The following is a 72,089-nucleotide window of genomic DNA, read 5'->3' as shown; positions in this document are numbered from 1 at the left end:
GTACTAATTAAGAATGCTTTCTGTCTGCACAGGAGTATAGATGCTATAGAGAAAGCAAAATAAGAAGGAGAAAGAAAAAATCAAAATGAAAGAAAGCATAGTCCGGGACCTCAAGAAAGCACAGGCATCTTATCTGCCTATATAGGAGAAGAAAAATAGAACTTTGATTTCAGGGTCAAGTGAAACACAAATTGAATGTTTTGAAAGTGCTCATTTAAATGCTAAATAAGAACATATTTATAAACATCCACAGTTATGATGACACTGTTTCCCAAGGTACAAAAAGATGATAAATTTAATCACTAAATGTCCGCTGGATGAAAGCCCAGGCTTCCAGGATTGCTGCAGCCAACAAGTGGAGTTTGTATTTCTCAATCTTGTTCCAGGAACGCCTGACCTGGGTGATGACTTTGACTGACTACTCAGACATGTGAAAAAAAGAGCAGTGGAAGTTAATCTGCTGGGTAACACATTTGCTTGAATTTTTAACCAGAAATATCTGAGTCTCCATCTCCTACATCACAGGCTTCAAGGAGACACTTCCTAGGCAGTACTGACAAGTGCAGTATTGAAACCTCTGCTGTCCTTTGGCTAAACTTTAAGACGAAACATGTTTAGAAGACTCACAAATAAGCCGACCCCAAACTGGACACGATGAGTGTCTCCTTATCTTTTCTCACCAACTTATAGTCCACCAAAAACAGCAATAGTTTGCTTCTAAATAGAAAAAAAGAGATTTTCTAATGGGTCATCACATAATAGCTGCGTTAGACTAAGCAGTAGGTTTTGATCTTAGCAGACCAAGGGGAGGTTTAGTTGTACACTTTTGACTACTTAACTCAAGGCTTTCAAAAGGAAAACATTCAAAAGAACCCCCAGTGAGTCAGCAAAGACTTTAAAAAGATTGTGTATATTTTCTAAAGCATATTTTAGAAAATCACGTACAGGGGAAAAGTGTATAACGTGTACCCACAAGAGCTAAATTTAAAAAATGTGCGTAGCAGTGAACACATGCATAGCATATGGACGTGGCTGACGGAAGAGTTCCTGGCTTCCAATCAAGACACCACTCAGAGCAGATGCACCGTCATAAATTTGAGCTACACAAGCCACATCCTCACTGGTCAGTTTCCAGTCAGTTGTCTTCGAATCCAGTATGATTGATGTACCCTGGAACTCCAGCTTCCATTTTGGTTGGAGGGAAGAGAAATTACTCTATGAAAAGGCCAAAGCATACACATTCCATCCCAGACAAATAAATGCTCTTTCATTCCTTACCTCTCCCAAGACATTGGCAAGTCAAGCCCCTGGCAACTTTTCGTTTCAGCTTTTTTGCCTAACAGATTTTGCCCAGCAATCTGTCATCTGATTCCAATAGTAGGGCAAGGATGAGCAGCAGTCCTCGGTAGTAACCTCTGCAAAGTTTTAGGATTAAATTATACTTCTCAAGCAGATTAAAAATTTCTGAGTAGAATGTCAGGGTAACCCTTATCACTCTTCCTTTCATGGCCAAAAAAAAAAAAAAAAAAAGGACGGCTTTTATTTATTTGCTGGAGGGGATGCTTGGGTGTTCACTTGAAATCTTGACACACTTTTAACATATATATTTACAAAATATGTAAAAATTTTACAATTCAATATTTTATGACTCAAATAAAATATTTAAATCACCTCTATATGGACCTATGGGTGCACTAGTTTGTTAGTGTTCTCTGTTGACTGATTCAATAACCAAGAATCTTATGATAAAAGGTGCAGGATGTAGCTGGACCAACCAGCAACGGGCAAAGTGTCCCTTCTCAACAAATCAAATAGACGGTCATTTTTGGTCCTTTGCTGGATGGGTAGGTAGAGCAGATGTTGGGAAGGAAGAGCCTGCTTTGCAAAATCCTTTTGACAATAATTCGATCACTCTGGCAGAATTGAATCTGCTAATTTGATTCTTAGATTTCTAGGTGGTGGAAGGGTACCAGCTGCCTCACAAAGTATTAGCATCCCTGTTTCACGGCTCCTCATCCTGTTCACTCCTCTTTGGGGAGCTTCATATTAAATTAGATGCAGCTGCTGAGTGAAAGATTTCTTTCATGTTCCTATTTAGTATGAAAACAATAGCAAAAATAAACATTCAATTTCCTAACTTTTAGGAATTCTTCCTTTGGTTCTGACTTCCTTTTCTTTTTTCTTTTTTTTTTGATGGAAGGGTGGCGGTTTGCTCAGGGTACTGTTTTAGAGACAGACCATCTGACTAAAGGGAGACAAAAATTCCCTGGGGACCTATTCACCACCTCCACCCCTCCAGCAAAACTCACTAAATGCGCCTGGGGTGGTACTTCTTGCAAACAATTTGTCTCCTCTCAAACATTACATGTAAGTATGTTCTTTTCTCTCACTCTGACAATTTTGCATCACATGCTTAGTCATTTGATGCATTTTAGTGAACTGGACATTAAGACTAATGACTTAATTTCCATTGCTCAAGGAATTAAGGTACCATTTGTGGGTTACTAGGTTTCAGAGGAAAAGAGAAGACCCTTGGGGAAAAAAATGGAAGTTTCATCCCTGGTCTGTATTACAGCTTCTGACATATTTTTAGATGCCAGCAAGTAGTGTCAGAGTGGCAGCTGTTAAAATGACCCTTATTTAACGCCCATAAAAGAACGAAGCTTTCCACAGAGAGCTTTGTGTGCATGCTTGGTTGATAATCAGAGCATCCGGTTCCCTTTTCTCCTCCCCCCTGAGTTTTCTTTTCTTTTATCGCAGCCTGGCAGGTGGCAAAGAACTGCTGTTCTTCAGCTCACTGCAGTGGAATAACGGGCAAGAGGAACGTACCCTGTCAACAGATCAAACAGTCATCTTCGGTCCTTTGCTGGATGGGTAGAGCAGATGTTGGAAAGGAGACCCTGCTCCCTTTGTGTCGTCAAGCCTGTGCTCAGATGGCTCAGGCTCTGGGATAACTTAATTTGGAGTCTGTTTCCCGAGTTATATTTGCCTGTAGGTACAAAGCACTCTAAAGGGCAAACCTGGAAGGTGAAGACTGGAATAAGGTCTTTGTTTTGGGGCTTTTAAATCTCTAAGTCATTAATACTTCATTGACTACCTGTGGAATAAGAAATGTTTGGGTAGGCTGGTTCTAGCAGAAAGTACCTTTTCCCTTCAGATTGGTCTCAGTGGCGCTGCCATTTCCTGCTGACTCAGAGAGACAAGACAGAGTGCCAGACTGTCATTTAGTTTAACTCCATGGAAATGAGGCGAGGGAATCTGACCATGACTAACCCTCTGTATCCAGCAAAAGAACACAGGGCAATCAAGGCAGGCTGCTGCTGTCCTAGGACGGACTGTTGCTGGGTTTGCAAGATGTGCTAGGCAGGCAGAGAGGGAGTATACAGCCACACAGAGGTGACCAAAACTCTTATAATTCATTCATTCAGGCTTTTCCTTATGCCAGCATTGAAGCACTTCCTTGAAGGAGGCTGCCCTAAAGACAGCTGTGGCTAGCTTTCATCACCAAGAAAAGGTAAACAGAAAAACTGACCCACCAGCCAGTGGACGAATGACTGCAGCTCTCCAGGGAGGACTAGCTCAATTGACTATTCCAGCTGCTTTCCTTTCCCAACTTCTGTGTGGGTGTTGTCCACACACATACACACACCTTCACCCCCATAGGTATTGCAATTCTCCTGCTAAGTTGCCCTGTACAGGACTTAGAGGAAAAAAACAAACTAGCATCCAAATAAACTGAGCACTCTCGCTCTCTCTCCCCACCCGCCTCCCTCCCTCTAGTTAATTCTTAAATTGCCTAGTTTAAATGAACTTATTTAAAAAGGTATCAATAAATTTATTTTGAGTAATAACGGTAACACTTTTTATTTTCGTTTGTAAAATAGCTTCTCAAGTCCATCATAAAAGCACATTTCACATGTCACTCTTGCAGATAGATGTTAGAATTTCCTGGGCTAACAAAAAACATTTTTGTTAGTCTCCGCACATTTACTATAGTATGAGTAACACGTGTCACAATGTGGACCGGTCATCACGTGCACCCAGCCCTGAAGGTGTAGAATATGGTTCTGGGTTCATGGGCTAGATTCGAAATTTCCAGAAATCTTCTTGCTCACCGTCCAATTTGTATCAAGCACCAATTTAATTTCTTTCAGGTCTCAGGCCTGTGGCTTCACGCTAATTTGCCAGGCTGCTGGTGTTGTATTGATCAAGTAGTTATATTCTTAAGGACTTTTCAACTAATAGCAAATTTATACTTATTAGTTAGCTCCATGGGGTAAGAATACTCAGCGTGTTGCTCAAGTTTCAGTTTAGCACTTCATTTTGCAAACTCTTTTACGGTGCTATCTTTAGAAATTATTTCTCACAACAGTCCTGAGAGATGGGCTAATGCTGTGGGCCGGAAGCTATTTAGGTTTTAGAAAGGGTACATGATGTGTCCCGAGACAGCGTCAGCGCCAAGGTTAGAACTCGCAGTTCCTGGGGCTCAGGCAGCCAGGCCTTGTCACCCGTCAGACATATACACCCCCTTCCTTTAATTATGTTAAGTTCTGGTGCCATTGCAGAGTCACAGATTAAGATAAAATCACACAGTCTAAATGGAAATGGAGTCCAGTCCGTAAAGGCAGCCTGGCATTCAGAGGCCTGAGTGGCACCTCATTGGGGTGGATGCTCCCATCCCTTCAGGGTCTCTGAGACAAACGGCTCCCCCAGAAGTTATTTCTAGTCTCCTTCTGGGTCTGTCTGTTTGAACTGCAAGATCATTTAGTTCAAACCCTTGTTTTGCAGAGAAGGAAAGTCAGGTCTGGAGAGGCTGACTTGTCCGGGCCTCAGGACAAAATCAGGTGTCCTGATGCTGGCTTCAGCACTCCACCCCCTAGACACCCCTGTTTCTCAAGACGGGCTCCCAAGCCACTGTCCACGGAGTTAGAAAGCGAAGAGCGGTATCATCAGGCAAGGTCCACACAGCATGAGTTTGGGATGTTTCCTGGTTCAAATGAAACCCAGAGGTTGACATAGCTTGTTGGTGAGATTAAAGTAAATTGGGGAGTGATGGTCTCTATTTCACCAAGTAATGTTACTTGCTGTGTAACTAGAACTAAGTCTACCAAACTCAGAATGAGATGGACACTTCAAATTGTTAGTGTAGATAGCCAAGCCAAACCAGTTATCCAGGCCTCCAATGGAACTTTGTGGTCTGAACGCCAGGGATAATAATTTGTTTTCTAAGCAAATTCTGCCTCTTCGTATCGTTCATATGTAAAAATGTTGAGTGAGACGACCTAAGTTAGAAAAAATAAGCCTATGCAATATACACTTTTGAAAACATATTCTGGGAACCAGGATTTCCCACGCTTCAGTCATTCACATACAACCATCACCATTTTTGTGTGTTTCCATTAAACTGATTTTTTTTAATATAAATAAATGTATGAGAAGAGGAAACTTTATAAAATTATTTAAAAAATGGTAAGCCAGTATCATGTGCATAAAAATTTAAAATAAATTTGGAGTTATAAAATTTTTTAACATTTACCTGTACCCCCATTAGAACCATCTCATGTATGATCAGCAGTGTGTCTTAGGAAACACTGATCTACGTCAGCAGTTATCAGTATTTGGGAGGATGGGAAGACGTGACTCAGGAACCATTTATACTCTTTAAAACAATTTAGAACTCTTAAAGAAATCTTATTTATGTGAGTTATGCCTATAAATATTTGCTATATTAGAAGTTAAAACTGAGATGTTTAAAATATATATGTATTAATTCATTTAAAAATAATAATAACCCATCATGTGGTAACATAAATATCATAAAACAACTATGTTTTCCAAAGCAAAAAAAAGTATATTAAGAATCATAGCATTGGGACTTCCCCGGTGGTCCAGTGGTTAAGACTCCGCCTTCCAGTGCAGGGGCCGCGGGTTGGATCCCTGGTTGGGGAAACTAAGATCCCACATGCCTCAGGGTGAGGCCAAAAAATTAAAAAGAAAGAAATAAATAAAAATAAATTGCACATTTCAAAAGAAAAAAGAATCACGGCATTGTTTTATATTTTTGTAAATTAATGTCTTGCTTAATAGACACCTGTATCTGCAATCACTGTTGTGATACGTTGTTTTGGTTGAAGTATATGAAAAATATGTGACTTTACACAGATATGTAGTTGGAAAAGAGAAGTGTATTTTAATAGTGTTTTCACATAATTGTAGATATTCTTCTTTGATACCGCACCAAAGCTCAACAAGATATAGAATCTGAAATCAAATCAATAAATTTTTACTTTAAAATCTACTGGTTTACCTTCTATCTTGAATGAATTTTTTACCCATGCATGGTTTTGAAAGCATACTTTGGTCATTTGGAAAACATTATTTCACTAAGTTATGCAGATCTTCCAAATCTTGGCACATTTCCTCATATAATATTTTAAAAATTGCATTTTAAAATATCATCCCCAGTCACATTAGGAAAATCTCTCAGCATTGGAAAGTTGTTAAGCTCATGATGGCAGATATGAGTTTTCCAAAATTCCAATTTTTCCCTGATAGTTCCAATTTTATTATTGGCAACAAATACTGAAAAACATAGTTTTTTTCCCCTTGAGTTGAGAGGTCCACTAGTTCATTTCAAGAAAATGTCCTCAAATACCAGTGTCCCAATAACCATTGTTTGTCTGTAAGTCAAACTTCATCAAATCAAAGTTGGCAAGTGTGTAAGCTGGTGTTCCATGAAAATGGCCACCAGGTCAGCTCACACCTTAGCCATACAAGACAACCATTGTACTTTAGTACGAGGCATACATACTTTATGTGTGCATATCCCATTTCATCACACAAAATATTAAAAATGCATATATTCAAGCATCAAGATTTAACAAAATTAATAACTCTGACTTCTTCATCCAGGACATTCTTGTGAAGCTGGCAATTGTTTTTACCATGAATGCATGAAAAAGACAATGACTACAAGCAAAGTTTGGTGCCACTGCCTTGACTGGTACTAACGGGCTGATGGTTTTACCTACCATTGCTTTAATACCATCAGTGCAAAAGTCAACATTGAAAAAAAAGGCAAATAATGTCTCCATCTTAGTATTACTGTGAAAATAGTTTTGATCTCACAAATGCCCTTGAAAGAAGCTTGTTAAACTTCAGGATCCATGGCCACACTTTGAGATCTGCTGATCTAGAACAACTCCTAATTTGTGAAGGGTAAGGGGACGGAATCTGATATTTATTAATTACCTTATAGACACTGTGTTATGGACTGAGTTGTGTCCCCCCAAATTCATCAGTCGAAGTCCCAACTCCCAGAATGTAACTGTATTTAGAGATAAGGTCTTTAAAAAGGTAATTAAGTTAAAATGAGGCCATTAGGGTGGGGCCCTAATCCAGTATGGCTAGTGTCCTTATAAGAAGAGGAAGAGACACTGGTTGGTGATCCACATGTGCCCAGGGGAATGACTATGTCAAGAGGCAGCAAGAGGATGGCCACCAGCAAACCAAAGAGAGGCCTCAGAGGAATCCAGCCCTATTAGCACCATGATCTTAGACTTCCAGCCCCCAGAACCGTGAGAGACTTCTATTGTTTAAGCCACCCAGTCTGTGGTATTTTGTTATGGAAGCCCTAGCAAACTAATACGCTTTGCTATTTAGTTATCGTAAAATCTTTGATGTACATATTGTCATCCTCATCTTATGGAAGAGGCAGCAGAAGCTCAGAAAAGATGGGTAATTTCCCAAAGCTCATGCAACTAAGAGAGAAAAGAGCCAAAATTTGAATCCAGATGTGACCAAGAAGTCAGTGGTCACAGAGCCAGTGCATGAGTGAGCATATAGGACCCATGGCCCAGGGCTCTGTCTATGACAGAGGGCTGCCCTGTAAAAGTGAGGATGTTATTTCCTACTAATGATCCTAATAAACAAGAAACGTGAATTGTAATGAACAATTTCTACTACTAGCGCAATATAAATACTGCCCTAATTAGTTTGCAAAAATTTTCTCTGCTCTATGGACACTGTAGATTTAAAAAAATTATTATTAAAAATACATAGAGACTAACGTGACACAAACACACGATCTTACTACAACTAAGAACTACAAAACCAATCAAACCCTACTTCCTCTAATAAACATGTCTGTAGGAGCTAATACCGACAACCCAAAGAAAAAAATAAATGATTTAACACCTCCTCCTTGAACCTGTGGCCTCTTTCTGCCTGTTCCTGTAATGTGCTATCGATTGGTGAGTTGGAAGGCATGCTGGTTCAGCAGCCTGCTGTCTACGGGAGGATGACTTCTTTCCCCACTTGGTGTCTCTGTTGACCCCTCAGGAGGTGTGGCTGAAAGTTCACCATCAAATGGCTTTTAACACCTAGGTTTCATCCTGGAATCTCCCTCATGTCTAGTAGTAATGAAGCAATTGGGTGTCCTGCCATAATAAATCTGAGTCAAAGTAAAGCTGATGCTCCCTTCCTTCCTGTGAGCACAGAGTGTACTGGGGTTTAGATGATGATGAGGTTTTTGTGTCGTGCCCTGATCGGAGGAAGACCGGAAGCTCCATCCTCTGGCAGAGAGCATCTCTAAGTGCTTTCCCTGTGCTTGTTGCCATTTGCATTAGAATTTTGACTGCCAAGGATTTTAAGCTTTGTCCGTGAATTTCTAATCCCTTCTTTCGAAATTCCTGCTTCAGTTAATGTCTTATATTTTATGCATTTTGAATTAATTCGATAACTGTTAAAGGGGGAAAAAATGTGCACACCTACCAAGTACCAAGCATAGCATTAGACTCCAGGGGTCTTAGGATAAACAGGACAGGGGTTTTTGCTCTCAAAGAACTTTTACTGTTTTTTGTTTTCACACACACACACACAGTATTTTATTTTTATGAGATAAATAAACTGACACCAAGCATTGTAAATGGATGACCACAACAAAAGCAACAATGATTGCAATTACCAAACACGAAACACACTCATACTATGTCATAATATTGACATTCAGTCCTTCACTGTTTTTTTTTTAAGGTTCTTTTAATTCAGAATACCACTGCATTGCTTTACTCTATTTTATTTATAGTATTTATGAGTATCAAATAGTATTTATTTATTTATATGCTTACTGTCCATTTCCCCAACCAGCGTGAAGCTCCATGAAGGCACGGATCTAGTCCGCTTTGCTCACCACTGTGTTACCAGGTACCTGAAATAATGCCTGACACATTGTAGACATCCATAAAGACTGAGTAATCTACAGCTAACAAGCATTGGTACCGTGTACTGAATAGGTCTGAGAACATTACATCTTTTTTCCTCTAAGAATACTAATCTAACGACTGAGTTCAAAAGAATGGACAGAAGCTCACCTTGTACACTTAGATTTTCTTTTCTTTTCTTTTTTTTTTTTTTGGCTGCGTTGGGTTTCCACTGCTGCGCGCGGGCTTTCTCTAGTTGCGGCGAGCGGGGGCTACTTTTCGTTGCGGTGCGCAAGCTTCTCATTGCGGTGGCTTCTTTTTTTGTGGAGCACAGGCTCTAGGCGCACTGGCTTCCGTAGCTGCAGCACGCGGGCTCAGCAGTTGTGGCTCGCGGGCTCTAGAGCGCAGGCTCAGTAGTTGTGGCGCACGGGCTTAGTTGCTCCACCGCATGTGGGATCTTCCCGGACCAGGGATCGAACCCGCGTCCCCTACATTGGCAGGCGGATTCTTAACCACTGTGCCACCAGGGAAGTCCCGCACTTTGATGTTCTTAAAAGAGATTTTGGAATATCTGTCGAAACCCATCTGAAGCTGCAATGGTTTAATGGTTGGAGTGATTTCCACAAATTCTCAGTGGAGTAAAATGATTCCCCAAGAATCCTTCTGACTTAGTTCATTTGGGCTGCTATCACAGAATACCACAGACTGGGTGGCTTAAACAACAAACATTTATTTCTCAAGGTTCTGGAGGTTTAGAAGTCCAAGATTTAGATGTCTGCAGACTCTGTGTCTGCTGAGAGCCCACTTCCTGGTTCATAGGTTCTTTTCACTGTGTCCTCACATGGTGGAAGGAGCAAAAGAGCTCTCTGGGGCCTCTCTTATAAGGGCACTAATCCCAACCATGAGGGCTCCACCCTCATGACCTAATCACCTCCCAAAGGCCCCGCCTCCCATCACCCCAAATCACATTGGGGTTTAGGTTTCAACATATAAAATTTGGAGAGACACATTCGATTGCACCCTTTGTACCACCTCCTTGAGTTGAAAAAGTAGAAAATGTTTTCTTGTGGGTTCCATACCAACTCTTTATAACCTGGTATCCAAAAACATCTGCTGTGACACTCTTACCCTGAATGACACAGAATTTAAACAACTTGTCAAGTGGTTCTTGAGGAAAACCTCTGTGGAGATTATCTTTACCATTTTGAGAAATCCTACAATCAGAATTGGCTTCCACCTTGCACATGACTTCCGTGGTAAAAATTCTGTCTCCTGAGGCACCTCCTCTTCACCCTCTGAGGAAGATTCATCTCCCCATGATTTATGGTCTTGGAGTAAGAAAAACATCTGTGTTGAGTGGCTTGATTCTACACTCCTGGACCTTTGATGTATAGCCTTGAACGCACACAGAACAGGCACATGCACATTTGTGTGCGTGTGCGCATCGTGCGGGTTGGTGGCGGAGTGGGGGCTGGCCCTTTGCAGAATTTGAACCTGCACTGTAGTTTTCCTGTGTTTGGCTGACCCAGGTGGCAAGAATACTTTGCATTCATGATGGCTTTGATTGCTGAGCATGTTACTGTTGAGTTTTATTAACTATGCCCTTTTCTTAGACTGTTAAATGTGTCGAATTTGGTGTAGTTAAGAGGCACTCATCGAAATTTTTTTAAGATCTCTTCATAGAAGATGCTTCCATAGCATGTCATATAAAAATTTTCCCAAGTTTCAGCGTTGACAGATGGTGCTGCTCTGCAATATAAGCAGCAATGTCCTCACGAGACTATTGATTTTTGTTTGTGAAATATAAATCCCTAAACAGTGACTGATGGGCTGGTGAGAAGTGCTTCTTTAATAATTCAATAATTTCATTAAAAGATCTGGTCCTAAGTGAAACAGGAGTGGTGACAGGCCTGACTGTGGACTGCATTTTAGTCTTGTATAAAAAACAAGACCATGGTTTCCTTTGTTCATGTTTAGCTATGTTGTTTGCTTCAAGATAAAGTCTTTCAGTACATGAATTCCAAGAAATAGCGCAAATAACATCAGTTCTTCAATGTGTCTCAGGGCAGCCATTTTAAGCTCAATCTGCCCCAATTCAAGGCAGTGGCTTGGTTCATTTGCTTACTAGGTAGGCTTGAACATTGATCTATTTTGCCTGCTGCTCTTTAGTTTTCTTTTTTCTTAGCAGGCTCTCACTTCAATAGAGAATGGATTGTTTGTAGGCAGTAGAAGCTAAGATGATTCCAATACAGAACTTCATTACAGCCAAGAAACACATATTAACCAAAGTCATCTTCCTCTAATGTGCCAGAAGCAAAGACCAACAGAAACTCTAAGAAACAAGTAAAGAACCTGTAACTAAATCAAGGAAACTCCTAGAAACACAATTAACACTAACCCTAGAGTATCTTCCTGCATTTTTATATTTATTATCTAAGCAAGACCAAGTCCTACAAAATCAAATTGACTTATTTTACCTTTATTTACTTCAGAAGAGATTTAAACCATCAGCAAATTCATGTATTATGCTTATATTTACAAAGGAGTTATATACCTAATGTTTTGTACACGTTGTTATCTTATTAGGGACTCCTACATCGTCGTCAAACAGATGTAATGCCTCTTAAAGTAATACAATTTAAGAGTCACAGAGTAAACACATGTACAATTTATTCTTTTTGGTAAGTCTCAGAAAAAACAATTTTGATATGTTAATGGATTCTCATGGGCAAGTAGCTATTAATTAAATAACCCATGAGACTGAGCAGTGAAATGTCAATGCAAGGACAGTCTACTAACATTGTTGAAGGATGGTAATTAACTTACAGTCTTTAGCAGTGGCATAGATATTTGTGTTTCATTTTGTAGATATTTGTGTCAGCTATACCAAATTAATTAAATTAAATCAGCAATTATTTAGTAAATCTCTACAGTTTGCACAGTGCTGGGCTAAAAATTTGGAATAAAACAAAAAAGTGGAAGACATGCTCTAGATTCTCAGAGAAAATATAGTGTAGTTTGGAGAGGTGAGACATAAGTAAATTTAAAATATAACTGTTGTATGTGTCAACATATCAGGAATGTTTTAAGGCATTACATCCGCAATTATTTACTATTTTTCTCATCATTCATCATGACTTATGATCATTTGTTAAGAAATATTAGCTAGGGAAAAACAGTGCTGGGGTAGGGCCTAGGGATATGAAGAAGGTGTAAATCCTGGCTTCTACGCGGGAAACCAATGATTTAATTTGGTAGACTGATTGCTAAGTGACATCTCTGCCAAAGCAGAAAGTCCCATGAGTGGGAAAGGGAGGGGAAGAGAGCTGAGGACTAGGATATTCTGACAAGTTTTGTGGAGGAGGAGAACTTGCAGTACAGGTAGCACATGACTCCACAGAGGAGGGGGAGGTGATGGCTCAGGTGGTGACGAGGCAGGAGCCAGCATCATCCCGTGGTGTCGTGGTGTGGAGGGCGAGGCTGGAGAAGAGATTATGTAACTGGGACCATATTACGTAGATTCGAACAGTTGAAGAATCTGGACTCGGCTGTCCTGCGGAGCATAACAACAGGATCAGAGTCGTCTTAGGAAGGCTGACCAGGTGGAGGAGCACCAGGTGGGTCTGTGGTAGGCAGCAGAGGCTCGAGGAGGCAAGTCTGGCTGGGAGGCCCTTATGAGGGGATGAGACAGCCACATGCCTTCCTAAACCAGACCACAGACTTCATCAGGGACAGGACAGCACCTTGCTTTTCGTTTGTTTGTTCTCTTGTTTGCTTTTCCTGATACACGCAGTCCATACTGTATAATGCAATGTAATAACCCCTTGTAGGACCACTAACTTATGAGCCATCTAAAGACAGGTGCTGTCCTTCGCCACTGAAAACTGTATTTGGCCTCCTGGAACAAGAGTGCCTCGGGCTTCCCTGGTGGCACAGTGGTTGAGAATCTGCCTGCTAATGCAGGGGACACGGGTTCGAGCCCTGGTCTGGGAAGATCCCACATGCCGCGGAGCAACTGGGCCCGTGAGCCACAACGACTGAGCCCGCGCGTCTGGAGCCTGTGCTCCGCAACAAGAGAGGCCGCGACAGTGAGAGGCCCACGCACCGCAATGAAGAGTGACCCCCGCTTGCCGCAACTAGAGAAAGCCCTCGCACAGAAACGAAGACCCAACACAGCCAAAAATAAATAAATAAATTAATTAATTAAAAAAAAAAAAAAAGACTGCATCGTGAATAAGGCAAGTCAGAGTAACCTAAGGAAACTGAGCAGAGGTCACTCACTAGTGAGGTGATAAATTCTGTGACTATCAGGGCCTAGTCACAAGCAATCATTATTGAATTACCTGGTAATAACAACCCGGGGAGAACAAAATACACAGCCTAAGCACAATGCAAATGCAAATTACTAGCTTCCTGGAGAGACGATCAAAGAAAACTTAGGTTTTAATTAAACTGTGACCAAGTTAATTGAAAGTTACTGTATTGTGTGATAGATAATTATCAACTAGAACGGTATTTATTTTGCTGCAGTAGTATCCTGACTTCTTTATCTCCTTTTCCTTTTCAGAAAATGTACAAGTCCTTTTAACCTTTTAATTACAGTCATAGGCCAAAAAATTACATTAGCAGAATGTATTAAACATTCATTTAATTAGAGCACAATTGGGGAAGGCTGAATTCTTTTTTCTCTAACTATATTTTAAATTCTCCAGATAAGTTTTACTGTGGCACATCTACTTTTCTTTTTCCATGAGCTTTTTGTAAAATGTGATAATAATAGTAACTAATGATGGTAACAATAGTAATGATAGCTGTCATTTCTCTCCATGGTCTCAGGATCATTTTGTGCTGAGTGTTCACAACTGAGTCATAACTGTCTATGTTAAAGGATTGTTCCTAGGTTTTATTTATCTTGTTCAGCAAACAAAGAAGCCTTTTAATTCAGTTGGGTTCTTGGCTGATCTGTCTCTCAGTGTGATTAATCAATGGGAACTAGGGGCCCAATTTGCATTTTCATTTAGGTCGATAGAAATGTTGAGCGCAATTGTGGTTGTTTAGAAGGGGTTAAAATGGGGTCACTGACTTAAAGATTATTTCTTCTTGTTTTTGTCCCTTAACTTTATTTTCCCCAGCAGGCTTTCTGGTAACTGATTCTCCTGGTTATGAAAGCCTACAGGGAGCAGAGAGGTAGGTAGCAATTTCTCTTCAGTAGACAGTTTCCATTAGTTTTGTTATTTCTCATCAACTACTGATGTACACCCACAGGTGATCTGAGTGAAGGTAAACGATTAGCAATTTGTTTCACTTCATGTCTAATACTTTCTCAAAAGCACTTGTGACCAGTATCTAATAGAAGTTTAATAGACGTCTAAAGCGGGAAGAAAATTTGGGAGCTACGCTGCTTACCTCCCGGTCCTTCCCTCCAACACCCATCTAGCATTAGACATGATGGTACCACTTCTCTCCTTCAAGGTGTCCAAGCAGGAAGATCCTGCAACAGCCTCTAGGAAATCCATTTCAAGATTAATATCCCTCCTGGCCAAGAGAAGCCATTTGGTTCATATATAGTCTGGTTCCTCCTCCTCGTGTTGAAAGCCCTTAATGACCGCATGTCTTCCTTCAGCAGGGTTGAGAGTATTCTGGCAAGATGCCATGATGGATGATACACTTGGTGACCTTCTGGGACTTTTCGCAAGGCACAGAAAGTAGAATGAACGGATGGCAAGGAGGCACGGAATACCCCTATTTGCCACGCCTGCAGTGGGAAGAGGGCTCAGGGAGGAGATGCTGAGTGATACTCCCCCCTCCTGCTTCCCCCTCCCCACCCCATGGCCCCTTCCTCCGGGGAAGCAGCAGCAGCTGACACTGAACTTGGGGGCAGTGCTGGTAGCGGGGGACTGTATCCTCCACTTTGAAATCTTCACAGAAGGAGAAATCATTTAGGGAAAGAAGGAAAATCTCTCTCCTCTGTGCTTAGGAGTCTTTTCAGGACTCTGAGCTCATTCTTGCCCATTGCCTGAGGTACCTCCTCTGACACAGACACGATACAAATTAGAGTACACTTTGTGTTAAATACTTGTGGGCATTTTTCTCATTTGTGTGCTCCCCAAAAAAGTTAAAAAAAAAAAAAAAAGAACTCACTACATTTAAAGGGACGTAGTAAGAAGCTGTGACAGGTGAGTCAGGTGCTGGCTCACCTGGAAACTGCTCAGGTGAGGGGCAGTTTCTCTTCACTGTAAAGGAGCCTTGCTTACCAAAGCCACCCCCCGTAACAAAGGCCACTTTCAGTCTGTGCAGAAGTGACCTCAGAATCACAGGCAGGGGAGGGCTGCAGGCAACACTCTGCAGCCAGAGCCCAGTCAGCATTTGTAACACATGTATCTGCAAGACACAGCGCCGCCGTCCAATCACGAAACAGCATAGTTTAAATCATTATAAAACTTTCAAGCTTCCATGTTTGTGCTCTCTTACACTGATGTTCCCATCTGTGAGGCGCCCTAACTACACTGTACTGTGCGTCCTATCTTCCCTTCTAGGCTGAAAGCCGGATCACGCCGCTCCTCAGGACCCCCAGCCCCTGACAGGGTGTGTGGAAATGACAAGGCACTGGTTAAACAACTGAAGAAGGAATAACAGAGAAACTGCCTCTTTCTAGTAGGTTTACCTAGAAAGACTAGTTGATCCTTCTTTGTAAGAGTTTTACTCTAGTGGTTTCTTGGAGAAAAAAAATGAAGAAAAAAAAGTATAGGTTTTATTGAAGACTATTTCTAATGAAAGCCATGGCAATTTTTGGACTGAGAAAGGCGAGAAGGCGGGATGAGAAATATCTCACAAGGCAAAGAACATAATGAACCTTTCTGGGGTTTCGGGGGCTTTTATACAGATTGGTTTCTGTTGGGCGCTTATGAGCCAGTGTTTGGGTGGGGTGCTGGAAGAGTCTAGAAAGCAGCTCATTTCACTGCTCAGTGTGCAGGAGATTAGGGGTGTGAGGTACAAAGTCAAACCAAGGGGAAAATGCAAATGAAAATCACGTTTCCTTGAACACATTCTATAGCTCTTCAGTTTTCTGGCCGGCTTACCCTTGTGGCAGTTTTCTCTCTGGACCAATATGTCATTTATTTTGGTTCTACTAAGTCACACGCCACTGGAATGCGAGTGGTGTTCTTACCAACCGAGAAGCATCTGCTCTCTTCTAGACAACAGCTATTCTGTTCCGTCTCTCTCCACCTCCTGCTTCTTTCACTTTTCTCATAGATTTTCAATCGTATGCATTCTTTTCTCTGTGAATAAGAGACAGTAAACGCCTGAGGAATTATCTCTTTGGATACATTTTTTTTCTCAGGCATTGGAATTTTTTTTTAACATCTTTATTGAAGTATAATTGCTTTACATTGTTGTGTTAGTTTCTGCTGTATAACAAAGTGAATCAGCTATATGTATACATATATCTCCATATCCCCTCCCTCTTGCGTCTCCCTCCCACCCTCCTAATCCCACCCCTCTAGGTGGTCACAAACCACCGAGCTGATCTCCCTGTGCTATGCGGCTGCTTCCCACTAGCTAGCTATTTTACATTTGGTAGTGTATATATGTCCATGCCACTCTCTCACTTCGTCCCAGCTTACCCTTCCCCCTCCCCGTGTCCTCAAGTCCATTCTCTACGTCTGCATCTTTATTCCTATCCTGCCCCTAGGTTCTTTTTTTTTTTTTTAACATCTTTATTGGAGTATAATTGCTTTACAATGGTGTGTCAGTTTCTGCTTTATAACAAAGTGAATCAGTTATACATATACATATGTCCCCATATCTCTTCCGTCTTGCGTCTCCCTCCCTCCCACCCTCCCTATCCCACCCCTCTAGGTGGTCACAAAGCACAGAGCTGATCTCCCTGTGCTATGCAGTTGCTTCCCACCAGCTATCTATTTTACATTTGGTAGTGTATATATGTCCATGCCACTCTCTCACTTTGTCCCAGCTTACCCTTCCCCCTTCCCGTATCCTCAAGTCCATTCTCTAGTAGGTCTGCGTCTTTATTCCCGTCTTGCCCCTAGGTTCTTCATGACCATTTTTTTTAGATTCCATATATATGTGTTAGCATACGGTATTTGTTTTTCTCTTTCTGACTTACTTCACTCTGTATGACAGACTCTAGGTCCATCCACCTCACTACAAATAACTCAATTTCGTTTCTTTTTATGGCTGAGTAATATTTCAGGCATTAGAATTTTAAATTGTTGTTTGTTCCCTTTCAGTTTTGATCTTCTATATGTAAAATCAAATGTTTATCTGTATACCGGCAAAGGCAAATGTAGTCTTCTGGAAAGTCTCTCCATATGCCTTAGATAACCATGAGTCACTTTTTAACTGCTGACCATTTCCTGTCACATTCCCTTTAGTTCTCAAAAAAATCAGGTAAAAAATTGTAAATAGTTTCCAGAGAAAGTGACAGGTAACACACAAGAAAAACAAAGCAGGTTTAATGTAAACTTACTCTCCCCTCTACTCTGAGAGCCCAAGGATAGACGCCTCAGCAAAATTCAAGGCGTTTTCAGTGACAACTCTGGAGGCGCAAATTCATTCCTGGGCTGCTGGTGTTTACTTGGAGTTTGCGGCTTTGACACCCATGTTCAAGTTTCATTTCTCATTTATTTGTCCATATGTTTTAGAGGAAACTGTGCGGGACTTAAAGTAAGGGGGTGTGGGTTCAAGTGCAACTCCATGGCAAGTTATAAACCTCCGTGAACTTGAGTCTCCTCATCTGTAAGATGCAATTGATACCTATACTACAAAGGTGTTAGGAAGATTAGCTGAGACAGCATATGGGATACCTTGGAATCAGCTGCTGTTCAATAAATGTCAGGTGAATTTTAACCTGCAATTACTAAAGCAAAGTCCAGAAATGAGACCCTAACCAGGATAATTCATCCTCGCACATCAATTTTTTGGATTCCCTGCATAAAGAGAAAGTCTCAGGATTCAATTATCTGCATAACAATTCAATTTGGCTCTGTATCTTCTAAACAAGCTTAAAATTTAACAGGCAATCACATTCTTTCTGTAGGTAATTACTTGTAGGGAAAGAGGGGTTAAGGAACTGCCTTTCCCATTTTATCCAAAGATTTTTTTTTTAATGACGCCATTAGAAGAGACAGAATCTAAAGTAACATGTCAGCTCCACATCAGAATAAGCCTCCTATTATTCCAAAATTCTCTGGGCTTATTAAGATGTTATGAATTTAATTAGCAAATTCCATCACCTCTCACTCTATTTGTAGAGACCAAAGCATAAAACCATTGTTAAAACCATCTATTAATCAATATGCTCTTCTACTTTTTGGTAATTGAGTTTCCCAGATGAAACAGTATATCAACTTTAGCCATTTTCTATGCAATCAAAGCTTTCCTTTTACTAGCTGGGACCATTTATGCCACTTTGTATTAAGACTGTTCATGATTATAATGTTAATCATTAAAATAATTTTACAAAATTTGAATAGCATCCTTTAGTTTCCAGACTCTTTAAAGTCTGCATGCCCTAATAATTCTTGGAGTCATCTAAGGTCTTCTGTAATCTTATAATTGAGCATTTTAATTCTGATATATATATATTTGCTATTAACTTATTAGTGACATAAAGGTGAATTATAAAAATACCCCCCTCCCCTCCTGGCATCCATCATCCATAACACATCACCAATCTTCCAGGCCTTCAAACAAGTTCCCCTTTGGCCTAATTTCATTACTTCATCAATTTTAGGTATCATGATCCATTGAAATTAAATCCATTTGGTTGAAATCAATAAAATGCCATATAGTTGCTGTCAAATTTTCTTTTAAAATGGCATCTTTTATATTTAAAAAATTTAAGTGGTATATTTCATATCTTTGCTTTTTCCCATGTTTATTGTAAAGTCTCTTGAGGTCCAATATTGCAGTCTTTTGGAGACCCAGTAGAAAAAAATAATAACACTCAAATAAGGTAACTGAAAGAGTTTCAATAAATGAACTCCTAAAAAAGTGCAGGCAGCGTTGAGGGAGACAAAAAGATTTGGGAATGCATTCCAGAGCTAGCCACAGTGGGGAGCCATCACCATCACAGGCAGGAAGGAGCAAGGCGGGGAAGCAGCTACTGAAACCTGAGAGTAACTGTGACTAGGGGACAGGACTGACTGACGAGAGCTAGGTCTTTGTTGGGGACACATTCAATCCAAGGTGACCTTGCAGGGAGGGATTTGGGGGAGTATATATCACATTCTCCTCCTGCCCTTCCAACTCCTACCGGGAGTGCCCCCCGACCAAGCCCAACTAGAAGCTAGAGGCAAGAATGCCTTTTGGTGCAGCTCATACAAGTCAGCCTCTGTGGCACAAAGTGAAACACAGTGGTGTGGCCTGACTCTGAAGGGGCCAAGGGGCAATACCAGATACAGGTGCCAAACACACAGGTCTCAAACACTTTTTGTTTGTGATCCTTTAAATTCTATTCATTTTAATGGAAAAAAACATTGGTGATCTACTAGACGAGAGCCACCCTAGTGGGTTCTGAGGATATAAAGATAAATAAACAGGGCTGGATGAGGGTGAGGCAAGCAAGGTACCTGGGACACCTGCATGAACATGAGAGTGAGTGCCTCCTTAAATTTTGCACCCGAGGTGCTTCAATTGCTTCAACCTAGTCTAAGCTCTATAAATAAGACTCCATCCCTGCCTTCAGAAATTTTTCAGACTAGTCAAACAAACATGAACAAAAAGAATTATAACACAAAAGGTTCAACTCCAAGAGCCATGCTTAAAGGATAAGTATTATGAAAGCCCAGATGCCTAAACACTAAATCTCAATTCCAGGGATCTGGTATGGCTCCTTTGAAGGCTGGGTAAGCTGCATCTTGAAGGATAAGTAAGATTGTGAGAGATTTATTTGGTCAACGTGTATTTACTGAACTTCTACTATCTGCTAAGTGCTGTTTTAGACAGTAGGGGGAAGAGCAGAGACGGAGCAGAGAAGGTCTCTGTTCTCAAGGAGCTCATGTTCTGGTGGGAGCAAAGGACAATAAAAAAGTAAACAAATAAGAGAATACCAAGAAGAGAGAGGCACTGGATGTTGGGAGGCAATTCTCCATGGGTGTTTTTCATGTTCTGCATTTCTTGTGAGCAGAGGCATATCTGCCCTCCTGTTCTGAACTCTCTTTTCAAGCATGTGTGTATAGCAAACAGCCTCGGAAGAGAGTGCCCTCTTCTGGAGCAGAGCGGATGTGCTTACTGTCCAATACAAATGCTCAGGGTTCTTCAGTTCTAACACCACCCAGTGTGTGTGCAGCATTCACTGGGGCCCCTCCGTGATGCTCTCACTGGATGCGAGAGGCAGGGAGAAGTGACACCAACATGGAGCTCATGCCATTTGCTGCGCTGTGAGTATAGTAGTCCCCCCTTACCCCAGGTTTCACTTTCCCTGGTTTCAGCTAGCTGCAGTCAACTGCGGTCTGAAAATATTAAATGGAAAATTCCAGAAATAAACAATTCATAAGTTTTAAGTTGCATGCCATTCTGAGTAGAGTGATGAAATATCGCTCCATCAGCCTAGGACATGAATAATCCCTTTGTCCAGCGTATCTTGCCCTTTAGTTACTTAGTAGCTGTCTGGGTTATCAGCACTTTTTAAATTGTTTTCGATTTCAAAAGAGCTCCTCTAATAAATTATGTTTTGTTTAGTTCCAGACTACTGCTGTTCTTTCAAGGTTAATGTCACATTCTTTTGCGTGGCTTAAAAGAGCAGTGTATTTTATCTACCTTCATTTCTATTTAATGCACTAATGTTTACTAATGTCCATCTACCAAAATACTTTGGCCAGTCACATACTTGTGGCTCTGAATACTTCTTAAATTTCCTGTGGTATCAGATCCCTGGCTTGGGTGAAAAATATTCGCTCACCACAATGAGGTGACAGTCACATTAGCTGTGTGTGGCAAGGGCCATCTTAGCCTACCCCAACCTTAATGTCCCTTTGCTCCTGATTCAGAGAAGGCAATGTGCTTAGTTATTTCCCAGCCTCCTTGCAGCCGGGTGTCGCCATGTAACCAGTCCTGGAGGATAATTGTCACCTCCTTGTGGGAAATAAATGAAGAAAAACAGGTAATATTTTGTTATTGTTGTCAGCATCTTCAGGCTTGAGACAAATGCCAGTGGTCACCTTACACGTATTTAAAGGTTTACTAGATGGTATGTTTTTGTTCTTCCCCTCGTCCCTTCACCCTTCTCTCTTCTCCTTTCCTTTTCCTTCCTACCTCTCCCCCCTCTCTCTCTCCTTCTTTCTCATCTCTCTTCCCCTTTTCTCCAAAAAAAGAGCTTTATATTTTACATTTAAGTTTTTAACAGATAGTTGGACTAGAGGTAGTCAGCCGGTCTTGAGACCGGGGTGTGACGCAGCGGGGTAGTTTCATGTTCGTGTAGAAGCCTCCTTCAACTTCCATTCTAGGTTCTTTTATATATCCTCTCTGGCACTTAACTTCACTTGCATTTAATAATCTACTCTTCTGTGGTTTTGACTTTCCATTGCCTCCTACACATCTGTTTGGATTGACATTCTGCTGTTCGTCACGCAAGCATGATTTCACTTTGAAAATGATTTCCTTTTGATGGATGCCCTGGTTGTTCAGGCAAGCATGGTCTCATGTTCTTAACATTCGCTGTTAGCTGGTCTCAGCACTACAACCGTCATCCCTCCGGGTCTTGGGCATTCACTCATGCTCGCTCTGGACTTCTTTGTAATTGAATGCCAAAAACGTTGTATTCCTTGGATTAATCTATATCAGGGTTTGGCAAGCTACAGCTGGTGGGCCAAATCTTAGGCCTGCAAGCTAAGACTGATTTTAACATTGTTTAAGTATTGTAAAAGCAAAAAAACAAAGAAGAAAATGTGAGAAACTGTATGTAGCCCACAGAGCCTAAGATATTTATATACTATTTGGCTCTTCATTGAAAAAGCTTGCCTATGTCTGACCTATATTAATCAAATAGTTTCTATGTGACACCCACCCCATCATGTGAAACAAGTCATATGTCCTTCCAAGGCTCTGTTAGGTATGATTTGACTTGAAGTATAAGCTATGTAGACTATATAAAATACACCCTAGGGAGATCCCAGGGAAGATATCAGGAGATAGGTAGTGATCTCCCAAGGCAGCTGAAGCTGAGATTCAGTGAGAGATTGTGCATGGTCGAACAAGACATACCAGACAAACAATGGTTGTAAATGTGAGCCCCAAGCTGAAAATAACAAGAACCAATGCCCCAAATTATATGAAGACTGAGCTTCTTCTCATCTGGCCTTCTCTACAGCGAGCTGCTTGGGGAGTTGTAGCACCAAGGGCTTGTTTACCTGATGACAGGCAATAATTTGCCAAAAAAACTCAGAGGGAGGTCAGCCAGTATTCAACAACCCTGTCCCTCATTCACACCATTCACTAGCCACACTGCTCACTATACAGCAGAAAGGAACAAGCCCTGGTTACTTGCCTTTTATACTATGACATTTGCAATAAACTTGAACACAATACTAGTTATTTTTACACTGAAAAACTCTGACCCTATGGTGTCCCTAATCTACACATTTCAGCAGTTCTTCTCACTCCACCCACTTCACAAACTCCTTGCCTTATGCCACGTGTTCCCTCCTGTGCCTCTGTCCAGGTAGGTCTCCACCTGAACTGGCCCTCCCCTAATTCTGCCTATTGAAATTCCGTTTATCCTTCAAGCCCCGACTCAAACACCTTACTAGGAAACCTTCCCAGATCCCCTCAGTTGGAACTCCTTCCTCCGGGCCCTAGGATTCCAATGGCCCTGGGCCAATTATAAGCTTGTTTCTTGGCCTGAGACTTCCCCATCATTCAGGTAGTATAAATCCAAGTTGTACACCCAAATGCGTCACAGAACTTGGGTTTTGATTTCTGGTGACTGTTTTCCAACCCAAAGCCCAAGGAGGACAGCAACCTTCATCAAGGTTTATTCAGACTAGTGGGGAGTTTCCCTGGCCTCTTTTCCCTAGAGTAGGCAGTGCTTCAGGGCTCTGACCTTCACGCCCAAGGTCCAGTTAGGTTCCCAGCCGCATGGGGCCCAGGCTGAACTTCCTGCCCGTGAGTCAGCAGTGCCTAAGGCCTCCATCCCATCCAGTCTCTTTGGGCTACTGCTACATCACACTATCCATTGCACGCTGCTCTGGTTTTGGCTTCTTTCTTTGGCTCTGCTTCCTACATTTTTAACCTTTCTTTCGTGCTGGGCTTGTATTGTGGTGTTGTCCTATGTTACCCAGCATTTCTGTCTGGGGAGCTGTGCGTAAGGACAGTGAGGCAGGCAGGAACCCTGCTCACGTCAGTTCATTCTGCATGCTGCCTGATGGTCACGGAGCAGTGTAAAGTTCTGTTTAATTATGGAAGCTGTCGCGATTATTCATTCCATTTAATTTGAGCAAACAGAAAGATCCTGAATACGCTTCTTATGTAATATCACTACTTCTCTAACATCTAGCTATCTAGGAGTCCCACACAGTATTGTTTCTGACTTTTTCCAACTAAAGGAATAGACCCTGCTGAGGAAAGGTTAAGTGGCCAGAGATGGCTGGGAGAAAAGGAGCAGGCCAAGAGAAATTTCATGCTAATGAAAATACAGTCAATTTTCAATTACCTGGGCAGATGGCACTTTGCCACATGCAGATAACCAAGAATTCACCGAGCAGCACAGTCAACTCTATGCCAAATAATGTTTAAATTATAAGTTAGCGTTCTGAGCCCACACTTTGAGCACTTTTCATATAACTAAAGTGACTGTCACAACCAGTCAAACAAAGAATGGTTTATACTGAAAATAGTTTGCAGTTTAAAGGCTGCATCTTATTTTACAGGTCAATGGACTAACTTCATGCAATTTCCATCAAGTCCACAATGGGGGAATCATATAGGACTGATGGCTAGAAGCCATATATAGCTGGACTTGATTTTATTTCTAAGTTTAGATCTATAGAAAATTAAGGCAACTTGATCAATTACTTGACAGTGCTCACTTGATAATGTTACATATATAACATATATGTATACATACATACATATACATTTAACATTTGAAAACACAAGTGTTCTCTCTGAAGTTATAGCTCCCAAAGTGAATTCTTGAATTTATTCCTATAATATGTATGACTGGGAAAACACTGAATTAAATCTTTTTTTAAAAAATTAATTTATTTTTGGCTGTGTTGGGTCTTCGTTGCTGCACGCGGGCTTTTCTCTAGTTGCGGCGAGCAGGGGCTACTCTTCGTTGCGGTGCGAGGGCTTCTCATTGCGGTGGAGCACGGGCTCTAGGCGCACGGGCTCCAGTAGTTGTGGCTCTCAGGCTCTAGAGCGCAGGCTCAGTAGTTGTGGCTCACGGGCTTAGTTGCTTCACGGCATGTGGGATCTTCCTGGACCAGGGCTTGAACCCATGTCCCCTGCATTGGCAGGTGGATTCTTAACCACTGCGCCACCAGGGAAGTCCCTTGAATTACATCTTTTTGACAGACAGGTTGTGTTTACTGCCAGGTCTCCATAAGAACAGATACTTAGTACTGCACTATGTCAGCAGGGAATATAAAAGTGGAGCAAAAAAACCAAAGGATGATGAGGGCATCCCATATTTTACTCTGCTTCATGGAGCCACAGAGTTTTGTTGTTTTTTTTAAAATTTATTTTTGGCTGCATTGGGTCTTCATTGCTGTGCGGCTTTCTCTAGTTGCGGTGAGCAGGGGCTACTCTTCGTTGTGGTGCGCGGGTTTCTCATTGCGGTGGCTTCTCTTGTTGTGGAGCACGGGCTCTAGGCGCATGGGCTTCAGTAGCTGTGGCTCACGGGCTTCAGTAGTTGTGGCTCGCGGGCTCTAGAGCACAGGCTCAGTAGTTGTGGCGCACAGGCTTAGTTGCTCCACGGCATGTGGGATCTTCCTGGACCAGGGCTCGAACCCACGTCCCCTGCACTGGCAGGCGGATTCTTAACCACTGCACCACCAGGGAAGCCCGAGCCATAGAGTTTTATAGTCAGATGGGAACTCAGAGATTGTGAAACGCAGCTTCATCTTTTTCACACATGGGAAGCCAGGCTCAGGAAAGGGGAAATGACTTGCTCAGGGTCACACGGCTGGAAGCAGGGCTACAGCTGGAACCCAGGCCTCTTGTTCCCCAGCTCCTCAGAAGCACATGCACTACTGGGCTAATGTGAGGAGCTCTGTGCAACAGCACTTGAAGATGATGGGCTCTTTTGGAATAAGTATCTACATCTTGACATAATAAGCACTGCCCGTGTATGTGCAGCTTTGTTACAAAAGGAAGCAGACACATAATTGGTATATTTTTTTCTTCTAGCTCTTGATTCTGAACTATCCGAATGTTTCTAAACATTCTGTAATATAAGGAATTGCAACTCATTTCTCATACTTTGTGCAGGGGGCACGTGGTACTTATGCGGTATTTATGTGGACAGGTTGGCAATTGTGATGGGAAGCTAAAGATGAATAGGACAATGAGAAAAGAAAGATATTTATTTTCCTTATGTGAACTAATAACCATAATATGGCACATATCAGAGTGTGCATTTAAGGGACAGCGGGGATCCTGGCTCCTGGTACAGTTAGCACTGCATTTTTCTAGATTGGCGGAGCCAAAGCCTCTGCATATGACATGTTGTATTTTAACGCCTTGCACAGTCAGTCCTCTGCTTGGGAAGCATTCACAGGACACTTGTTGGTTGACTGACTCATTCTTCACATTACAGAACTGACCAGTCGTGAGGAGTGGCTCAAATCTTTATTCCACAGTTGAGCAAATAAACAAGGGTGAGGGTATAGCTTTAGACTCACAAATTGCATAGCATATTTGAGATACTTTCTGCAGTTCTGATATTGACCTAGGAGTGTTTTTAAAGCATTACTATGGCAACAATTCCTATTCAGTAGGGGAAAGCAATGCATTATCTATGCAAAGGAAGAAGCGAGAAGAGTATTTCAGACGCTGCCTCTTTACACCCTGCAGATGGGCCCTGACCTCTCAGCATTATATTTGCTGAGGACAGTGTCTGGAAAATAAAATTTGTTGATAGTTACTCACTGACTCTGGAAGATATTATCAATTCAAGCACTATGTCATAGGAAACAGCATTTCACTGATTTAAGATTTTCCACAAAATGAATACTTTCATCACAGTTGACGTCGATCAGGTTATCATTTGAGAACACCATGAAGAAAAAAAAAAGATAACGTTTTCAGCCAGTAGCTGAAAATTACTGCATGGAATACATTACAAAGACATAGCTGTAGGTGTTCATGCATTTGTTCATGTGGCGTTCACTGAACAAATATTTATTGAGCATAGTCTATGAGAAAGAAAAGTGCTAAATGTCAATTTCATCAGCAAGAGTTACAAAAGTCTACTGATGCTTTTTGAACATTTACAACCAGATTTTGCTTTTATCACTGAACCAGTCAAGTCTCTGCCAACAATGATCTAACTCCACAACATTCCTTTCTTTCTTCCACAGAATTCAGGGACAGTAGGTAACCCACTTTTTATTATCTTTGTTTCAAAAATGAGAAAACTAAGGATACTAGGCTGTCTATATAGCATATATTACAGTGTAAACTGGGCAGTTTCCAAAATTTGCTTGATGTTGATGGCCAAACCTGACAGAACGCTTTGAATATGTGTATGTGTTTATGCATATGTATGCACAGATATGCATATGCATGCATAGGTATACAAACATACATAAGTACATGAATTATCGGGATTCACTAGATAAGTAAATTACTCAAATGCTATATGATTATTTACTCAAGTATGGTTGTTGGACCAGCAGTGCAGGCATCACCTGGGAGCTAGTTAGAAATGAAGAATCTCAGGCCCCACCCTAAATCTACCAAATCAAAGCCTGCCTTTTAATAACATCCCCAGGCGATTCGTATGCAATTAAACTTTGAGAAGCACTGCTGTAACAGATTGTAACCAGCAAAGTGAGTTGAGAGTTGAGACAGTTTTATCTAAAGGAAAAAAACCTGTTTTAATTTTCTGTATGATTTTTAAAAAGTGATAATTTGGGGGGTGGGGTGTAGAGAAGGGGGTCGGTCAGGATGTTGAATTATCTGGGTAAGTTCCTAAATTCTCACATTTTTCTGCCAGTGTAGGTACTGCCATGATGACTGTTCAAGGGTGATCATTCAGGTCTCTTAAATCCCTACTGAATTAAAAGAAGCATAGCACTGCTAGTCATTGAAAGATCAATTATTTATTATACAAACAATGGTAGGAATTTAAAAATTAAAAAAAGGAAATCCTAAATCTCACCATGTGGCTTTTAAATTTCAGTGCCTTGCCGGAATCTGTGTATTCGCATATGATGTTTACATAGTTGTATCTGTACACTGATCCATTTATACCAAGTTAAGGAGCGAGCATGGACAAAATTGTGGAGGTTAAAAGGAAAGAATGTAATGTTTGAAGCTTTTGTATTCAGTCTTTTTCACAGAGTGCTATGTTGAGCTAACTGTAATCATGATTATTAACAGCAATTCAAACTATAACGAAACTTCCTAATCATGATTTGTAATGGCTGCATCACATCCCATTGAGTTGATGAACAAAGATTATTCAATCATTCTCCTATTATATGGATATTGAGAGTTTTCATGTTTTGTTATTATAAGTAATGTAGTAATAAACATCTTTGTACAATAATTTAATTCATTAAGTTCATTTCCATAGCGTAAATTACCAATAATAAATTATTGGATTCAAGTATATATAATATTATAGGGTTTTGAAAACTTATGGCTATGTTGTTTTAGAAAAAGTCTGTAACAATTTATTTTGAAACCTGCATTGTTAGAGCATTCCAATTTCACCACATCAGGCCAGCAACAGAAATAACTATTTCCAACTTGCTAATTAATTGGTATACAGCTCATGATTTTTCACAATGACAATAATTAAAACTACCATTAAAAATTCACTTTTTCTCTCTTGTTTTCTTAGAGCAAAATTTCCCAACAGGTATTCTGTAGCCTAAGCTGTAAATTGGCTGCAGATGTGTTGATATATTGTGCTCTGTTAATCTTCTGAGTAGGTCTGGAGGTAGCTAAAGACTGGATGGTCACTCCACCATGAAACAGGTTGAAAAAAGCTTGGGAAGTGTAGCCTTATGCTCACTGTTTTCCCTGCTTCAGCTCTCTTTCTTGCTCTTTTTTTCTTTTAATTAAAAAAATTAATATACTTTATTTTTTGAGCAGTTTTAGGTTTACAGAAAAACTGTGCAGAAAGGAGAGAGTTCCTGTACGGTAAATGGAAACCTCCGCTCTTTCCCCTGCCTCCCTTCCCCAGTTTCCCCTATTATTAACAACTTGCATTAGTGTAGTACATTTGTTAAAACAATTGATAAGCCAATATTGATACATTCTTATGAACCAAAGTCCATAGTTTACATTAGAATTCACTCTTTGTGTTGTACATTCTGTGGGTTTTGACAAATAATGACAAAATCTACTATTACAACAACATACAGAACAGTTTCCCTCCCTAAAAATCACCTGTGCTCCACCTATTCATTTCTCCCTTCCCCAAACTTCTATCACCATTAATCTTTTTATTGTATACATAGTTTTGCCTTTTCCAGAATGTTATATAGTTGGAATCATACAGTATGTAGACTTTTCAGATTGGCTTCTTTCACAAAGCCATATACATTTAAGGATCCTCAATGTCTTTTCATGCCTTGATAGCTCATTTCTTTAAAATTGCTGAATAATACTCTGTTGTATGGATGTACCACAATTTGTTGATCCATTCACCTCTTTGTTGCTTTCAAGTATTAGCAATCATGAATAATGCTGCTGTAAATATCCATGTGCACGTTTTTGTGTGGTCTTAGGTTTTCTACTCAAAGTAAATATCAAGGAGCTCAACTGCTCCTTGTTTGACAATTTGGTAAGATACTGTATGATAATATGTTTAGTTTTAGAAATACTGCCAAACAGTCTTCTTTGCATTTCTACCAGCAATGAATGAATTTTAGGTATGTAGTGATATATCATTGTTGTTTAATTCACAATTCTCTAATGATATTTACCGTTGAACAGGTTTTTGTATGCTTATTTGCCACCTGTATATCTTCTCTGATGAGGTATCTAGTCAAATCTTTGGCCCATTTTAAAACAGGTTGTCTTATTACTGAGTTTTAAGAGTTCTTTGTATATTTTGGATACAAGTCCTTTATCATATATGTGTTTTGCAAGTATTTTCTCCCAGCTTGTGGCTTGTCTTTTCAATCTCTTAACATGTCTTTGACAGCAGAAGTTTTTTATTTTAATGAAGTCCAACTTATCTATTTTTTCTTTTGTGGATCAGGCTTTTGGTGTTGTATCTAAGAACTTATTGCCAATCCCAAGGTCCCCTAGATTTTCTCCTATGTTATCTTCTATTAGTTTTATAGTATGTATTTTACATTTAAATATAATTCCACTTTGAATTAAGTTGTTTTTTTGTTTGTTTTTATTTTTGCATATGATGACCTGTTATTACAGCACCATTTGTTGAAAACATTATCCTTTCTCCACTGGATTGATTTTGCTCCTCTGTCAAAGCTCTGTCAACTATATTTGTTTGGGTCTATTTCTGGGCTCTCTGCTGTTCCATTGAACTATTTATCTTTTTTTTTTCTTGGCAGGAGGAGGGGCAATATCACATTGTTTTGATTATGTAGCTTTATATTAAATCTCAAAGTCAGGTAGTGTCCTCTGATTTGTTCTTCTCCTTTAAATATTGTGTTGGCTACTCCGATTCTTTTATCTTTCCATGTAAACATTAGACTCAGGTTGTTAATATCCACAAACTAGGATTTTTATTGGGACTGTGTTAAATTTACAATCAAGTTGGAAAGAACTGACAAATTGAAAATATTGAGTCTTCCTATTCATGTACATGGAATATCTCTCCACATATTTAGATATTCCTTGATTTCTTTCATCAGAGTTTTGCAATTTATCACATTTTGTTAGATTTATACTTAAGTGGGTTTTTTGGTGCTAATGTATATGATATTGTGTTTTTATTTCAAATTTCAATGTTTCATAGCCAGTATGTAAGAAAGCAATTGACTTCTATATATTAACTTTGTCTCCTGCAACCTTGTTATAATTGCTTATTAGTTCCAAAAGATTTTTTGTTGTTTAGTCTTCCACATTTTTTATATAGGCAATCATGTAATCTGCAAACAAAGATAGTTTTATTTCTTCTTTTCCAATCTATATACTTTTTATTTCCTTTTCTTGTTTTATCGCATCAGCTAGGATTTCCCATACAATGTTGACTAGGAGTGGTGGGAGCAGACATTCTTGCTTTCTTCTTGATGTTAGGGAGAAAACATCTAGTTTTTCACCATTAAGTAATGTGTTAGCTGTAGAGTTTTTGTAGATGTTCTATATCAAGTTGAGAAAGTTCTCTATTCCTAGTTTGCTCAGTTATTTTTTTTTAATCATGAATGGGTGTTAGATTTTGTCAAATGATTTTTCTCCATCTACTGATGTGATCATGTGATTTTTTTTTAGCCTGTTGATATAATGGATTATACTGATTGATTTTTGAATGCTGAAGTAGCCTTGCATACCTGGAATAAATCCCACTTGGTCACAGTGTATAATTCTTTTTATACCTTATTAGATCTGATTTACTAATACTTTGTTGAAAATTTTTACATCTATCTTTATGAGAGCTATGGGTCTATAGGTTTTCCTTTCTTGTAATGTCTTTGTCTAATTTTAGTATTAGAGCAATTGTGGTCTCACAGAATGAGTTAGGAAGTATTGTCTCTGCTTCTATTTTCTGGAAGAGATTGTAGAGAATTGGTATAATTTCTTCCTTAAATGTTTGGTAGAATTCACCAATGAACTCACCTAGGCATGGTACTTTTGGGTTTGGCAGCTTATTAATTTTCTTAATAGATATAGGCCTGTTCAGATTGTCTATTTCTCCTTGTGTAAATTTTGGCAGATTGTGTCTTTCTAGGAGTTGGTCCATTTCACCTAGGTTATCAAATTTGCAGGCATAGAGCTGTTCATAATATTCCTTTACTATCCTTCTAATGCCCATGTGATCAGTAGTGATGCCCCCTCTTTCCTTTCTGATATTAGTTGTATCTTCTCTCTTTTTTTCTTAATTAGCCTAGCTAGAGGTATGGATTTTATCGATCTTTTCAAAGCTTTTGGTTTTGTTGATCTTCTCCACTGATGTCCTGTTTTCAATTTCATTGATTTCTGTTCTAGTTTTTATTATTTATTTCTTCTGCTTACTTTGGGTTTAATTTTTTTCTTTTTCTAGTTCCCTAAGGTGGATGCCTAGATTATTGACTTTTTAGATCTATTTTATCTTCTAATACATACATTCAATACTGTAAAATTCCCTCTAAGCACTGTTTTTATTATATTTCACAAAATTTTGATAAGTAGTGTTTTAATCTTCACTTAGTTCAAAATATTTCTGTTTCCCTTGAGATTTATTGCTTGATTCATGTGTTATTTGGAAGTGTGTCGGTCAATGTCCAAATATCTGAGTGATTTTCCAACAATATTTTACTGATTTCTAGTTTAATTCAATTGTGGTCTGAGAACATACTTTGTATGATTTCTGCTTTTAAATCTCTCTTAATGTGTGTCTTATGGCTCATTATATGATCTATCTTGATGAATGTTCCAGGTTAGCTTGAGAAGAATGTGTATTCTGTTGTTGTCAGATGGAACATTTTATAAATGTCAGTTAGATCCCATTGATTGATAGTGCTACTCAGGTCAACTGTATCTTTAAATTTTAAATTCTGCTTACTTGAACTCTCAGTTACTTCAAAGAAGGGTGTTGAAGTCTCCCACTATAACAGTGGATTTGTCTATTTATCCTTTCATTTCCAAAAATTTTTTCCTTTTATATTTTGACACCCAGTTGTTAGGTGCATACAGGTTTTGGATGGTTATGACTTCTTGGATACAAATATATTCTAATTAGAAAGTCAAGAGTAACTGTGTAAGACTGATTCAAGATTTAACAAATCAAATATAAGATGACCTTTCATCTATAACCTCAAAATAATATTCACAATTCCATCGACTGTATACTATGGATAGGAAAAGAGGAGATGTGCCACTGTTTGAATCAACTGGTCCTAAATTTGGAGTGAAGACTTTCTTATGAAACACTTGGAAAGAAGGGATAATGATTCTATCATGATACACAATGCTCTGACAGGTTGCACTGATAGGGTAGCGGCTGGTGCTATTTACAAATAAAAGCATTTTTATTAAATCAACTATTAATTTAAAACTCAGGTTATAAGTGTAAATGATTCATTTATTTTAAAGGTACTTAGAATTAGTTATCACACAGTAATTGCATAAAAGCCTGTACAACCCAGATACACTGGGGGAAAAGCCATCTTAAACTTGGAAAGCTATCTAATGTCTAGAAATGATGACTAACAGTGATGTCTATTGGATACTTCCCCCTAAATACTTGGCTCTTATAAGGAAACTACGCTACCTACTAGTCAATTAATGATAAACATTCACAGAAGACGCTCTAGAAGAGGTATCTGAGGTGTAGAAAATGTGGACTCAGAGGAGCTACAAAACTTGGCTCTCAAGAGAAAGTCCCAGAGATCTAACCATATCACTGCACTGTAATGTAAAGTTAGACAACACCTTATTCATAATTAATTGGAGCTTTCTGAAGGTCTGAATTTCCTAGATTGTCATTTAGAGGACAGAAGCCCAGAGAACGAGTCACTACATCCAATACTAATAAAACTCATATTGAGACTTTGGCTTACACCAAAGATGGAATAAGAGGGGCCAGTTTTACCCTGCCATCTCTAGCAATTCTTCCCCCCACCCCCCGCAAAAAAATAAACAAATATATGAAACAACAGTTTTCAAGACACAGACAATCAGGCAATGAAGTGCAGTCATTCCTGAATGATGGAAAACAAATGAAGTGAACCTACAGTAGCCCCAGTATATTGCCTTGAGAGAGTTTCCAGTCTGTGGCACAGGGAAGGTAAAGCCAGGCAGAGCCTGATGGACTCTCTGAGTTGAGGAGATGGAACTGACATCACATAATGATAAACAGGTCAATCCACCAAGGAGACACTACAATTCTAAATGGGTATGCAGCAAACAAGATTTACAAAATGTGTGAAGCAAAAACTGATAGGACTGAAAGGAGAAACAGATGATCCAAAATTATAGCTGGAGACTCCCACACCACTCTCTTAGCAACAGATATAACAGCTAGGTAGAAAAATCAGGAAGCATATAGAAGAACTCAACAGCACCATCAACCAACAGGAAACAATTGACATTTATAGAATGTTCCACTCAACAACAGCTGAATATAGATTATTACCAAGTGCCAGTGGAACATACCAAAATAAACCATATCCTGGGCCACAAAACAAACCTCAACAAATTTAAAAGAACTGAAATCATACACTATGTTCTCTGACCACAATGGACTTAAATTAGGACTCAATAACAGGGAGATAACAGGAAAATCTCCAAGCACGTGGAAACTAAACAATATGCTATTAAATAATCCATGGGTCAAAGAGAAAACCTCAAAGGATATAAAAAATAATTTAAACTAAATAAAAATACAATATACCAAAATTTCTGGGACACACCTACAGCTGAGATGAATATTTATAGCACTAAATGCTTACAGTAGAAAAGAGAAAAGGTCTCAAATCAATAATTTAAGCTTGCACCTCAAGAACCTAGAAAAAGAAATGGAAAATAAACCCAAAGCAAGCAAAAGAAAAGAAATAACATATGAATAAAACTCAATGAAATTAAAGACAGACTATAGAGAAAATTAATGAAACAAAAAGCTCACTCTTTGAAAAGATCAATAAAATTGACAAACCTCTAGCAAGGGTGACGAAGAAAAAAAAAAAGAGAAGACACAAATTATCAATATCAAGAATAAAACAAGGGATGTCATTACAGACACTTCAGACAGCAGAAAGATAAGGGGATACTACAAAGAACTCCACATCCATAAATCTGACAACTTAGACAATATGGACCAATTCCTCAAAAAGCACAAACTACTAAAACTCACCCAACATGGAACAGATCATTTGCATAGCCCTACAACTATAAAGAAAATTGATTTGTAATTTAAAAATTCCCTCAAAAGAAATATTGAGGCCCAAATGGTTTCACTAGAGAATTCTACCAAGTGTTTAAAGAATTAACACCAATTCTATACAATCTCTTCCAGAAAACAGAAGGGTAACACTTCACAATTCATTCAGTGAGGCCAGCTTTACCCTGATACCCGCCCCCCCCAAAAGAAAGACAGTACAGAAAAAGAAAACTACAGACCAATATCCCTCGAGAATTTAGATTTTTAAATCCTTAACAAAATACTAGCAAATAGGATTTAGCAGTATATAAAAAAGAATTACACACTGTGATCAAGTGGGTTTATTCCAGGGATGCAAAGCTGGTTCGATATTCAAAAATCAATCAACGTAATCCATTACACAAACAGGCTATCAAGAAGAAAAATCACATGATCATATCAACTGGTGCAGAAAAAGCATTTGACAAAATTAAACATCCATTCGTGACAAAACTACCAGAAAAAGAGCAATAAGGAGGACTTCCTCAACTTGTTTAAAGAACATCTGCAAAAACCAATAGCTAACATTATACTTAACAGTGAAAGACTCCATGCTTTCCTCCCGAAGTCGGGAAAAAGGCAAAGATGTCTGCTCTCATCACTTTTATTCAACCTAGTACTGGAAGTTCTGGCCAGTGCAGGAAGGCAAGAAAAGGAAATAAAAGGCATTCAGATTAGAAAGGAAGAAATAAAACTGTCCTTATTTACATGATTGTCTGTGTGGAAAATTCCAAGAAAGCTGCAAAAAGTCTAGAATTAATAAGTGAGTTTAGCAAGTTCATAGGATACAAGATAAACATACAAAAATCAATTATATTTCAATGAACACACAGAAACAATTTAAAATACAACACCATTTAAAATCACCAAAAAAGAGAAAAATACTAAGGAATAAATCTAACAAAATGTGTACAACACATATGGTAAAAGCTACCAAATATATAAATAATAATTGGAGAGAATACCATGTTCATGATTGGAAGATTCACAGAGTAAAAACATCAATTCTCCTCAAATTGATATACAAGTTTAACATAATTCCTATCAAAATTTCTTGTAGATACAGGCAGATTATTCTAGAATTTATATGAAAATGTAAAGGAACTAGAATAGCTACAAATTTTTTTGAATAAGAAAAAGAGTGGAAGAAAACAATATACCCCATTTCAAGATTAATTATGTAGCTACAGTATCAAGACTCTGTAGTGTTGGCAAAGGGATAGACACATAGATCAGTGGAACAGAACAGAGAACCCAGAAATAGACCTACACAAATATGACCAACTAATCTTTGACAAGGGTGCCAATGCCATTCAACGGAGGAAGAACAGCCTTTTCAACACACTATGCTGGAATAACTAGATATCCATAGGCAAACCCCGCCCCCTCCAAAACCAAAACCAACCCAAAGCTCTAAGTCTCACACCTTACAAAAAGTTAACTCAAAATAGATCATAGACTTAAGTATAAAATGTAAAACTGTAAAACTTTCAGAAAAAAGCATAGGAGAAAATCTTCAGGATAGGGCCAGGTAAAGAGTTCTTAGACTTGACATCAACAGCCTGATCAATCAAATGAAAACTGTTAAATTGGACTTCCTTAAAATTAAAAATTTTGCCCCATGTAAGACTTTGTTAAGAGGTTAAAAAGACAAGCTACACACTGGGAGAAAATATTTTCAAACCACATATCTGACAGAGGACTAGTAGTTAGAACGTAGAATACACCTATCAAAATGGCTAGAATTTTTTTTTTAAGTGACAATACCAAATGTTGGTGAGGATGTGAAGAAACTGGATCACTCATACATTGCTGGCAGGAACATAAAGTGGTACAGTTACTCTGGAAAACAGCAGTTTCTTTAAAAACTAAATATGCACTTAGCATACAACCCAGCAACTGTGCTCTTGGCATTTATTCCAGAGAAGTAAAATTTATGTTAACACAAATATCTACATACAGGTGTTTGTATCAACTTCATTTGTAATAGCCAAAAACTAGAAACAAAACAGGTATCCTTCAATGGGTGAGGTTAAACAAACTGTGTTACATTCATACCATGGACTACTAAACCATAAAAAGGGGCAAACTCTTGATATACACGTTATACTGAATAAAAAACGGTAATCCCAAGAGATTACATACTGAATGATTCCATTTATACAGCATTCTTGAATTGACAAAATCATAGAAATGGACAATAGATTAGTGGTTGCAAGGGGTTAAGGAGGAATTTGAGTAGCAGAGAGTGGGTGTAGCTACAATAAAAGGGCAACATGAGGAGTCTTTGAGGTGAAGCAAATGTTCTGTATCTTGACTGTGTAAATGTTAAATCCTGGTTGATATTTTACTACAGTTTTGCAAACTATTGGGGAAAACTGGATAAAGGGCACATGGGTCTTCTCTACATAACTTCTTACAACTGCATGTGAATCTACAATTGTCTCAAAAAGTTTTATTTAACAAAAAGCAACTATATGTTTCCTACCAAAGCCACAATTTAAATATAAAGCCACAATTAGGTTAAAAGTGAAAGGACAGAAAAAGATATACCATTCTAACATTAGTCAAAAGATAGCTATTTTTTTCCACTCTATCTTGGATTAGCTATTTTACTGTAAGAAAAAGTAGATTTCAGAGAAGAGGATATTACCAGGGATAAAGATGGTTATTTCAGAAGATAAATGGGTCATTAATCATTAGAACATAAAAATCTTAAATATGTATGCCCCTAATAATGGAACTTCAAAATAAACAAAGCAAAAATTGATAAAGTTGCAAGGAACAATAAACAAATCCACAATTATGGTTAGAGACTTTAATACCTCTCTTTTAATAACTGATAGAGTAAGTATACATAAAATTAGCACAGATATAGCTGACTTGACATATATTATCAATCAACTTGACCTAACTGACATTTGTAGAACAAGCACCAAACAAGAGAAGAAGGGACTTCCCTGGTGGTGCAGTGGTTAAGAATCCGCCTGCCAATGCAGGGGACATGGGTTTGAGCCCTGGTCCGGGAAGATCCCACATGCCGCTGAGCAACTAAGCAAGTGTGCAACAACTACTGAGCCTGCGCTCCAGAGCCCGCAAGCCACAACTACTGAGCCCACGTGCCACAACTACTGAAGCCTGTGTGCCTAGAGCACGTGCTCCACAACAAGAGAAGCCACTGCAATGAGAAGCCTGTGCACCGCAATGAAGAGTAGCCCCCGCTCGCCACAACTAGAGAAAGCCCATGTGCAGCAACGAAGACCCAACGCAGCCAAAAATAAAAAAAAAACAAACAAACAAGAGAAGAATACATATTCTTTTCACATGCACATGAAACATTTACCAATATAGATCATATTCTAGACCATAAAACTAATCTTAATAAAAGGATTCGAGTCATAATACAAAATATCAATATAAATGTCACACTTCTAAACAATCCACGAGTCAAAGAAGAAATCAAAACGAAAATTAGAAAATATTTTTAATTGAATAAAAATGAAACAACAGCAAATGAGAAACTGAGCTAATGCTAAAGCAGTACTTAGGAAGAAATTTATAGCACTGAATGCCTATATTAAAAAGTAAGAAAAGTCTCGAAACAATGACCTCATCTTTCATCTTAAGGAACCAGAAAAAGAAGAGCAAGTTAAATCCAAACTAGACACAAGAAGCAAATAAAGATCAAAGCAGAATCAATGAAATAGAAAGTATAGAAACAACAGAGAAAGTCATTGGAATCAAAAGCTGGTTCTTTGAGAGTATATCAATAAAACTGATAAGCTTTTAGCCTGACTGAGAGAGAAGATATAAATTAGCAATATCAGAAATGAGAGAGGTAACATCACTGTGGATTCCACAGATAATAAATGGATAATAAGGAAATTTTATAAACACTGTTATCCCTCTGAATTTGACAACTAAGGTGAAATTCCTTAGAAGACACAAACTACTAAAGCTCACTCCAAAAGAAACAGATAACCTGAACAAACCTGTATCTATTAAAGAGATGGAATTTGTAGTTAAAAATCTTCCCATGAAGAAATATTCAGGATGATAATTTACAGGTGAATTAAACCAAATATTAAAAAGGCAATAATGACAATTCAAACAAACTTTTCCAGAACACTGAAGAGGAAAGAATATTCCCCAACTCATACTATGAGGCCAGCATTGCACTGATACCCAAACAAGACAAAGACATTACAAGAAAACTACAGACTAATATCCTTCATGAATATAGATGTAAAAATTATAAACAAAATATTAGCCAAATGAATGCAACAATATATAAAAAAGATAAACTAAATCATAATGATGAAGTAGATTTCATCCCAGGAATGCAGGGTTGGGTTAACATTAGATAATCAACCAATATAGTTCATCATATTAATAAACTAAAAAAGTCATCTCGATAGACAAAGAAAAAACATCTGACATAATCCAACATCCATTCCTGATTAAAAACCAAAACAAAATGAAACTAAGAATAAAACAGAACTTCAACCTGACACAGAACTGCAAAAAAACCTACAGCTAACATCACACTTAATGGTAAAAGACTAAATTCTGTCCCTCTAAGATCATGAAAAAGACAAAGAGGTCTGCCTACATCACTTCTATTTAACCTCAGACTGGGGACTGTAGTCATTGCAATAAAGCAAGAAAAATAAGTAAAATATATCCAGATTAGAATGGAAAAAGTGTCTTTATTCACAGATGGCATGATTGTCTATATAGAAAAGCCAAAGGAATATACAAGAAACCTATTAGAACTAATAAGTGTGTTTAGGAAAGTTGCAGTATACAAGATCAATATACAAATTTTTATTTTTATATACTAGCAATGAACAATCAGCAGCTGAAATTTAAAATAATACCATTAACAAAGCCATTATATATGAACTACCTATGGACAATTTTGAGAAAAGATACAGAAGATCCATATACTAAAAACTACAAAACATTGCAGAAAATTTTAAAGATTGAAAGGGGTTTACCTTGTTCATGAGTCTGAAGACTCACTAATGATAAGAGGTCTTTTATTTCTAAATTAAGCTGTAAATTCAAGGCCAATCAAAACCTTAGCAGACTTTTTGTTGGAATTGACATACTGACTCTAAAATTCATACAAAGATGCAAAGACTTAGAATAGTCAAAATAATTTTGGAACAGTAGAACAAAGCTGGAAGATTGAAACTACCTGATTTCAAGACTATAATAAAGCTACAGTAATCAAAACAGTGTGATAGACGGATCAATGGAACAGTATAGAGTTCTGAAATAGACTCACACATAGGAAAAACTGATTTGTGACAATAGTGAAAAGGCAATTCAGTGGTGCTTTTTTTTTTTTCAACAAATGGTGTCAGGATAGTTGAATACCCCTGTTAAAAAATGAAATTTAACCCATACCCCTACCCACATACAAAAATTAACCCAAAATGTGTCATAAACCTAAATATAAAACCTAAAATTTCTGGAGGGAATCTGCAACCTTGCAAAGATTTCCTAGATAAGACACCAAACTCAACCCATAAAAGAACAAATGGGCAAATTGGACTAAATAAAATTTAAATCTTCTACTCCTGAAAAGATACAGCTAGAAGAATGAAAAGCTAAGCTACAGACTGGAAGAAAATATTTGCAAAACGCACATCTGATAAAAGACTTTTATCATGAATATATATCCTAAAACTCAGGGAGCTGTAATACTCCGTGGGGTTTCTGCTATGGTGGCAGTAGGGAGTAGAGCTAGAGGTATAATTATAAACTTGAGATTTTGGAGAAATTTTGAGCTCAGAAATTAGGACAGTTTAGGCTTGTCACCTGGGAGTCTGTGTTCAGAATGCAGGGTGAGGGGTACTTCTATTTTGGAGGAATTAGATAAATGAAACAGGAAAGCAGTTAAGTTGGGTTTGGAGTGGGTGTGGGTAGAACAGTAATGAAATGGGATTGTGGAACAGACCTGGTTTCTCAGTAACTAAGGGAAATGAGAGTACTTGTTCATAGCATGGATTCAAAACTAAAAGAAATAAGCACAATATTAGATCAAAAAAATTGCAGGGGAAACCAAAAGATATGGGCAAATTCTAAAATTCTACTTTATTTTTTAATCATGTAGCACGTGTAGGTGCCTCTGCACCTATAACCTGAATAACCACTGACAGAGAACCTTATTCAATTTTAGAAAATGTGGCTTAGCCTTACAAATAAGTCAAAACTTATTCACATGTGACACTTACTCTTTTCACAAAATGCTGACCACATTTTTCTAGAATATTATTCAATTTTCAATGGTTTTTTCAATTCTTGTTATTAAAATAGAGAAAGAATATCTTTTGGATACTATTCTTCCCTTAACACTTTGTAAATTCTCATTGCCTTAAGGAGGGCTTTAAAAGAAGGGCTTTGCGGGCAGCTGCATTACATGAGAAAATAAAGGGGTAGGAGAGGCTGAGACTGGAATAAGAGCAAAAAACTACTGAACATGTGATAGACAGAGAGAATGTATTATGACTATTTGAAACCACTATTTCTCTGTACAAAAATTCAGGGGGGGCCCTCCTAGTTTCTACCATGAAATTCCTCCATGTAGCAATATAGTTTTAAGTGATGGACAGAGAATGAGAGCACAACAGGAATAAGGGTGCTAAACAGAAAGATCAGGGAGGGAACTTCCCTAGTGGTCCAGTGGTAAAGACTCCACGCTTCCAATGCAGTGGGCGTGAGTTTGATCCCTGGTCTGGGAACTAAGATCCCACATGCTGCATGGCACAGCTTAAAAAATAAATAAATAAATAAATAAATACAGGGGAGAAGTTCTGCTCTTAGACACTTGCTCCAGGAAGAGAAAACTCTTTTCCCCTAAAGAAGAGAAATAGGATAAAAGTGGTTTGACGGCCCTCTCTCTGGGGGATTACTATGCGGAATGCTTTTTACCAATTCAAGCATATTAAAACCAAAATCAATTTGTCTCCCAGACACCTATTTTCATAAATTCTACTATAAAACAATGTTGATAACTTTGTAATGTAACATTACAGCAATACTTAGAATATTATATTAAGTGGATGTACGTATATATTTTTCATGCATGTCTTTTCAGTGGCAGTGGTTTTCATCTTCTGGCTTTGTGTGTGTTTGTGTGTGTGTGTGTGTGTGTGTGTGGTCATCTCAAGCTGTCACTGGACATTTCCACTTGACTTTTTTTGATACCTCCAACTTAATTTCAACCTTAACCTTTTGATCTCCAACTTAACCTATTTGAACAAAACATCTACTGACTTTCCTTAACTCCCTTTACTTGTGCCTCTCCCTCATCTGCTTAGGTATCTAGTCACTCCATTTTGTTAATCCTTCCTTTGTAATTTCTCTCATTCATTTCTTTTTTCTTTTTTATGGTGATCCTCTATTCAGGGCTTTTCAATCTTGTGTTTATATCACAAATCTTCAAATTGGTCTTTCTTTTCAGAGCATGAGATGGAGCGGAGACTGGATAAAGGAATGATTTTACTGCCTCCAGACATGCCAAGTATGCTCACACAAAGGAAGTTCAGGAAGGGTAAGTTCAGACCAACCTAGGTGAGATACTTTGGGGTGGAGTGGGCAGAGGAGTCACAGAAGAATTGCTGAAATCCTTACTCCTTGGAAACCGGAGCTGGAGTTGGAGATGCTTACTGCCAGGCAGGGTGAGGAGAGCTGAGTGAACTGAGGCAAGGAGGTCAGAGGTACAAATCAGGGATTGAGGTTGTAATTCCTGGTCCTTGGTACATGTAAGGTCAGAGTAGGGTCAACCCTTCTTGATACTCTGCCCTTAATGTTTGTTTCACTTATTTATGCTTCAACTAGAAGTACTATAAGTTTGTTGAGGACAGATACTTTTCTTATAACTTATGTGAGGAACACAATATTTTATGGGACTAGTATTGCTGCTATTACAGATATTATTTGAATATTCTTTATTTAAGAGTAAAATCTTTCAGCTCCTCTTTGAGGCCCTTAATTTCCATCCAGATTCTCTTTGGAGCTGTTTATTTAGTCATTAATGGTTCTTTGAATTAAATCATTTACCTTAGAGTTCATAGGACTTCCTCTTCAGGAAAGAGGATACCAAAAGAGACCATCTTCAGGAAAAAGATGTGTCCTAAATATGAAGAATTCAACAATGTTGCCATGAAATACTACAGATTTTCTTTTTCAAGTTTGTGTTTGAAAGCATAATGGGTGACTTATTTTTCTTAGCATTTAAAAAAGAAAAAATTTGGACTCATTTGGCCATGAAACAAACATCTTTGTGTCTCAAGATCATCTCTTAATTTCTCATTTTAATTTCCCTCACAATCTTGTGAGTTGCTATAATATTTTATGGTATTTTAGTTGATATAAAATATTATTATGGCCTCCTTACCAATACCAGTTTGAACTTTAATATTGACCATTCTTAGCAGTTCTTTTCTCACTATTTCCAAAACTAAAAGCATTTTTGAAAGAAAAATTCAAATAAAAATTTCATTTTTGTTTCAAGTAATCTACTTTTGCTACAAATAAGTGGCTCTGAAGACCCTCCTAATAAGTTTCTCAGTTACTTGCTTAGCTGTTAGTCTGCTGACGCTGGATGTACATATGTTCCAAAAGCCAGTTTACGCCTGAAGTTCACTCTGTAGTCGATTACTCTTCGGCCCATGTATCATAAGAATTTAGACATTAAACCTCAAGGTAGGGGATAATATTATATAGAAACATAGCCAAATGAGCTTTGTTTCAAATCCGAGACAGAAATCCATCAAACCATCTATTCATCAATATTTTCTTAATACCACATTATAGCTATTAGATCAAATCAAATGTGGAATAACAAGATAAAAAAATTTTAACCCTAATTTGTTTTCGGTCCTTGAACTCTTGACTACCCACTGACTGCTTCTTCACTGTTAATTTTAAATTATATGAAACACTAAGCATTGAATGAGCATTCAGGAAATGTGGTTGTGAGGCCCTGCACTACAGATAATTTTCTGGATGATCTTGGGTGAGTCATTTAATCTCTCCAGTTCTTTTTTTTATTTCATTTTTTTATACAGCAGGTTCTTATTCGTCATCAATTTTATACACATCAGTGTATACATGTCAATCCCAATTGCACAATTCATCACCCCCCCCACCCCCCTGTCTCTCCAGTTCTTAATCTCTTCACCTAAAAATGAGGAACTTGGAGTGTTAAGATTATTTCTAAGCTTCCTTTGACTCAAAAAGCCTATGAGTCTATTCTTCAAGAAATTTTAATTAATTAGAGCTGACCTCTTGAAATTAACATCATTAATTGAAGGAACCTAACTGAATTTCATTTCTTTCTATGACAAAATTGGACACAGTGATACTAAGTACCATCAAGAGGGCAGTGGGGAGTTACACTTACCTCTAATATTTTCTACTGATTCAAGTGGGAATGCCAAGGTATTCTTGCTTCCAGTCTGATTCAACCTTAATAAAAGACAGGACTCTTTTTTAGTAAAAGAATTGATTCTTGGGTTAAATCAACGTGTGGATTAGTGGATCATTGTCAGAGACTGACTTCTTAGTGCTCTATTCTTGGCCTGTTGCCCTTTTAAACATTTTTGTTAGTGATCTGAAGGAAACATTTTCCAAATCAAACTTGGGAGAAATATCTAATATATAAAGGCAACAGAATCTGATTTCAGAAGAATCTCAATGAGACTTTAAAAAATAGGCCAAAAGCACGAAGATAGACATTCACAAGGGACAAAGGTTAAGTCCGATATTTGGTTCCAAAAACATCAGCTATCCAAATAGAGAAAGGAGAAGAACTAGTCTGACAGTAGTTGCATCTTCCCCTCTCCTTTCCTTTCCCCCCACCTCGCATTCTAGCTCAACGAAGCCCCACGCGGAGCTGGAGCTGACGGCACTGCACAAAGTCTTAAAACGTGAGTACATGCTTGACCTGCATCAGCAATAGTGTTCAGATCAAAGAGAGAAAGTGCACCCCCTATATCCTCTACAAATCAAGCCTCACCTGCAGATACGGATCAAGTTTGGGGCAACCTACTTAAGGCCACGATGAATCATTCTTGATACACGCCGAGATGGCTATTGTGCATAAGTAATTTGAAGCCAAGTCATATAGAGAGTGCTTGAAGGTCTAGGGAGTCTGGTTTGGAGAGGAGTAAACGCAGGAAGGACGAGCACCTTTTAGCAGAAAGCAGGGTGAGGGAAAACTGCCACCGACTGCAGTTGGCTGGCTGCTCGCCTAATGAGGAAGTGCGAAGGCGTGGCCCCCCCAGCGTGCCGGGTTGGCCTAGAACGCCGGAAGGGGCGGGGCGGACCCGAGCGCCGTCGGAAGTGCCCTGCGGGACGCCTTGCTTGCGGTCAGGTCTACGCGCGTTCCGTGGGCCCAGCGCGATGGTGACGTTCCGTGACGCGTCAGTGGTTGCCGGCGCACGGTGTGGGCGTTCGGAGTCGGGCGGCTCCTCTCTTCGAAGCACCTCTGCTCGGGAGCGGGCGGCTGCGACTGCACCTTGGGCAGCCGTCCGGGCCGAGAACCATGAGCCCCGGGGGCGCAGGCTGCTCCGCCGGGCTGCTGATGACAGTCGGCTGGCTGCTCCTGGCGGGCCTCCAGTCAACGTACGGGATCAACATCACCGCGGTCCAGGATCCCAGCTTGGCCAACGAGGGCGAGGGCGAGGGCGAGGACGAGGGCGAGAACGAGGTCGAGGAGGAGGCTGAAAACGACAGCGAGGCCGAGAACGAGCCCCAGGCTGAGGCCGAGGAGGATGGTGAGTGTGGGAGTCTCCGTGGCGGGGACCCGCAGGCACCCGTTGAGGGTCAAGCCTTCCCTGCTCTTTGAGGACGATGAGAACTATCCAAGTTAACATCTGTAGAGTTAGCTCTCAAAACCAACCCCAAATTTATACATTATCGCACACCTCATGGCCTTAAAAAAAAGATGTGCTAATTCTCCAAGACCAGAGCAAGATAAACGAGCACATGTATAGAAATTGCTACAGAAATACTGCTAAATATTGCTCTGGACAAGGGAATAGATGCTTATTTTTTTAAGCATCAGAGAGTAGCTTCCCGCCACGGGGACCGGTTTTCACTCCCCTTGCAGTTATGTTTTTTCCTTTCCATTGCAGATTTTTTTTTTTTTTCCTTGAAGTTCCAAATTGCCTGAGGTCTTCCTCCTTTTCACATTTGCACTTTGGGTTAGAACTCAAGGGAGTTCCGAATTCCCCTCACGGTGACACGTCTAGATAGACCAAGATGCTGACAGAATTCCCCGGAAGCCCCGTGTCAGCTTCATGCAGCCTCCACCCTTGAGCACCTCTGCAGTGTGATAGTGTTTTATTTGTAAGTTCAACTTTGAGCCACAAAGGAACGGTGGCGGTAGAAAACACCAATAAAGGGATCCAACTAGAGGCTTTGTTAGATGATATAATAATACATGTTAACCAACGAAGACTGAGCCTGTGTTTGATACATAAATTTGCCTTATTCTCCTGGCTCACTAAGCAATAAAACTTGACAAGCTGTGGTATATGTTACATTGATTAGTAACTCACGTGCTTGTAGGTAAAAGGTCAGTTGCAGGTTTGCAGCCATCTAAAGGAGAATACTTCCCTTCCCTCCATAAATGACCTAGCTGAGATTCTTTTAAATATCCTTGGCAGTCTTATGTCTCCTATACGTACAAAGTAGATGCTGTATTTATCAGCCATTCTTTTATTTCCTGATGACGGATAGTGACCCTCAGCGACATAAAGAAATTGACTATCTGATGTTCATGGTGGAATTGAGGTTTGTACTGCCTTGATAACATTACATTTCAGAGAGCTTGGAGAAGTCCTTGACTTTGGAAATACGAAAAAGAGGACTAGGGTAGAAAAGAACATGTTCTAAGGCGTAGTAGCTATTGCTTCCCTCTAGTTTTAAAAGTAATTAACAATTTAAACTGGTCAAGGGATAGTTCTAGCTGTAAATGCTAGAGTTTAGGCTAAACCCAGGTGATGGGGTTATAATGCCTTAGATTCAAATTTGTGTTTCATAATGTACCAGCAGAAGGTATCCAAGCATTTCAAGCAAAAATGTCAATTCAGAATTGATCAGTCATAGTCCAAATTATTTCACAAAGTCAATATTGATTTACTTATATACACATCAATTGTATATTTGCTTGCTGTATATTCAAGGCACTGTATTTGGTGCTTATAAGTATAGAAGTGTTTATGAAAAATTACAATAATCAAAATAGGAAAAAATCTTAGAATTATATGAAATTAATAAGTACAAAATGAATGAAGGGTGAATGAGGTTATGCTATCTTAAGCATGCTTGCAGGGCTAAACAAGTTACAGAATGCTTGCATGCACGTTATCATGTTTAATTCTTATAATAATCAGATAGGTTCTCCTTTCCAAATTTTGCAGAGGGGTTAAATAGGCCTGACACAGTTGAAGGAATTTGCCCAAACTCAGAATAGCTAATTAGTGGTAGAGTAGCAATTTGGACTCCAGTTTTGATGCATATTCCCATGTAGTATTGTTGCCTCAGGACATAATGCCTTTTAAAAATTACCTTCTAGCACCTCATTTAATATTTATTTTTATTGAGCTTTGATTATATACTACAGCTAGTGGAATTCATGTCAAATTTCAGAACAATTAGAAAAAGAGAAACATGAGATTTAAAACCAACAATATTTAGCTACTCGAATACTTATATATTCCTAGATTATCCTGCTAAATAAAGTGTCGAAATAAATTCTTAGGAATAATTTACCATCTTAACCTGAGAATGAGTAGAACCAATCTATAACATAATTTTAATGAACACTTTGCATAACTACTTCTTTTTGGGTAGAAATAACTCACTCAAATTTTTTTGGAAAACAGAGAATAGAAAAAATTGGGCCCTATAATTGGCAGGCTTTTTTGTGTTTTTCTGACCTCCTGTATAACTTTAACTCACCATGTATTACACTGATGAAAAACAGTATTTTTAAATTATGTACAAGGTTTAAATATAAATCTTTGTAAGTTATTTCCTAATTTAATTCTTCAAAGATTTAGTTTTCTTTTGATTTAAACAGTAATAGAAGATGTACTAGGAATGGCATTGCCTTTCTGATTTAATAAAACTTTAAAAATGTCTGCTTTCCATATGATAAGTGCTTGTATCCTCCATCCCCAAGTAAGAGTTCTTCACTTAGAAAAGTTTTCCTATGATTAAATAATGTATTTTTGCATTTATGTTTAGTTTCAAATAGGACAGTAGTCAAAGAAGTAGAATTTGGGATGTGCACCGTTACATGCGGTAAGTAGCATAGAGCAGATAAATAACATTGTATTGAGGCGGGGTGGGGGGGGGGGTAAAAACAACGTGTACTCTCATTCATCTCTCACTGATTTCTATTTCTAATACCTATGATTTACACACAAAACTCAAACTGATTGCTTTACAAGGTAGGATATTTTCAGTTCATAACCTCTAAGTCTTACTTTAAGCCAGCTCCCTATATGTATATTTTTTGGGGGGAGGGGCACATAAACTGCTTTCACCAAAGTAAAACTTTATCTCACAGACGTTCAGAAGATGAAAGATCTTCTGATGCATCTCACAGATGTCTTCCACATACTGTGCTGGCAAATCTATCAAGAAATTTACTTTATTTGTAATAGTCTATTCTAAATGATACATTTTCCCAATTTATATGTCATGTCTTAGAGAAAAGAGGTATTGGCTTTGTGGGGAAAATAATATTCAAAGACTATGACTTATTTTGATCATTTCTTGAATAGAAATTGGACATAAAAATCTCTTACATGGGGGTGGGATTAAGACTACTCATGCTATAGTAGACCAGTGTTTCTCAAACTTAAGTGTTCACCCTAGGTGCCTGAAGGGCTTGTTAAAACATGGATTGCTAGGCCTACTTCAAAATTTCTAACTCACTAGGCCTTTGAAGGGGTCTAAGAATTTGTATTTCTAAACAAGTTCAAAAATGATGCTGTTTTTTAAAAGACCATCTTTTGAGAACCACTATAGACTAGTGTGCTAAGAAGACAGTAGATAATTCACAATGTAAGTAAGTTTATTCTAAATAGAACCTGCCTTGGAAAAAAGACAGTGACAGGAGGGAAGGACAAAAAGCAGAGGATAAGAAGACAGAAAGTCCATGCAGATATGGATCAGAACAATATGTACGTTTTTTATTTTTTGGTCAAAAATTGTGCCTGAATTGTTTTTGAGATAGCATTTTTTAACTGATGTTAAAATAGATCTAACATAAAATTTACTACTTTAACAATTTTTTAAATGTACAATTTAGTGAAATTAAGCACATTCACATTGTCATGCAATCATTGCCGCGATCCACCCCAGAACTTTTTCATCATCCCAAACTGAAACCTCCGCACCAATTCAACAGTAATTCCCCACTCGCCCCAGCCCCTTTCAGCCATTATTGTACTTTCTTTCTCTTGAGATAGTTTGAAACCTGTTTTTTACTTTAACTTCTTAGTGTGTCAGAGTCAGAAAATTAGAGGAATTCTGTGTAATAAACCTGTGTTTATTCATTTGCAAATTACATCTTCTGGCTGCTTACTTGAGAAATTTTCACAGGTAGAGAATTATTTTTATGACACTTCTAGTAATTGATACTGTCCTACTCTTATTATTTAAAGATGTGCTTCAGGGACTTCCCTGGTGGCGCAGTGGTTAAGAATCTGCCTGCCAATGCAGGGGACACGAGTTCGAGCCCTGGTCCAGGAGGATCCCACGTGCCGTGGAGCAACTAAGCCCGTGCGCCACAACTGCTGAGCCTGCACTCTGGAGCCCGGGAGCCACAACTGCTGAGCCCACGTGCCACAATTACTGAAGCCCGCGTGCCTGGAGTCCGTGCTCTGCAATGGGAGAGGCCACTGCAGTGAGAGGCCTGTGCGCCACGGTGAGGCGTGGCCCTCGCTTGCCACAACTAGAGAGGGCCCACGCGCAGCAACAAAGACCCAAAGCAGCCAAAAATAAAATAAATAAATAAATTTAAAAAAAACGATGTGCTTCAGAAATTATATATTTGTTTATTCAGCAATTTTTTTTGTTTTCTGTTTTTTTATTTTTGCCTACTATGTTTCAGGTATTGTTATAGGTGCTAGGAATAAAGCAGTGAACAAAGAAGTGGAAACTCTCTGCCTTCAAAGAACATATTTTTTGGTAGGGGCAAAGAGATTAAAAGTGCCTTCGGGTTTTTTTGGTGTTTTTTTTTTTTTAATTAATTAATTAATTAATGGCTGTGTTGGGTCTTCGTTTCTGAGCGAGGGCTTTCTCTAGTTGCGGCAAGTGGGGGCCACTCTTCATTGCGGTGCGCGGGCCTCTCTTGTTGCAGAGCACAGGCTCCAGACGCGCAGGCTCAGTAATTGTGGCTCACGGGCCTAGTCGTTCCGCGGCATGTGGGATCCTCCCAGACCAGGGCTTGAACCCGTGTCCCCTGCATTGGCAGGCAGATTCTCAACCACTGCACCACCAGGGAAGCCCCAGTGCCTTCAGTTTTTTAAGTAAAAATAAAAGACACATTTTTCATTTTCACCAAGAACTTTATCGAACAACGTATTCACCCTTTTGCTCCAATACCTTCTGCCATTTTTCAGGCAACTTCATAATTCCATCTTCCCCAAACTTTTTATCTTTTTGAGCAAAGAACTGTTCCAGGTGCCTTTTACAGTGTTCCAGGGAATTGAAATTTTTTCCATTAAGAGAATTTTGTAAAGACTGACATAAATGGAAATCTGTAGGTGCAACGTCTGGTGCATATGATGGATGAATCAGAACTTCCCAGCCAAATTGTAACAGTTTTTGCCTGGTCATCAAAGAAACACGCAGTCTTGTGTTATCCTGCTGGAAGGTTATGCGTTTTCTGTTGACTCATTCTGGACACTTCGTCGAGTGCCACTTTCGGTTGTTCTAACTGGGAGCAGTACTTGTTGGAATTAATCGTTTGGTTTTCCCGAAGGAGCTCATAATAGAGGGCTCCCTTCCAACCCCACCGTATACACAACATCACCTTCTTTGGATGAAGACCAGCCTTTGGCGTGGTTGGTGGTGGTTCGTTTTGCTTGCCCCACAGCCTCTTCCGTTCCACATGGTTGCAATGTCCACTTTTCACTGCCTGTCACAATTTGTTTTAAAAATGGAACGTTTTCTTTAAACAAATGTTTTCATTACTTTTCAGTAGAGAATCGCATGCAGAAATATGGTCAAGAAGGTTTTTTTCGCTTAACTTACCTGGAACCCAAACATCAAAGCGATTCACATAACCAAGCTGGTGCCAATGATTTTCAGCGCTTGATTTGGATATTTTTGAGTATGTCGGCTATCTCCTGCATGGTATAACACTGATTCTTCTCAATTACTGTTTCGATTTGATTGCTGTCAACTTCAACTGGTCTGCCTGACCGTGGAGCAAAGTCCAGTGAGAAATCGCCGGCACGAAACTTCACAAACCACTTTTGACATGTTCAGTCGGTCACAGTACCTTCTCCATACACTGCACAAATCTTTTTGTGCGTTTCAGTTGCAGTTTTACCTTTCTTGAAATAATGAAGCATAATATGCCAAAAATGTTGCTTTTTTTCTTCCATCTTCAATATTAAAATGGCTACACAAAAATTCACCAATTTTGATAAGTCTTTTTAAATGCACACTGATACGATAGCTGTCACATACTATCTAACAAAATTGTTTCGAATGAAGTTAAAGACAACTAAGTGCTACTAGAGCCATCTTATGGAAAAGATCAAATGACCCTTTTGGCCCACCCAATAATATGTAAAACATGTAATATGTCAGATGGTGATAAGTTCTAAAAAGAGAATAAACCATAAAAGGCAATATTTCACATCTATAATTTTAAGTATTAAGATATCTTTTCAATTTATAACAACTATTTAAAGGAAAAAATGCTTTAGTGAAAATTCTGTTGAACCCCCAAAGCAATATTTTAGCAGTCAAAAAGTTCTCTCTTCTTGGAATACACAGGCAGATTTTTAAGTATGGACTTACAGAAAATCTCACATCTACACACATCATTGCGATAAACTGTATCTGGCTAAATAAATAAATGCATAAAATACCTGCTTGGAAAATATGCATTTCAGAATAAGGCTATGCCTCTATAGAGAAGTACCATTCATAAATTCAAGGGGAGCCATTCTGCACCCATTCTTAAGCATCTCTTTTAATCAAAAGAGACCTTTCCCCCTCCAACCTTCCTTTATCTTATATGGAGTACTCTCCTTTGTGTCTCAAAGTTTGGTCCACAGACCGCTACATCAGCATCGACTGAGAGCTTGTTAGAAATGCAGAACCTCAGGACCTACTGCAGACCTACTTACTGAATCAGGATTCACATGTTAGTATGTCTCCAGGTGTTTTGCAAGCACTCTGAAGTTTGAGAACCACTGTTATAAGCCATCGCTAGACTTCAACTTTCCCTTGCCTTAAGAATGGGTTTTATGATTAACATCTTGCAGGGACTGAAAGAGGGAATCTGGTAGAAAGGATATCAAGATGGACTATTCCTTAGCCTGTGACAACACAGTCTTATCACAGGTCATTTATCACAGGACATGTTCAGCACGTCACTGAACCAGCTTTTATCATTTCCCTCAATTCTGGTGATGGTAGGGCAAACTCAGTGGAGATCTGAGATCAGTCAGTAAAGATGTGATTTCTTGCTATGAAATGTGTGGCAATTCTAATGACAGTATCTTTTTGGAAATGGAGATTTGGTCATTAGTAGTCTGTCTTGATGTATTTAATACAGGGATTTTTACCAATTTCGATATTAAAAAGCATCATTTATGTTAAAATGTAATTTTTGTAATTTCCTCTGCAAGCTCAACCACCCCACCCCCCAAAAAAATGTTCCATGGTTAAATAAATTTGGAAGATCCAGTGTACTACTGTATTTCATCAAATCTAAGACTTTCTTGGCTGTGATAATCACATTTTATGCATCTCTAAAAAAGGAAAAATGCTGCCATTCTTGACACGCTGTCCATTCTAAGATGCATTCTGATTTCAAAGATGTTAAAATGTAAAAGTTTTACATCTTAGATCAATGAAAGTTTCCACATAAAAGCACATTAATTTACTAGCATATTAAAAGTTCCCCTAAATTTCTGAGGAAAGAGGTTCCTTTCATTTTAATGTAATGTATAATTTCCAAATGTATATAACCATGGAATCCTTTTTCTTATGGTAACAACCAGAGGAACTAGTGTTTCATGTAACTCGCTTTGGAAAATGCTGTTTTATGAAATAATTCAAAATGAGGGACCTAAAAATACCTAAATGTTATTACCCTGAATTTAGGAATTTAATTTCTGAAATTAGGAGAAAAGTCTCAAAAAGACCTAGGTAGAAAAGTAATGGAACTCTGGAATTACTATTATTATTATTTTTTTTAACATTTGCTGATTTCTTTTACCAAAGGTGTTGGTATAAGAGAAGTTATATTAACAAATGGATGCCCTGGCAGTGAATCCAAATGTATCGTACGGGTGGAAGAATGTCGTGGACCAGTCGATTGTGGCTGTGAGTTGGCCTATGTATTGGAGGGAGACTGAGGGGGAAGCATTTACTCTGGGGAAATGTCCTTAACCTCAGGTTGCTGTGAGTGGAAGGAGGTGATCAAATGATATACTGAAAGGAATTCATAAGAAAACTTAAGCTTCCGCTTCTCTAGACAGTTACAACTCTTTCTACTTTTGCTTCACATTTTTTCAGTGATGTGTAAATTTAACATATTCTCTCTAGTACACTGGAACCATATTGCACTCAGGGTCTGTGGTTGAGGCTGTCCTCCAGTGAAACACTTTTGACACTTTGGTCATGACAGCTTATCAGTAGATTGGTAAACCCTACATTGGGAACCTTGAGAGCCACTCTATACCACCTTTCACTAGTCTGAGATTCCATTATCTTTAAACATGGAAGGGGCGGGGTGTATGGGGCGGGAGGGGGATTCTGACCCTAAGCAGTAAATTGGAAGCCACTAGTAGGTCTCAAAGTTTAATAGATCACTAAGTAGTTTGCCCTTGCTATCTCTTCTCCATGATTTATTCTGCTGAAGGAACAGACAGGTATGGTGTTTTCTACCTGCCTCTTTTGGCGACTTAATCTTTGATGCCTCTCTGCTCCTCTACAGTCAAACTTTCAGTAATACATTTGCTAACTTCCAGCATGCAATTGGTTTTAAAGTTGGAAGTGACTTTTAAAAGTAGTATTGTGTATAAAGCAGTTTACAGTGCCCATTGGTATATATGTATTTAATTTTTCTTTTTTTCAGGGGGTAAACCAATTTCAGAAAGTCTTGAAAGTGTTAGGCTAGCATGTGTTCATACATCTCCTGTAAACCGTTTCAAATATATTTGGAGACTTCTAAGGCCAGACCAAGTGAGTAATGAATGTATGTAATTTGGTGCTTTCTAGTGAGTGATAAAATTTGTTTCCCAGTGCTTGATGACTCTCAGAAAACTTTCTCTTTAAAAGCAGTTTGCAAAAATGAAGTTAAAATCATACAACTTTATTATTATTAGGATTTAAATTTTTTCATTGCTTAGTGAGGCTAAGACTTTACATATGTCTTAGGGCCAGCTACTATCAGAACTTAAAAACACCTATTTTATATAAAGTGTTCTATTTTGGAAGCAAGAGTTTCATTTGTATATATAGTACAGACAGTACTGATAACAGTAGCTAACATTAATAGAGCGCTTATTCAGTGCCAGACATACACAAAGTGCTAGAGTTTCTTTTACTCACATAACAATCTATGAGGTAATTCCCATCATTATACCCATTTTACAGATAAGTACAGTTGTTGCTCAGTATGCTCAGGGGATTGATTCCAGGACCCCTTCAGATACCAAAACTGGGATGCCCAAGTTCCTTATATAAAATGGAGTAGTATTTGCATATAACATAAGTACATCCTCCCATATACTTTAAATCATCTCTAGATTATTTATAATACAATGTAAATGCTATATAAATAGTTGTAAATAAAATGTAAATGCCAAGTAAATACTACTGTGCAACCAATTCAAGTTTTGCTTTTTGGAACTTTCTGGAATTTTTTTTCTGAATATTTTTAATCTATGGTTGGTTGAGTCCACTGACATGGAACCCAAGGATATGGAGGACCAGCTGCAGCTGAGATGCAGAGAGTAATTTGCCCTGCTTCACACAGGCAGGAAGTTGGTACTTGTTATCTGGATTATCTGACTTTAAAATACATGTGCATAATTAATTACTGTCCTAGACTGAGAGAAAGTGGCTCTTATTTTGTTACAAGAAATAAATTGTTTCCTGATCTTAAGTTTTCATGAAGAATGTTGTTACCTTTTTTTGCCTTTTAAAATAGCAGGCCATTATACTTGCAAATGATTCAGCAATCCTGGAGGTTCACAGGGATACTCACCCCAAGGCTTTTGAGTGTGAAACCTTGGATAATAATGAAATAGTAGCATCTATTAAATTCACAATCTATACAACAACTGGTAAGTACCCAACAATGTTTTGGTTTGCTTATATCTCAAACTTCAAAGCACATCAGAATCCCCTGGAGGTCTCATTGAAACACAGATCACTAGCCCAACCCCCATAATTTCTGATTCTGTAGATCTTTAGTGGAGCTGGCACAAGAATTTCCATTTCTAACAAGTTCCTAGGTGCTATTGGTCCAGAGATCACATTTTGGAACCACTAGTTTTATACCATTTAGACTTTTCTACAAGGTAATACTTAATTCTTATTTTTCTCCACAAAGTAGAGTCACATGTACCTCACTTTGGGAAACTGGTGTATTCCTGAAGTATATCCAAAGAACAGTCCTTTAACTTGAATTAGATTCTTACTTTTACTTCTATCACAGAGGTGAAAATGGATACATAGAATTCTAAGGGATGCTTAACAGAAGTTTTGATACAGTAAAATAAATAAAATTAAGAAATCTTATGTTAAAGCATATCTTTTTAAAAATTATTCATTCGAAGACATTTTTTTATGAAACAATAATATAGTCCTCAGTATAAGTCACAAAAGGCAAATCTTGACCCGAACATAATTTTACATGTTAGAAACTGTGCTTCCCTTGCAAAAAGGATCCATGTGCATGTCTTTTCAATTTAAACTATGATGTCTTCTATAGCCAAATAATTATTTCCTTTTGTTGAGTTGCTCTTAACCATTTTTATTGTTGTCATCTGTGTTTTTGGGTGTGTGAGGGGTTTGGTCACAAGTTCTTTTGAGAAGCCAATAAAGGCTCGGGAGGCTTTTCCCGGAAAAATAGCCACATATACTAACATGCCAAAAGTTACCCGTAATTTTAAGAGAGTTCATGGATTTCTTGAAGCTATTTCTCAATCCCAAGTAAAGAACTTAAGCTGCAGTCTAGAGAAGCATAACACCCTTTATTGAACTGGAAACAAGCTAAGGTGTTTTGGGGGTGATTTTAAAAAATAAACTATAACTTTCTTTGATGTGTTGTTCAGTGTCCTTAAAAAACCATCTTTATGGTGAAAGCTAATAACCTTACTCCTATGTTGGGATAACAGGTGTTATTAAAAGGATAATTTCAATAAAGTGCTATAAAAGGCCAAAAAGGACCAAACATCATCAACTAAAAAGTATCTCAGTGAGTCATAGTTCAGGATATTAAAGGGTTCAAAGGCCAGTCTCAGTTACTGTCCCCACAGCTTGGCCCCTGTTAGGATGGCTTAGTAGTGCTTAGCTCTTCCTGTGTTAGAAGGCAACATGTGTAAGCTAAGGGCTGGAGCACAGACCCCAGTGTCAGCAAGTGAGACAAAGTTGATTTTTCTCTCCTGTAGCTGTCCAAGGCTGGTGGGGTAGCTCTGCCATCCCAGCACATGCACTGGTTAAAAGACAAAATGTTTTCAGAAAACTTTGGTATTTATTAGTTTCTTTTAAAAAGGACAATTGGGTATACCGCTGTGACAGACCCTCTTGGCTCTTTAGACATCAAACAAATATTTTGGCTATAAATGTCCACACAATATGGTACTGGCTTGAAACAAATGCATGATTGAAATATTTTCAGGGTAAATATGGTTTAATTAATGAAAATGTCCCATCCATTTTCTCATATAACAGGTTTTTCACTTCCACAATAGTTGTCTTTCATAGTTAGGCATGGTTTTGATTGAATTATGTCCCCCTGAAAAGATACTTTCAAGTCCAAACTCCTAGAACTTCAGGAATGTGACTGTGTCTGGAAATAAGGTAGTTGCAGATGTAATTAATTCAGTTAAGACAAGATCATACACACTAGAGGAGAGTGGGCTTTTAATCCAATATGACTAGTGTCCTTATAAGAAGAAGGAAATTTAGACACAGAGACACAGAGAGAGAGAGAGGAGAATGTATGTGAAGACTCAAAGACATGCGGGGAGAAGACAGCCATGTGAAGACACACAGAGATTGGAGTTATGCTGTCACAAGCCAAGGAACATCTGGGGCTACCAGAAGCTGGAAGAGGAAAGGAAGGATCCTTCCCCAGAGCCACTGGAGAGAGCAGGGCCTTACCATCACCTTATGTTCAGACGTTTATCTTCCAAAACTGTGAGACAATATATTTCTGTTGTTTTTAAGCCACCTACTTAGTGGTACTTTGTTATGGTGGCCCTAAGAAACTAATATAAACATAAACTTAGTTTTTCTAAAAAGTGAGAGCATCGAAATTCAGCCTGTTTTTCATCAGAAAATCTCAATAGAAATGCAGACTATTTTTTTATTAGATATAAAAGTAATCGAAGGGACCCTTGCAAGAAGACTACCATTGAAATGAAGCAAAATCTTTATACCTCTCATTCTCCACCTTCTATTGGCTAGTATTGCAGGGTAGTAGATAAATGGAAAGAAATTTTGCATTTCTTCTTCTCAAGTTTTAATCCTAAAAGGTTTTTTAAAATTTGAGCTTAAAAACTCCCACTGCTTCTATAAATCTAAAATTACCAAAAATAAAATGATTTTTAAAATTCAACAATGTTGGAATATAAATATGATATAAATTGTCTATCATACTTGGAACTATTCAGCGAGATTACTAAATTCAGTTTATAGCTCTAGAATTACCAAGGAAAATGGAAAATTATACTCCATGGTGTTTAAAGAATAGGAAGAAAATCCAGATGAATAAGCAGTTGAGATTGCCCATATATGAGACTAATTCTGTTAGAGTGGTACTTACCAAAATATTAAAATACATAAAACATAGCTTGCACAAATCATTATATCTCCCTGGATGTTGGTTTACTTATCTGTATAAAAGTTGTATAAGATGATCTTTCTGGCCCTTCCCCACATGAATCTTTTATGAGTCTATGATTTAGGGACCAGGAAGAGCCAAAAGAAAGCAACATAATTCACAGAGTAAGTAATGCTTGATATAAATTGAATTTTTATCAGTTTACAATGTAGCAGTGTTATAATGCATATGGTAGACTGGTCATGTCTCCGTAATAGCATTATTTTCAGGAAGAACAGAAAGATATGGGAGAGAATGCTGATTTAAAACTGGTGTTTGGCTATTCGTATGAAGAAGAATGAGCTTCAATTCCTACTTTACAATGTGTACAAAAATTAGATGTATTATAGTCCTAAATGTAAAAGCTAAAACCATCAAGCTTAAAAAAGGAAACATAAGAGAGTATCTGTATGATTCAGGAGTAGGCAAGTGTTTCTTTTTAGACATGACCAAAAACAATCACCATAAAGGAAAGATTGCTAAATTAGGCTTCATCAGAATTAAAATCTTCATCTTCAAAAAATGGTGTTGAGAAAACTGGACAGCCACATGCAAAAGAATGAAAGAAGGTCACTATCTTACATCATACACAGAAATTAACTCAAAATGGATTAAAGACTTGAATGTAAGACCTAAAACCATAAAATTCCTAGAAAAAACATAGGCAGTAACCTTATTGATATAGGTCTTAGTGATATTTTTGTAGATCTGACTCCAAAGACAAGGGAAACAAAAGCAAAAATAAACAAATGGGACTACATCAAACTAAAAACCTTCTGCACAGCAAAGGAAACCATCATCAAAACGAAAAGACAACTTATGGAATGGGAGAAGACATTTGTAAATGATATCTCTGATGAGGGGTTCATAGCCAAAATATATAAAGAACTCACACTAATCAACATCAGCAACAACAAAAAACAAACAACCTGATTAAAAATTGGGCAGAAGATCTGAATAGACATTTTTTCCAAAGAAGACCTACAGATGGGCAACAGGCACATAAAAATATGCTTGACATCACTAATCAGGGAAATGCAAATCAAAACCACGAAGAGATATTACCTTATACCTGTTAGAATGGCTATTATCAAAAAGGACAAGAAATAACAAATGTTGGAGAGGATGTGGAGAAAAGGAAGCCCTTGTGCACTGTTGGTGCAGCTACTATGGAAATCAGTATGGAGATTCCTCAAAAAATTAAGAATAGAACTACCATGAGACACAGCTATTTCAGTGCTGGGTATTTATCCAAAGAACATAAAAACACTAATTCAAAAAGATAGATGCACCTCTGTGTTCACTGCAGCATTATTTACAGTAGCCAAGATATAGAAACCACCTAAGTGTCCACTGATGGATGAATGCATAAAGATGTGGTATATATACATACAATAGAATACTATTCAGCCGTAGAAAAAAGAATGAAATCCTGCCATTTGCAACAGTGTGGCTGGACCTTGAAGTTATTAATCCTAAGTGAAGTAAGAGAGAAAAAGACAAATACAAAGATTTCACTCATATGTGGAATCTAAAAAAACAAACAAAATAAAACAAAAACACACTCATAGATACAGAGAGCAGATTACTGGTTGCCAGAGGGGAAGGGAGTTCAGGCGTGGGTGAAATGGATGAAGGGGGGAGTGCAGCTGTATGGTGATGGGTGGTAACTAGACTTGTGGTGGGGATCACTTTGTAGTGGATACAGATGTCAAATTATAATGCTGTACACCTGAAACTTAGCGTTAAAAAGTTTAAAACTTAAGCTCTTTAAAAGGAATCATTAGAAAAATGAATAGGCAAGCCAAAATCTGGGAGAAAAAAATTTATAAAACATGTACAGCAAGTACAGTCAGTTTGGGAAAAGATCTTGCAGTTTCTTGGAAAACTAAGCATACCTCTACCCTATGACCCAGCAGTTCCACTCATAAGTATTTACCCAAGAGAAATGGAAATGTATGTTCACAAAATGACTGGTGTGAGAATGTTCATAGCAGTTTATTTATAATAACCCCAAACTGAAACAGCATAGGTGTCCATCAGTAGGAGATTGAATAAACTAATTGAGGCGTACTACCCAGTAATAAAAAAGAAAAAAACTATTGGTACATGCAACAGTATGGTTGAATCTCCAAAACATTATACTGAGTAAAAAAGCCTTACACAAAAGAATGCATAATGTATGTTTCCATTCCTATGACGTTCTAGAACAGGCAGAACTAATCTATGGTGGAAAAGAAAATCAGGACAGTAGTTGTCCCTAGAGGTTGGGGCAGGGATTAACTGGGAGGGGCTCGAGGAAACTTTTGGGGTATAGTAATATTCTGTGTATATTCAGGGGTTTGAATTATATATGTCTGCATTTGCCAAAACTAAATAAATGCACATTTAAGATCATTGTGCAATTTGGTGTTCATAAATTTTACCTCAAAAGAAAAAATATAAACAAATATTGAACTCTAGTTAATGATATGCCTGTTGAAGAATTTTGTAGGAAGTGTGTAGACATCAGCAAATTATCTTGAAATGCATCAAAAAATAAGATGAATCACTGGATTGAGAAGAGTTTGGATAGAGGGATAGTTAAAATGTTGATGGTAGTGTCTAGGTGGTGTTGTTTATTGTCAAATGCTTTGAACTTTTCTGTGTGTTTGAAAAGGACATTTCTAACACGCAGAGCAAGTTCATTAATAACTTTGTTTCCACTAATTCTTTCTGTATTTTTCTAGAGTTGTTTTTCAAATATAAAGTTTCCATTTAGATATCCATTTTCTTTTATTTTCGAGTAGTAATAATCATCACGTGTTTTTTTCTCTAGAATTGCAGATGAAAAGATCAAGCCGACCAGACACTGATGCAGTCCTAGTTTTTGTTCTGACCGTAGGAGTTATTATGTGTATATTCGTGATCTTTCTACTGATGTTCATAATTATAAACTGGTAGGTGAAGGACTGAAACTAAGCCATCACCCTTGATTGATGTCCTCCTTGTCTCCCCCTCCCTGTCTGTTGAATCCAAGGCCCTGTCCATGATGCTTCTCACATGGGTTTTGAAACTGTCCAACTCTCTTCATCCCTCCTGAGACTTTCCTAGTTCAAGCTACCTAATCTCATGACTTGATCCCCAGCCATGAGAAAGCTTTTAAATGCAATTTTTACAATTTTACATAGTAGTTGCTAAAGAAAAAAGTTTATTGGATTAATATTTGTGTTGTCTAGTTGTAGTTATCACAACTTTAAAACTTGGTTATTGTAACCTACTAATTCATTTATATGAGAATATTTCTAATACCTACATGAATATCACCCCCTGGTACATCTGAGGGCTCATCTACTATCACAATGCAGCTGGTGCACCACACACTAAAAATAAATCATGACTAAGGAGGCACTTCTATATATAGAAAACTAAATATAAATCTATTTAGTTTTCATTTCATAAAAGATTTAAAAAATGTTTTTCTTCCAGGGCGGCAGTCAAAGATTTCTGGGGGGCAAAAGCTTCGACAACTGAGATGCAGTCTGAGCTGAGTTCAATGAGATACAAAGATTCAACCTGTCTTGACCAATCACCAACAGAAATACCTGGACATGAAGATGATGCTTTAAGTGAATGGAATGAATGATGTATGGATGATATATAGCAAACCAAAGGAGATTAGGGCATATCAGATTCATTATTATAAAAATAAAATATATAGTGAAATACTTTACCAATATTGTAAGTGATTTATTATAGTCTGAAGGTAATGCAATATATGAAGGGGCTGTTTTAATCAGTGCATCGTTGTGGTGGAGTTATCAAAAAGTTTTAAATTTGTTCTCAACATTTACCATTTCAAGTAATCACTTGGTAGCTTTTATCTAGAGGCACACGCACAAAATCTTTTAAACACATTTTTGATCACTTTGATCACTTCTGAGGTGATTTGCCTGTTCTGTCACAAACAAGAAAAAAGTATATAGAAGATGCCTTGCATATTAGACTTTCTCCCCGCTGGGAGCACTGGATTGAACTTGCTTAAAGCAAACCATACTTTAGAATCTCTGCAGGGCATGTGACATACGAAGCATCACTTTTAACACATGAAATAATAATGAGAACAACCAACACTTAGTAGCTACTATGTACCAAGCATTGCTCAAAGCATTTTACATGTATTAAGTGATTTAATTATGATCGCGTATAGGAAGTATATAAGGAAGAACTGAGGAGGAACTTGGGGATGGCTGAGTAAATGACATGAATTTAACATGCCCTGTAATTCTCACAGAAACAGTGAATTAAGGAGTTTTGCATGACCACTGGTAAGTACCTTCATTGTGTTTGGTATGCGGGCGATAACATCTCAAAACTTATATCTGGATATCATCACTGGCTTTTTGTGCTGTGTCATTATGTGATACAGTTGTGGTCAACTATCAGACAAGATAACAAGACATTAGATAATTTGATTTGATAGACTTCATCAGAAATTAATTTTCAGAGTCTATGATAGTAGCACAAAATACTTAATTTTTTGTTTAGATGAACTGTATGCCAACTTCATTGCTATCACTATGGGATTTATCTGATGAAAGCACTAACTCTGCACGTCTGTGAAAAAGTCATTGTAAATGGGCATTTATGGTATACCTCCCTCTGGTAGCCTAGACAGAGGCTGTGTTGCGGAATTATCCATGCTTTTTGTTATACAGCATTTGTATTTGAGAGAAGCAATGAAGAATTGGGTGGAAAATTTTGTTATCTGTTGTAGGAATTCCACTAGAGATTTTAAGTGAAAAGAAATTGTTTTCATAAAATCGGTCAAAAGAATTTTTGTGTGTGTGTGTGACACCCCTTCTTCCCCCATATAAGTGTGGGGGAAAAAAATAAGCCTTCCCACTTCTTATTCCTGATTAAGTATGGTCATGTAACTTTAGCATAGGTGCTAGACATTCTTGAATAGTAATTACTATCAATTCTTACTTTTAAAACCATGAACAGCAGTCGTTTCCAACTATACTTCAATGACCACTAATGTTCAGTCAGGTTAACAGGTTTAGTTGTCAGTGCTGTTCACTGGATGTTTCTGGCTGTCTACTTACCAGCCATGTGCTAGGGCAGTACCTCCTCAGCCCCTTGTGATTGGGTGGGGTCATGTGACTACTTCTGGCCAATGAGTTATGAGCCCAAATTTCAAATGTCACTTTCAGTCTAGAACATCTCACTGTGAAAACATCCAGAGCTCACCCTTCTCTCTGCTAGAGCACCCAGAAATGTTTAGATGGTGGCTGCTCTGACACCGGGAAGACCACATGGCACAGGATCTCCAGTCAATGAACAGTGGATATGTAGTGTGAGAGAGAAATAAACTGTTATTTTAAGCCACTGAGGGTTAGAGGCTGTTTGATACAGCAGCCTTAGTACGACTATCCTGAGTGACACATGTTTTCTGAAAAATAAGTTTTCATGGTCAAATGAGTCAAAGACTTTTTCAGTACAGGACTTCCCATCAATGTGTTATATACATTGTGACTCTCCAACAAGAGGATATAGGTGCAATATTTTCCTAACTTATTGGTGGTCTGTGGAACAAAATTGAAAGCCTGCCATACCAACTCAGAAACACACTTTTGAGCAGGACTCTCTGATAGGTCTGTCTACGAGGAGTCAAGGCTCAGTGAGGTAGTCTTTCATAATGTATAACACACAACAAGTCAGCAATGCAGCTTGGCAACAGTGGCACCTTCCCTCTTAGATCTTTCGGTGTTACTTAGACCTTTCACTCATCCAGACCCACCTTGATGGACTTTCTTGAAATCATCCTCCTAAGACCACAGCTCCTCTCTTGAGTACTATGACCACACTGCATTAAGTTCAAATAATCGACAAATCTTATATTGAAGTGGATTATAATATGTTCCAGGTCTCCATGAACTCACTCCAGGTCTCATGAAAACCCTCTGTCTTTTGCCACTTGGTCATGGTCTGTGTGTAAGGGGATCTCTCGCTGCCCTGGGCCATGGGGTCTCTGTTGCACATCACTAAAGATTAATGGGGCCAGTCACTTTCCTCTCCAGGCAGACCAGGCCAGAGGCATCTTCTAGTTCCCATCTACTCCTAAATTCCAGACATCTGTTACTTTTCCTGGTCACCAAAATATCCACAAAAAAAGCCTTGAAGTTTGCATCTGGATCCAGGAGGCAAAAAAAATGTAAGCAATTATATACCAAAAAGAGACCTTCCTTTTGGACCCCAGGACATTGGTCTCTGCATATGCAGCAGCCAGATTTTGTGAAGCATTCAAATAACACCGTACTCACCAAGAGGATCTTTCGTTTGTCCTTCCAATCAACTAACATTCATTGGGCTACCCCATGGGCCAGATACTGTACTAGGCACTAGGAATACAGTCTGTGCAAAAAAAGCAGAAAAGATAAGATCCTTCTTCTCTTGGAGTTGGTCAATTACCCAAGACAGCCATTAAAATTAACTAAAACTGGAATGAATAAATTGAAAGAAAACTGCAAATTTCTATGAAGCTGTAGTAGGGGAAATGACATTTAAAGGAGTTGTAAATGCACACACTGCTATATTTAAAATAGATAATCAACAAGAACCTACTGTATAGCACAGGGAACTCTACTCAATATTCTGTAATAACCTAAATGGGAAAAGAATTTGAAAAAGAATAGATAACATGTATATGTATAACAGAATCATTTTGCTGTATACCTGAAACTAACACAACATTGTTAATCAACTATACTCCAATATAAAATAAAAATTAAAAAAATAAAGGAGATGTAAAGCCTCCATAGGAGCTACTCTAGTTAATGGGGAAGAGGGCCTAGGCAGAGGGAACAGTAGTTGTGAATGCTCTGAGTCAGGAAGGAACATGACACATCCTGAAGAAGGGTTAGCTGAACTGGAGTGAAAAGAAAAAGAGTGGTGGGAGATGAGGCTGGAGATGTATGTGGGAACTGGTGATTGTGTGTGTGTGTGTGTGTGTGTGTGTGTGTGTGTGTGTGTGTGTGTACAACACATATGAAAAAATATAGCTAAGTGACCTGAGAATACAAATCAAGGAGTCAGTGTTGAAATTGGCACTCCTCATGTTTTTGCCACACTGCATTTGCCTATGCCTTCCTGGAATTCATTTATTATTGGCCTTTTGACAAACAATGACTGTTGATGCTCACCTAGATAGGTGAGCATCAACAGTCATTTTTTTTTTTTCAGATTCTAAAATATATTGTAATAAAATAAGAGATGTGGACAGAGAGTCACTGTTTATCACAGCCTTTTTTATAATAGAAAAAAATTGGGAGTAACTGAAAATGCTGAATAGGGGAGTGGATAAATAATGTGTGTTACAGACATATAATGGAATACTTTAGGCATTAAAAATCATATTTTTGAAAAACGCCTTGGAAAATGCTTATAATATGCTATTAAGTAACAAATACTTTAATTAGTCAATACTTTAATTTGGGTTTCTTTGAGTCTACTGAAATGCAAGATCTCATTAATCAGACCTTAATTCTCATCCATAGTAGTTCCTAATTCACTCTCATATTATGAAGCGAAGAGCTAGATAGAGAAGATTAAGAGTTCACAACAATGACCAGGGCTGGTGGGCATGCCTCGGGGCCAGCAGCAAGCGATAAAGTGGTTGATAGACATAGTAGGCTGCAGTTTTCTGCAATCTTGAACATGACATGGAATTACTCATCCTGTTGAAACACATTTGAATTTTCTTCAGTTAACATAGGCATAATGTTTCAATTCCAAATGGTTTTCTTCCCAGAGTGTTTCTAGTATAATCCATATATTCTCTGTTTCTGTCTTCTTGATCTCTTGAAAACTGACGTGCTTTTTTGTTGTTGTTGTTCCACTCTACATTTTAAATCTACTTCTCCAGTCGTTTTTGGTTATATTCTGGAGGACAATCTTTTTGGTATTCATAACCCATTACTGTTGTGATCCACCATCTGTCTCAAAAAACATAGAACCCATTCACATGGTTATTTAGGCTTTGAGGTCTGTGCAGTTTTATTATCTGTGATCAAGTCATTTGTGTGATGGAAAACAATTTGTCTTTGACAGTTTTCTGATTCTTGTTGAAAATGAAACTAGGATGTTGAATATCAAGGGTTTTTTCCTTCACCATTTAAAGGAAATAAATTGCAAAAGGGACGCTTCTTTCTTTGATGTTCAACTTCTACATTTTGTGAAAATACCCAATGTATTTAAGTAAATGACAGGTATTCAAGTTTTTTTCTTATTAAGAGGAAAATTTAGGATTAAGCAACAATTATTTAAATCGTGTTCTTAGAGACATGTGTACTAGTTGGTTATTTTTTGTACCTGTCCATGTATTTATAAATATAGACCTTATTTGAAATAACAAGAACCTCTAGGCTCTGTAGTGAGTATTTTCACCAAAAACGAAGTACATGACTATCTCTGCTAAGTGAAATTTGCATGAGAAAAGTCCAAAGGTGGCAATGTAAATGGTTGCTTTATGTGATGATAGTAGGATATGTCCTTGAGGAATGTTTCCATCGCTGTAGAGAATACGCTGAGCTACCTACAATGCCCACTGAGTTTCTTTTTCACTCAGATAAATTTGGGGGGGGGGGGTGCATTATTTGTTGAGGACAATAGGAACATCACAGCTTCCTTTCTGTACATTAATCTTCCTCCCTTTTCTGACAGATATGGTTTTAGGTATTCCTGAGATAAAGCTCAAGGTGATTTTGGACAAACTGGTTGGGGTTAAGCCCTCTCATTAGACAGGCATTGTGAGATTTGTATTATTTACGCAGTACCCCAAGGTAACACCAATAAAGTGATTTACACGGAACAGAAATCATCTGACAGTAATGAAATCATGTTCTTCCAGAACAAACAATATAAGACCCTAGAGGTAATAGGGACAAGAAAGAGTACAGTACAAGCAATACTCTTTTGTATGCTCTGAGGAAAAGCAGCACACAGTATACAGTTATTAGCGTGAGCAAGCTTCATAAAGGAAGTGGATGTGCTGGGTTGCTTTGCAGCAGGAATAGGAGTTGTGTCGATGTGCACGAGTTGGGAGCTCTGTGGGGGAGGATGACGTAGAGTGTTGGCCTGAAGTTATGAGTGCCTGAATCTGATGGCTAAAGATGCCAGAGGAGCTGACAGGGTCAGAGGAAGGAGTGGGGGTAGGGTGCGGCCTGGGGGCTGCAGGAAGGATGAGAAAGAGTTCTAAGCAGGTGCAGAGTCGTGGGGAGGCTGGAAGGTGAAGAGAAGCCAAAGCAGAGTGGGAGAAACAGAGTCTGAACAGCAGGAAAGGAAAGTGGACTTGGCAGTCACAGTTGGCAAAGACTGGAGTAGGGAACCAATGAGAAAGAGGCCAAAGAGAAGGAGTTTGTGTAAATCAAGGCAGGATGTGATGAGTGTCTTGGCAGCAGAGAGAAATAAAAAAGAACAGATTTTAGGGAAAAAAAGATTTTAAGTAAAGCTAGATATGAGGATATACAGAAAAAGAGAACATGAACGCAGAAGCCAACTTTAATCTCTTTCTATCGTTACCTTCCCTCTCACCTACTCCATGTTAATTAGTCCCTATTTTATCAAAAATCTCCTTTGACCTTCAGTAACACCCTTTCCATCTACCTCCCTGTCATCCTCTTTCTTATGGCTTAATATCTTAGTCTTCCTTATCTCTCTTTTGGATGCCTCTAATTATATATCTCCAACCTGAACAGATCCCCAGCGCTTTAATTTTGTATTTCTGCTGTTGAATATTTCCTCACGGATGCACTGCTATTATCTTCAGAAATTGAAGTTTTCTTTATATCCATATTTTTTAAAAGTACGTCCTCTGTGATATCACTATCTTCCAGTCATTCAGTCTCAAAACCTCACCTCTACATATCCAAATAGTCTCCAAGGCCAGTAAATGTCTCCCTAGAATCTGTTCTTCCTCTTCATCCAAGTTCAGACTCACCTTGCCCTAACCCTCCTAGGAGATTATCTCTCCCAGCTCTCTCTGGCCATTCAGTGCCCTTCAGACAGGTTTTCTATTAAAACACTGGTCCCTTTTCCTACGTAAAGAATTTTATTTTAGTTATGCAAGTGCTTCCACAATCCGGCCCAAAACCCAACTTGAACTTTGTTTTTTATTCCTCATATATGTGTATCTTTAGCTTCAACAAGATCAATCCATCAACTCCCCCTCAAGCATGTCGTGTGCTACGTCCGCAGCTTGGTCCTTATTCTTCTTCTTCAGGTGGGAATTTTCATTTTCTTTCTTCCTCCATCTCTCATTTTCACTTCTCTTTAATCTAAATCTTAACCACCCTTTAAGCCATTCCATCACGAAGCTTCCCTTTTACACTGTACATATTAAGCCCCCATATTAAAGAGACCAAAGCATTTAACAACTAAATAAGAGGTTTATTTTCCTCTCCTATGTAATAATCTAGAGCAGGCGGGCAGTTGCCTATGAGTTGATTTGGAGATGGTCTATCTTGTTGCTCTACTCATTCCCATGGTGAGAGCTTCAGTAAGGGCAAAAGGCACAGTTCCAGACTACAGTAAAGGCAAAAGAGAAAGTTGAGGATAAAGCAGCTTCCTTTGGAGGGTGTGACCTGGAAGTTGCACACACCATTTACCACTCACATCTCATTGGGTGCCCTTAGTCACATGACCATGCTTAGCTGCAAGGGATGCTGGGAGTCCAATCCTAGTTAAAATCCAGAGTCGTATTTCTAAAAGGAAGAAGGTGAAATAGGGGGTGGAAGGTGCAGAGAACACTGGGGGGAGGAGAGGAGGAATTAGCATCCTGTGCTACAACCACCAACCCCACAAGGAGCTCTACTGAGAGGTTGAGGGCTTGGATTGGGTGAGAAAGGAAAGTCAGGTTGACACGGGCACCTGGAGAGAGGTCATGGCCTAAGGAGAGAGACACCAATAAAGGCCCCTACAGGGGCATAACCTAGAGACCTTAGGCATAATCTAGTTTTATATCAATCTTTAAGTTTTCTGTACTTTAATTCCCTTCTGAGATTTCTAAACCAGCAATAAGATTTGGTTAAACATAATCATCTGGTCGAAGCCATGCTTTGGAGAACTGAGGGATAGATCTATTATAATAAGGTACAGCTGGGACAGGTTTGTAGAACTTGCAAGCATTCCTTGTAGGTTCTAGAAATAATCAGTGAGGGAAGCCTTGTAAAGGGCTGGACTTCTGCAGTCAAATAAATCGAGAGTGGAGCCATGGTTTTCCAGGCCTTAGAAAGAAATGCCATCATGGACACGCAGAGGGTTAGGAGATAGCTGGATTAAACATTTGACCAAAAAAAAAAGGCCAAAAATGTTTCCTCTCTGTAAAACTTCTAGGCATCAATTAAATAAATACTAATAATTATTTGTTCCTGTTGATTGGCTCACACAATGTCTTAAGACAGCTCATGTCCCATTCTTTTTCTTTATTGTGCTCTGTTCAAACCAAAGCACTCATTCAGGCATTGGCTGGAGTCAATCATCTTCTTCTCTGCAGCCTAGAGTACCTTCTCCTGGAAATGATGGGTTTCCCTGAGGTTAAAACGGACACTAGCAAGGCTGAGATCTCCCAAGCCTGGTTCCCCCTTCACTATAATCCCTAAACCAATATAGCCACTTATCTCTCCTTTGCCATTTTCTCAACATCCTAGAGGGCAATCAGACATGATCAACCAGGGAAGGTAGTGTGGGAAAGTGGGCATTCAGAGACGTATAACCCAGGGGAGATGGTGTGAGAAAGTGTTGCAATTTTAAAGATGAATCTGTCACTTAGTAGTCATGACACTTTATGAGAACCTGGGTGAACTTTTATAAAAGATAAAGCTTCCTCGGTGAGTTAATTCTTGGGAGATTTTACTGGCCAGATGGCATCTTCCATGCGATGTTCTAGTTCAAGGGCAACTTAAAAAAGGAAAACCTTCTGAAAGAATTGTCAGCCAAAAATGTCACCATATTTTGCCCTGATGTCCCAGTTCCTCAGCCCATTACCAAAAGGGACCAGCAGAGGGGGGTTGTCTGATGCTACCGAGGTCAGGAGCTTCTTTCTTTGTGATCACAGATGGGTTCCTCACTGTGCTTTGGAGAAATACATTTCCTAAATTTTACCCACCAGTGGGTCATTCTGAAGCAATTAGTTGGGATCAGCAGAAAGAACAAGATGATGAAAGGAAAGTCATTATGGAAATATCAAGTAATCCAATAAACTTGAGTTTAAGAAAAACCAAACAAACCTTATCTTGGGGAAGGAGGCAGTCTCAAAAATTTTTTAACAAAAATTTACTTCCTATGCTATTACTGCCACTGCTGCTGCTGCTGTTGCTTTTAGTATTTCCTGTTCTCTATGGATAATAGAAAATAACAAGCTTCTGAAACCTTATTAACATTTATCAACAGAAATGATATGGGATTTGAGGTTAGAGAGACATGGAAAGGTATTGTGTCTCTGCCACTTATTTTGTGTGTGACCTTGGGGAAGTTATACACACTCTCCAAGCTTATAATTATCTATAATTATACCTACCTCACTGGCTTTTGAGAGAAGTAAAATAGACCCAAGTATAGATCACTTAATGGGCTCTCTGGTACATACTAGACACAATAAATGGCAGGTGTTATTATTATTACTACTATAATTTTTGTAACTAGGGCAGCATAAATCACACACTCACAAAAGTAGAATGGCAGACACATAGCATAATAAAATCTTGGAATCACGTTTGCCCGTTATAGCAACTTGTAAGTTATCAATTTTATTTGCAAGTTCCTAAGGAATACCAGCATTTCCAAGACACAATACATAGACATTCACATTCACAACACAACTCTCTACTACAGACAGTAAAGTAGGAGGATGGCAGCCCCTGACCCCCAGGACCTGGCCTGGCACTCACAACTAGGCTATGGCATTCTGCTGCTGAATATAAACAACTTCATAGAAAACCATTTTCAGACAAAAACATGAACATTGTCCAAACCACAAAAATGATCAAACATCCACCTATTCTGTAAAACAAGAGTGATTGTTGATTATTTACCAATCACAATGTCTAATTATTAGAGAAACGCAAATCAAAACTACAATGAGGTATCACCTCACACTGGTCAGAATGGCCATCATCAACAAATCTACGAACAAGACTTCCCTGGTGGTGCAGTAGTTAAGAATCTGCCTGCCAATGCAGGGGACACGGGTTGAAGCCCTGATCCGGGAAGATTCCACATGCCACAGAGCAACTAAGCCCGTGCGCCAAAACTACTGAAGCCTGCACACCTAGAGCCCGTGCTCCACAGCAAGAGAAGCCACTGCAATGAAAAGCCCATGCACCACAACAAAAAGTAGCCCCTGCTCAACGCAGAAAGAAAAGCCTGCGCGCAGAAACGAAGACCCAATTCAGCCAAAAATAAATAAATAAATTTATATTTAAAAAAATCTACAAACAATAAATGCTTGGAGAGGGTGTGGAGAAAAGGGAACATTCATGCACTGTTGGTGGGAACGTAAATTGATACAGCCACTATGGAGAACAGTTCCTTAAAAACTAAAAATAGAACTACCATATGACCCAGCAATCCCACTACTGGGCATATACCCAGAGAAAACCATAATTCAAAAAGACACTTGCACCCCAATGTTCATTGCAACAGTGTTTACAATAGCCAGGGCATGGAAGCAACCTAAATGTCCATCAACAGAGGAATGGATAAAGATGATGTGGTACATATATACAGTGGAATATTACTCAGCCATAAAAAGGAACGAAACTGAGTCATCTGTAGAGACGTGGATGGACCTAGAGACTGTCATACAGAATGAAGTAAGTCAGAAAGAGAAAACACAAATATCGTATATTAACCCATCTAGAAAAATGGTAAAGATGATCTTATTTGCAAAGCAGAAATAGAAACCCAGACATAGAGAACAAATGTATGGATACTAAGGGGAAAGTAGGGAGTGGGAGGAACTGGGAGGTGGGGATTGACACATATATACTATTGATACTATGTATAAAATAGATAACTAATGAGAACTTACTGTATAGCACTGGGAACTCTACTCAGTGCTCTGTGGTGACCTAAATGGGAAGGAAATCCAAAAAAGAGGGGATATATGTGTTGCTGATTCCTTTTGCTGTACAGTAGAAACTAACACAACATTGTAAAGCAACTATACTCCAATAAAAATTAATTTAAAAGAAAATAATTGTTAGGTGTCCAACTCCAAAATTACTGCTACTTCCTGCTTCCTGACAGCATTCAATGCAAAGAAAAGCCCCACTTCCTCTCAACC

The 72,089-nt window shown here is 38.5% G+C and overlaps 1 protein-coding gene across 1 annotated transcript; it reads left to right on the top strand.

Annotated features, from left to right (window-relative positions):
* Positions 1 to 44,989: 44,989 nt before the first annotated feature.
* On the top strand, positions 44,990 to 61,391 carry SPACA1 (sperm acrosome associated 1). The gene is made up of 7 exons (XM_068551653.1): positions 44,990 to 45,221; positions 47,701 to 47,757; positions 52,933 to 53,034; positions 53,789 to 53,895; positions 54,866 to 55,001; positions 60,585 to 60,705; positions 61,235 to 61,391. Exons 1-7 carry the CDS (start codon positions 44,990 to 44,992, stop codon positions 61,389 to 61,391), a joined length of 912 nt encoding a protein of 303 aa, XP_068407754.1.
* The last annotated feature ends 10,698 nt before the right edge of the window (positions 61,392 to 72,089 follow it).

This window comes from Eschrichtius robustus, chromosome 9 (genome assembly GCF_028021215.1).
Source record: "Eschrichtius robustus isolate mEscRob2 chromosome 9, mEscRob2.pri, whole genome shotgun sequence".
Taxonomy (NCBI): Eukaryota; Metazoa; Chordata; class Mammalia; order Artiodactyla; family Eschrichtiidae; genus Eschrichtius; species Eschrichtius robustus.
This window is presented reverse-complemented; position numbering and strand designations above follow the sequence as displayed.

Bases quoted from the DNA above. Each gene is read 5' to 3' on its own strand.
- SPACA1 (XM_068551653.1), top strand. From the start codon at position 44,990: ATGAGCCCCGGGGGCGCAGGCTGCTCCGCCGGGCTGCTGATGACAGTC. The intron at 53,896-54,865 runs GTGAGTAATGAA...CTTTTAAAATAG, and splicing joins GACTTCTAAGGCCAGACCAA to CAGGCCATTATACTTGCAAA. The intron at 60,706-61,234 runs GTAGGTGAAGGA...TTTTTCTTCCAG, and splicing joins ATGTTCATAATTATAAACTG to GGCGGCAGTCAAAGATTTCT.